The 72,089-nt window shown below is 37.5% G+C and overlaps 1 long non-coding RNA gene across 1 annotated transcript; it reads right to left on the bottom strand.

The window, feature by feature from the left end:
• Nucleotides 1-25,297: 25,297 nt before the first annotated feature.
• Nucleotides 25,298-59,130, bottom strand: LOC146442466 (uncharacterized). The gene is made up of 3 exons (XR_014849614.1): nucleotides 59,018-59,130; nucleotides 26,450-26,550; nucleotides 25,298-25,840 (listed from the first exon to the last, which is right to left on the bottom strand). It is a non-coding gene; the product is annotated as an uncharacterized LOC146442466 (long non-coding RNA).
• Nucleotides 59,131-72,089: the final 12,959 nt, after the last annotated feature.

Genomic DNA, 72,089 nt, shown 5'->3' with positions numbered 1-72,089 from the left:
GAGGGAGCTGCTTTGGATGCAAAGCAGACAGGGACTGCATCTTTGAATGTTTCCTTTGTATTAACACTGCCCTGGTTTGTCTGTAACAAGGTAGAGATCATTCTGCATCACACAGGGCTGTGATTTCCCCAGGCTGACACACAGAGCACCTTCAGCAAAGTCTGTGTGCCAGGGCTGCCTCCCAGCAGAGAGACCTGATGGTAGGAACTTAAATCCATGACATGCTGTCCCATTCTTTTCCCCTCTGGAAAGGTGATCATACACAAAACAAATTGGGAATGGCTCTGAAGCTGTTCTACATCTTGTACCATATGTGGGAATAGAGTGGGAATACACAAGACAGCCTGTGCATGGGATATTCCATGCTCATATAACATCACTGCTCCCAGGGACATCCAATGGATCTTTTTATCTCAGCAGGAAGATATGGCTGGAAAACCAGGATGGAGCCCTATGTTCAGTGACAGAGAGCTGAAAAAGTTGTTATTCACTCAGTAGTCACCCACAGGTTGAAGAATGAAGCAGAGGGACTAATTAGCCTCAAATTAAATTTATTTTCTTGAGTTTGGAGCGTGGAGCATTGACAAAGGCATTTTTAATTGCCCAGTTACAGCTGAAGGTGACTCAAGGTAACAACTATTTATACTTTTCCTTAAAAATCACATCCTACATGAAAATTGGGAATAACCCATCTTCCTACTTGTTTATTTGTTTCATACCAAAGTATCACAGTAAGGAGAAAAAAAGTTTAATCAAATCCTTCCTATTATATACATACATACAAGAAAGTCTTAGAAGTGGAGACACAAGGGTTGGGAAGGGATGAAATGCAGCCCTTTATAAACCCTGAGATTAACTATTTCTTACAGAATTCTCACTAATTCACTAAATCTGAGATTCAGAAAGCAGAGGTTCCATCTCCATCATGCACCCCATGATTGTGTGGTTTTGGGCTCATTGGTTTGGGGTGTTCTGCTGCAGAGGTGCCTTTGACAGAGCAGTTCCATGACCTCATTTGCTTTTTGGGATTATCCATAATCTCATCCTAATTTTGGAAGTGTTATTTTGTTTCTCCAGGTCTCTAGTTTTCCTCTCTTGAATATCTTTTTAGTTTTTTTTAGTACATGGTATTTGTGCCTCACTGATGCAAAGACTCTTTTGCTGTTGCAGTTCCTATTATCAAGCAATATATTTTATCAGATTGAGTTATACATTTAATAACCTATTATGAACATTCATACTACAATTGGACTCTAATACTTCAATCAAGGGAATGACTCTGTGTGAGTCATAGATTTTGTCCATATATTTTTAAAGAAGGCTAGCAAAATAGGAGCAAAACCAGTTAAATTTAAGTAAATTTGATGTAATTTTTTTCTACATTTTTCACATGAACACCTGAACCTGTCACCAAAGCAAGAGATACAATCAAATGTGTTCCAGGATCAAGCAGACTTGAGAATAGTAGTTTCAGCTGCTGGTCAAATTTATCTTTGATCCGCCTGCTGATGTATTCCTAATCAAACTGTTCAGAATCTTTTTAATCCTTTATCACTATTCATGAAGGTGAAATCATAGCACGTGCAAAATTAGAATGACTTACTTGATCAGCCTGTGATAAAAGTGTAGCTGACTACAGCAGAGCAGCAGCTCTTGCACCTGAGAGATGTTAGACTGAAGGAGGTATTTCTTTCCCCTGGCTTGTAAGGTCAAGCAGAGGCAGAATTTGGGTGTGACACACTTTTTGGTAACAGTGGGTGTATGTCCTCTTGTCTTGCCAAAATACAAGTCGGCAAAGAAAATGGATCACTTCTGAACAAATGGGTTGTTAGTATTCATGGTAGAAATTTACTTAATATTTAGGATCATGTGAAAAGTATTTTTTTCATTAGTCTTTACTGATAAAACAATGGAATTGCACATGTGTTTGAGAACAATTAACAAGTACAGGGAAATAAATCTGCAGGGGTTAACCTTCTTCCTTGTTTCTTTTTGAGGAATTATAACTGCCATATATATCTTGACAAATCTACATGCATAGTGTTTCAAATCAGGCAAAATACTGCATCTGGTCAGAAAAACATGTTCAGCTGCTGTTGGCCAGCACCCCCCAGGTCTTTTCCACTGGGAGCTTTTCAGCCACTCTGCTCCCAGGCTGCAATATTGCATGTTTTTTGTAACTTTAGTGCAGGACCTGGCATTTCCTTGAAAATATAACCAATCAAATAGTCTTTTAAATTCATATATTTCAATACTTGATGCCTGAGATTGCAGAGACATAAAGCACACCACACAATTTTAATCAGACTTTTATTTAGGGCTCCCATGGAGTGGGAACAGATTCTGCCCCTTTGACCTGATTTTCACCTTTTCCATATCAGTCAAAAACTGAAGAGAGTTTCATCTGTGGATTTCATCTGAGTTTTAAAAACTTCTTTATCTCCTGAAATATTTGTATCTCCCGTATCCAATTATCTTAGATGTGTAACCTTATCAAAAGCTTTTTGAAACTCAGAGTTAAACCCTGTGGTGGCACATCTCACCATAGCAGGAAGGACTTCAGAAAAGTGTTATCTGTTTCTGTGCTCTGCACATTCCGTCCTGACACATGTGGAAATATGATGGCTATCATCAATAGCTTTTTATCTCTCTCTATTATAAAAGAAACAAACAAAGCATTCTGGTGTGAAAAAAGATATCAATTTCTTACCCTGGTCTCTTCCTCACCATTAGCTTCTATATTAGTCCGAAGTGTTGGGTGGTTTTTTTCACCTTCTGTCCATTAAAATGTTTTGGGAGGATCACCTGTGGTTATTTAGTCAAATACAAGTCAAATCCTATGGTGTAACTCAGTGATGAGTGAGGAGCAAGTGAAAAAAACAAAATGCTTCACAGGATATAAAAAATAAAAGAAGAAACAATAAATATTGGAGAAAAAAATTACCTTATTAGATTTGAGTGTATTTTTAAAATATCCTATCTAACAATATAGTGGTCATATTTAAGTCTCAGTAATATTTTTCTTTTCAGTCTACAGTGTTAATTCAACAGATAACAGTTCTTTCCTTCTTTCAATCACTGACATCATAAATGTCTGCCCTCTCATCCACCTGGCTATCATTGCACCTTAATGCTTCTCTTTTCCACTGTTACTTTTCTATAAATTCAAAGTGACCTTGACTGTCCTTTTTAAATTTTATTGGAATGCTTAAAATTTTTAGTGTCCCTCAAGCCATTTCTGTCCTTCTTTTGGGTATTTGACTTGTTACCATCTTGAAGTAAAGGTGAATGAACTACTGGATCATTATAACTGAGACACTGTATTTACACAGTATTTATACTGCACTTCTGACCTTTAGAAGGGCCATGGAAGCATCAGCTTCTCCCCTGCTCTTTTTTTTTTTTTGAATCTAGGTGAGAGGTTTGGAGGGCACTTCGGTTTTATTATCTTTCTTTGAATGATATTGGTTCATAACAGAAAGAGATTTGAGCTGGTTAAACCATGCCTTCTAGTCATACTGCAATATTTTGGGCATGTTTGTATATATTTCTTATAAAATTATGATTTATGTACTTTTGGGACAAAGAATTTTTCCTTCAAATTTTTAAGGGACAACAGTGGCAGTGTCTTGTATTTTTCAACAGCAGAGTCTAATTTTATAGACTCCTAGACTTCAGGCCTCATGGCATAAGAAAGCAGTTCTTTATATGTGTGGAATGAAGATTTTTGGGAGGAATTTCTACCAAACATCTGGTTGCAAACGACCCTGAGCCATGCAGCAATCCTGTGTTCAGCTAGTTATTAACAGTGTTATTCTGCTATTTAAAACACATTTCAAAATGTGTTTTGTCATGTGATTTTAAAAGGACACGACATGAATAAGGATCAAATAGCAGCTGGTCTCCTCATAACTAGGAAAGCTAAGGACTGCCAAAGGTGGATCAAAACACTCTTGGTAGAGTCCAAATGGTTCCCAGGTTCCTCTCACACCGGAGACACGAGGTCGGTTAGCAGAAGTTACAGGGCTGCAATATTTAACATGTCCTTTTCTTTGTCTTTGTCCCAGAAAACTCCCTTGGAAATGGAAATTATTTGACGGTACTGGTAAGTCAGAAGCCTTGATCAATAAAGCATATTAAAACTGCTTTTCTTTTTTTCGAAGTGATTGTTTAGATCACTGATTTCATATCTGGGTGTCTCAGTTCCAAGAGGTTCCTGGTTGCAAATATACAGATATTATTGATGGTAGTAAGAGGAGACTGAGGGGAGACCTTGTTACACCAAGGGGAAGCAGAGAGGCAGAAACAATCTGTTCTCTCTGGTGACAAGTGCCAGGACCTGAAGGAATGGCTGGAGCTGTGTCAGGGAGGTTGAGGTTGCATAATGGGAAAAGGTTCTTCCCTCAGAGGGTGGTTGGGCACTGGAACAGCTCAAGGAGTGTTTGGGCAACTCTCAGGCTCAGGGTGGGATTATTGGGGTGTCCTGCACAGGGCCAGGAGCTGAATTCACTGATCCTTCTGGGTGCTTTCCAACTTAGGATATTTTATGATTCTGTGATTAATGGAAAAGGACCTTCCAGCTCCACTAATGCAGAATGAGCTCCACTTTTATTCAGAGAGAGATTTTGAGGATTAATTTACCCCTGGAAACCACCATTCTTAGAGATCATCTACTAAAATCCCAGAAGAAAATAAGAGAGTGAGAATTTTGCTAGCAACATTTTTGGAACCTTTATTTCATCTACCTACTCTCTCACCATGCTATGAGTTGCATATAAGTCTTAGCTCTAACTCCCTCATTACCCCTCCAATTTAAATGCTTTGAAAGATTCAGTTCATCAACCCAAAATGCAATCAGCTCAGCCAGCTAAGTGAACACAACAGAGAAATCTATACCGTTTGCCATGCAAGGAAGAAACACTGAGATTGATTCATTAGACTCTGTCTTTCCAATGCTAACCTGCTCAATCAGAAAGCACATCCTGTTGAAAATTTAAAGGACTTCCTGATAACTTAATAACAATATGGAAGCAGATCCTCTCTGTCAGCAGGTTTAACTGTGTAGTTTTCCATTAGCTTCAAATTCCCTAGTATAAATCACTCCTCTAAGCTCCTCAGATGTTAGAAGCAGAGGGTCTTGAGACATGAAATCACTTATAACTGGTCATGCCTTCCCTCAGGGGGAAAAAAAAAAGCCAAAAGCAAACAAACTAACTAAATTAATTCTACTGCAGTATATTTAGCATGAATAGGCAACAAAGGCACAGTCTGGGGGTGCCATCGATCATAATCCATCACAATCAAGATAATTTATTTCTGGATTTCCTACACTACAGATCAGAATAAAGAGAGAAAACTCAAATGTACAAAGGATTTTGTGTACCTGCTACCTTTAATAAAAGTCTCAGCATCAATTTACAAACCCCAGACTTCTGTCTGGGGATGGGCATTTACCTAACTGTATCCTTAAAGGTTTCCGCTCAGTTAATGAAGTGTGAATGGGTTTTAGAGAGGAGCACAGGGCTTTTCGTATTCAAGCTCTCCATGAATAAAACACTCTGGTCCAGACAAATGGACATTCTAATTTAAAGATGCAGTCACCCGTGTTGGATCATCAGGACTACATCCTTCCAGCTCAGAAAAAACAAATATTACCATAAGTTGTGATCTGTCCTTTTACTGCATGAACTGGTTGTTGAGAGTGTTAGTGATTCACCAAAGAGCCTCTTCCCTACTGCATCACTTCAGGGGCTGTCTGTGTCTAAGTGAAAGTAATAGTGCAGTTACTGTGAGTAACACACACTAGCAGCAGTGTGTGCCAGACCTTTTAAATGTCTCACTCAATGCTTCTGGACCGTGCAAACAACACAGACCCTCTAACCCTCTTAGTCAGACTTCAGATGCCTGAGTCATGGTCTGTATCTGTATTAACAATCTAATACTGACAGGAGTTGAAAATTGTATTTTCTTTAGACTTCCTATATTGCATATTGAATTTTCTTGATTGTGTATATATATTAATTTTTTTTTGGTTGTTGTTTGATTTTATTTTTTGGGATTTAATTATTGTAATGTAATTGGTGATCTTTACATGACAATTTCTTCTGAGTCTCCCTCCTAAAGGCATTGAGCATTCAGCACAGTCAGTAAAGATTTAGCTCAGGATCAAGGTGCTTCCATGTAGGATTCTGTATACAGGAGTCTATATATGAATGAGATGTTTAAATTCCCATTACAGATATAATTTGCTGATAAACCAGGATGGACTTGATTTTTTCCCCCTTTTTTTTTCCCTAAACACAGACATTTAGTTCCATTTGAGATGTCATGGTGTATTCAAGGCATCCATTTACATGATAAATATATATATATATAAAGTCTGAGATTTGCAACCAGGAGTGTCACCCTATCCTCGTAATCCAGGGCAGAGTGAATTTCCAGGTACTGTTCAGACACCTATAGGTAGATATCCCCATGTAAGGGTCTTTAACTGGAGCTGAACTCCATCCTAGCTCTACAGTAAAAGCAAAAAAGAAAAGCTACATCTTTAATTAAGGCATAACCAGATTCTGTGTTCCCTTGAAAAGAAGACAAGTTTTCTTCCCTAATGCCCTAGCTTTAATGTATGAGTGCTTTACAACCACACACAGATCTTCCCAAAGTCAGGAAGGATTTTTACATGGCTGTTATGGTGAAGCAGCTGAGATGAAGAGTTCTCTGAAAATAAAGATATATATGATTCACTTCATATGATTAGAAGGTGTTGTGGTTTCACCCCAGCCAGCAGCCAAGCCCCACACAGCCACTCACTCCCCCAAAAGCAGAACTGGGGAGAGAATCAGAAGGGTAAAATATGTAAAGACAGTTTAATAGGGAAGGCAAAAACTGTGCACACAAAAAAATTAAGACAAAGAATAAATTCTCTGCTTCCCATGGGCAGCAGGTGTTCAGCCATCTCCTGGAGAGCAGGGCTGCATCCCAAGAAATGGTGATTTGGTAAGAAAAATTCCATCATTACAAACATTACAAACCCTTCCTCCTTCTTCCTCCCATTTTATACACTGAGCATGATGTCACACGGTCTGAAATATCCCTTTGGTCAGTTTGGGTCACCTGTTCTGGCTGTGGCTCTTCCCAACCTCTCCCCAGGCCCCCAACTTCCTTCCCAGCATAGCCATACAAAAAGCAAAAAAGGCCTTGGCTCTGTGTAAGCCCTTCTCAGCAATAACATAAACATCTCTGTATTATCATCTCTGTGTTCAGCAAAAATAAAAAACACAGCCCCACACCAGCCACTGGGAAGAAAGTTAACTCTACCTCAGCTGAAACCAGCACATATGCCCACCAAATATTCTTTGTACATACATATAGAAATGAATAGAGAAATTTAAATATTTGACTTGGCTCAGGGTGGTGTATTGTTTGGTTTTGATCCAATACTTTCCAAAAAGATTGTCTGAAGTATATGTCTGTTTTTTAAACATTTGCTGCTTCCCCTATGTACTGTAATTCATATTTTATGTTAAAGGTGAGTTTTGTTTCAGAGCTGCAAAAGCAAAGCTATTGCTTTAGATATCGTAAAGCACCTGGTTAAGCACAAGCCACACATCATTAAGATTTGGTAGCATTCTGCATGTGCACATCATCTGAAAAACTAAATTAGAATTGAGCAAAAAAAACAAGCAAACAAACAACAAGAACAACAAAAACTGAGGTGTAGGTTTCAGCAATTTAAGTCTCATTCGTCTTCAAACAGACTTAATGTGCTGTATTACAATCTAGCCAAATTACATTCAGATCAGCATGAAAACAAATTCAGGTGCACAAAGGGCTTAATTATACTATAGAGAAGAGCATCACTAATAGCAGAAGGGGGCACTAGAAACTAGCTACTCTATGTTCTGAATCCATTTCTTCTTTTGCAATCACCTTAAGATTAATAACATATATTAAAAGAAACGCATGCACATAGACTAATTTATTAACTGGCTGCCTTTGAACCCTTTCCCAAGGTCTTGGTGGATGTACTGGGATGTGCAAACCACCTTCAGCCATTACCTTTTGTGACTGGTGTTCTTCAGCTGCTCTGAAGTTGCATAAGCATTAGCCACTTCAGCAGGCCCAGCAGGGATAATTGGACCCTACAGCAGTTTCCTTTTAGTAAAATATGAGAGCAGGCCTGCAGTGATGCAGAAACAAAGAATTACCTTCCAAATAAAGCATTATCTATTAACCCGTTAAAGGAAAAAAACAAAGTGCAAAACCATCTGAAGGGATGAAAGTTGAGTACCTACAGCAGTACCCATTCCTGATTGGAGCTTCCCTTCATAGAACCTGGGAAGATCTCTACAAGCAAGAATTTTCACTGTCTCTTCTCAGCATCAGCATCTCTTAATCTTTCCCATGACAAATAGATCTTTTTTGCCTGTTATATTAAACAAATTTTAATGAAGAACTCTAATTATTCCAAGAGCTTGATGATTTTCAGTCTCCTTTGATTGCAGGCATGACCTTAGGGAATGAAAACTTTTCCAAACAAGAGGCATTTAGAAAAAAGTGTCTATCCTGTTATCCTAGCTTGTTTACAGGTTAAAGTTGTGCAGACTTTTTATCCTGGTAATTATTTCAATTTCTTTGGCTTTGCTCAATGTTTGGCATTCTCTGGTCCATCATCATTCAAACACAAAACCCAGGAAACTCTAGTTAGAGCCACAGTAAGGCTCTCTAACTTGAAAATCTTCTCTGTGCAACACTGTTTCTCTTTTGTTTTTTCTTTGCTAATTTTAGGTGTCCAAAGACTCTATCCCTTCCTTTGAGAAGCCTTAGACCTGTCCATGGGCCAACAGGTTTTATAGCCAGAAATACATTTTTTATTTATTGTCTTTTGCCATCTGTTAGCTAAAGTAAGGAAGACCTCCTACCTGAGAAGGCAACATTAGCTAAGTTTGATTTTTGATATATTTTGTTTGGAGAAACTTTTTCTAGTGGAAGGTGTCTGAGCCCATGGCAGGGGGATTGGAAGTAAATAGTATTTATTGTCCCTTCCAACTCAAACCATTCTAGGATTCTATGATTTTTGACTCTTTTATTTAGCTCAAAATTTCCATTATTCAATTTGAAGCCATTACGCTTTTCTTTTGAAGAGACACTCAGAAATCTTTCCACTCCCAAGTGTCCTGAAATGGAATAAGAAAGGGAAGAAAATATGCTTTAAAAATTTATATTGAGGGGTTATGGCAGAAGACACTGCAATTAGAGGTTAAGAAAATGCTAAAGGCATGTTGTCCTTTTAATGGAGGTTCTAATTCAGATCTTTTTTTCTCCTCATGTAGAAGCAGGTATACAGGGACTTGGAAATGGATGCATGCAGGATCTGCTAAATGTGTTTCTAATTGTCTGAGTTTAATAATTGATAATATAGACAGAGCTTGCGAATTTTTCTTTCACATAAAAGATAATTGTGCCTGAGTTCTGCATAGTCTGAAATTAAATGTGTTAAGTGCTCCAGGGACTAGCATGTACGTGCTATGAAAGATCATTCCTCTTGATCAGAAGGAACTAGGATATGTAAAAAAAAAAAAATTATTTGGATTGTAGTGGCATTCAAAGAACTAAAGCAGGGCTGGTGAGCCATGGTGACAGGTGATGGCCATTCTCTTCCCCATAAGGAGCCAGTAGAAGTTGTTGCCTGACTTCATTCTTATATTTTTTTCCTCTCATGTGAAAGCTCAGAACAGGACCTCTAGCCTTCCAGGTTACTCCCTCTAAGGTGATCTACCTTTCTTTTGCACAGACCTCTCTTTTATCCCCTTTCTTTCAGCCTCCTGCACCTCAGGGAAGCAAAGAAGGGGCAGAAACAACTGCTTCAGATTTCTTCTATTTTCTACTCCAATTTGGAGGAAGAAGAAGGATTTTTCAAGGACTGAGAGTAGCAAAGGGCACAGGGCATATGAACAATGTCTTAGGAGGATATAAGATCCTTAAAGTTTGGAGAAAAAAAAAGCTATGAAGAGACAGGGAGGGAGGTGAGGTGAAAGCTGCACATTGGGGGAATCTTCCAGGAAACAGGTCAGAGTGCATCAGAAGGAAAAGAGATAAATATATGCTTAAATATTATGGATGAGCAAGATGAGACAGTGGGCAAGAGAAGGAAGGAAGGAAGGAAGGAAGGAAGGAAGGAAGGAAGGAAGGAAGGAGGAAAGAAAGAAGGACAGAAAGAAGGACAGAAAGAAAGAAAGAACAGAGAACTGTGAGTGTGCAGTGTTCTTAATCTGTTCATTAAAAGTTGAATAATTATGATTAAAAAATGTTTCATGATCTTTACATATTTATAGAAAAAGAGATGAAGCTCATGGGTCAAAAATATAAAAAGAGTCTAGAAAATGGATAAAAGAAGAGAAGAGCTGTGGGATATAGTAAAAACAATTTTTTTTCTTTCTTCTAGATTTCCAGGAAAATATATAAATGTGTAAAAAGAAACGGTTAACAGGAAGCAATAATTTTAGCCAAAAGTGTTTGCAGAGGTCAGGATTAGGTCTGACTAGAAACCCATCAAAATCTAGAGCCGTTTTGGATCAAAGGGCTTTGGATTTGTTCAATGGACTCTATCTGTTGAGTTGCCTGATGAGAATTGTTTTGGTTAAGCAAAAATAAACCATACCCCAAGTTTATGAAGTTGTGACTGATACAGAAAAAAAAGGTACTTTCACAGCATTCTGTATGCAGTGACGTGTCCACAGGTAATTTGGAATATTCCCTGTGACCACAGTGACTCCCTGCAGTGAGCTTTGGTGATGGGCTGAGAAGGGTAACCACTGACAAAAAAACATCCTGAATGTTTTCTATGCTGCTTGCTAAATACAAAGACAATTTTGCAGGTCCAGCTTTCCCGGTATTGTTTGTTTTTCCAGGAGAGTAAGCAGCAAGACATTGCCTTTTAAGAGTCAAAGTGCAGCTCTTTTCTCCCAGTATTCTTCCGTGTGGTTTTGCAAGACTGTGCTCTTGAATAATCAAATAGACCTGCAATGAATGCTCAGGAGATGGATTGAGTTCTTCTAGGCCTATTTTGCTTTTTAATGATGCTCTTATATACTGGCCTAGACAGTACAAATGATACTGTGCTGGCAAATCTCAAGTGTGCCCACATTGAATGCTTTTATGTGTTTGAAATCACAAGCTTTCATCTCTCATTCAAAGGCACAGCAGCCTTTAATGTGTGTGGTCAGGTGCTTGCAATTGCTTTCTTTCAATACAGAGAATCAGCACTCCAGAAAACGAAGCACAAATCCTATATATGAGAATAATTCTGGATGGAAATGGTTCCTCTGTTGTATTTCTGTACTAAAACTGGCTTCATGTAAAGATTTCTCTCACCACGCACACTCCCTTCCAATCAAAGCAAAGAAATTCAATGAAGCACAGAAAGCTGGATGCCAAATAAAAAAAATAAAAATAGTTGTCACTATTATGGTTATCATCCTTAATTTCTGTAAAAATCATAGGCAAAAGCTAGCCATGTAATTAAGAAATTAGTATGAAATACACAATAGTTAATTTAAATGCAGAATTGACTCAGGAAAAACGCTTTTTCAGTAATGAGAAAATCTGTGTGAAATTACAGCAACATAATAAAGGACACTGGTAACTGCACTAATTCTGATAGTGAAGATAAATGGCAGTGATGCAAAAGATGATCCTAAAATGTGGACTAAAAAAATCACTATCATATTATAGCAGAAATAGATGATATTTGAAATTATTAATTTATAGCAATTTAATAGTCATTAAAGTAAATCTAAAAATAAAACAGTGCTGGACATATATTTGTGTTATATTAAAGACATGCCCATAAAAACTTTGTGAAGGGTTACTAAGTGGTTAATCAATTGCAGAAGACTGTTCCAGAATTTCTTCTCTCTCTGATATTATACCCTCAATAGACCATTATGATCATTAGATCAAAAAGATCTTTAGATCATTGGTTTCTTTTTTGAGATAGTACTCTTTTTTCCATTCTTGAATTAGTCCCAAAGGTTGATAGTCTTACAAAGCTGAGCACAGAGAGCTGTCACTTTGATACAATGTCATAGACTCTATAAATAATTACTCTACATTTTCAAATAAGAAGTCACTTAAAACAAAGGATTTCATGCTTTCATTAAAAAAAAATTCTGAACATGCTCTATTATGAAAATTCTGTATTTTTTTCAAGAAATGTATGAACAAAGGATCCCAAGATATCTCTTGTAAACGTATATTTTCTAACAGAAGTCATTCTTGAACATGGATCCTAATAGCTACATTTCTTCTATGTAATTCATTAGCTGTATATAACTGAGAAAAATTCTGTTTCTTTATCTCCTCAAAGGATGAATATGGATAAGGTGAAGTGATTGTGGGGACAAAAATGGTCTTTCCTTTTATCAGAGGGTGAAATTTCGGTAGAAATATCAGAGTCTTCGTGCAATTTTCCAATGAAAAATCTATTGTGATATTCTGTGCACCAGTGGTAGGATTTTGGGGATTAGGTTGTAAGTGAGTTGCAATTATGAAATTTAAGTTTGTTCATTAGTTATAACAGTGGAATATGTGGTTCAGAGCTGTTCCTGTGTGCACAACCTGGGCACAGAGTCCTGCTGGCATGGTCCAAGAGGTTTCTGGATAAACACCTGCATAGGTGGGAAAAGGGATTGCCTGGAGACAGTATCAAAAGTAAAAACCAGGTGACTGACCCAGCCTTTACAATTGAATATTGGACTGATTGCTATAGGAGAAGTTTGGATGGGAATTTCAAACTACAAATTCCTCCTGAGTCAGATTCTGCAGCATCAGGACCAGTTTATACATCTAGGTGGGCTGAGTGAACTCCTGGGGGAACTAAGCTAAAGACCTTTTACATCATTCCCACTACAGGAGTGTGTGCATAGATAATATCATTGAACGTAAACAATAGAAATGTTTTCTTGGAGAGCTGGTTGTGTAGGACTGTCTTTTCTATGCAGTTAAGACATTCAAGATGTTTTTTTATGTATTTAAGGTGTATTGACAGCCAAGAGTTTCATCTGTACTGAGGTTCTCATGTCAGTCAGTTATCTGGTTTGTACAAACTGAGCAAAACAGTGGTTTGGGGCATTTTTCTTGATTTGGGTGAAGGTACAGAGTCAAGGACTGACTCTTGTAACAGGGGTTGCCATCACCATCAGACATCATATAGTTGTTTGGGCAAATTAAACTATCATGGCATTACCCTGTGCCAGAATCCCAAATAATTTGTCTCTCCCTCTCCTTCTAGTCTTTTCTTTCTTTCTTTCTTTCTTTCTTTCTTTCTTTCTTTCTTTCTTTCTTTCTTTCTTTCTTTCTTTCTTTCTTTCTTTCTTTCTTTCTTTCTTTTCTTTCTTTCTTTCTTTCTTTCTTTCTTTCTTTCTTTCTTTCTCTTTCTTTCTTTCTTTCTTTCTTTCTTTCTTTCTTTCTTTCTTTCTTTTCTTTCTTTCTTTCTTTCTTTCTTTCTTTCTTTCTTCTTTCTTTCTCTTTCTTTCTTTCTTTCTTTCTTTCTTTCTTTCTTTCTTTCTTTCTTTCTTTCTTTCTTTCTTTCTTTCTTTCTTTTTCTCCTCTCTTTCTCTCTCTTCCTCTCTTCAGTTTTTCTATCTGTGTAACAGTTCTGATCATTCATGTGTAAGTAAAAAAATATCAATTCAGGCTAGAACAGGTATTGAGACAAATGATTGTACACAGGCAAAGAAAAACCATACCTCGTGAGAGTGTGCTGAAAGAGCTTGGCTTATTTAGCATAATAAAACAAAGACTGTCAAGGAACATAATTGTGATCTATAAATATGCCAGGGGAGTAAACATTAGTGAGAGACAAGTCCTGCTAAAGCACAGTGTTTTTACATAGCTAGTGTAATGCAGCTATGACTAGACAGATACTGAAAGCTAAATATTGATTCCCATGGACGAAATGAGACATAAAGAATATTCTGGCAAGAGTAATATGGGTAAAAATATAGGGGGGTTATAGATTTATGTAAGGGAATATGTGGTTCATGCCTGGGACAGAAAAGCACTGGTCTTGGTGGCCCAGGAAGTCCCTTCTTTTCCAATATTCTGTGTTTCTTTTTCAAACTGTTAGAGAATTATGGTCTTTTAACTGTTGGATTGTCTTTTCCGTTACTAGATTGAGAAGTGTAGTGACAACCACCACCTCTGCTGTACTTTGTGATTTTCAGCCTAAACCACAGGCCCACAGGTCTTCTGCAATTTGAATAATTTTCTGTCTGAAAGCACCTTCCTGAATCAGCCATGGAGATGCCTACTGACAGCTGTGGTTCCTGCATTTGTGTACTGAGTAAAATAGAGTGGGTTCAGAATAATTTGAAAGCAGAAATGACCATCTTTCAGTCCAAATCCAACCCTTCAGCCACAATCTGAATGGCCTTGATCAACGTCATTATATATTATAAAGTTTCAATAAGAAAAGAAATCACTGATTTCTGGTGGAATGGTGCTATCCTCACTCTGTGTTGTGATCCTAATTAAATATTCATTCAATGATTTTAACAAACTCATCAAATTACTTATAGGATTGATTATGCTTCAGTTGCATCTGATAACTTTTCATTTGGACAGGATTCCCAGTGCTCCATTAAGCTGCCCTGCTCTGTGCTCCATGTCACCTGATGGTACTATGTGTATGAGTACAGTGTGGAGAAAGCAAGATAGGAGTCTGCAGGTTCTGTCTGGATGTTTTAATAATACTCCTGTTAGGCTAGACAAGTTCCTAATGCCACCTGTGAAGTGGGTTAAATCTGCAAGATGGATTTTCATTTAAAAAAGAAAAAAAGAAAAAAAAGAACAAAAACCAAGTGTTGCAGCACTTTATTTAAAGTAATTAAATTGCATTTCTGCTTTTTTGGCAAGGTCCTTAGGCAAGACAAAAAAAAAATATTATAAATGCAATAAACCAACAGCTGAAGGTAATCACAAGTCATGTGGTAAGAACACTCTCTTTTTCAAAGACGGGCTTTAATAATGACATTCACTCAGATTTCAGCAGGCGCTCATCAACAGCATAGGAGTCTTATTAAAAGCAATCACAGGCTTTTTGCTCATCTCTCTGAAAACTCTTCACTTCAATGAGCTTCAGTTCAGTCCAATTAGTCAGTGCAATTTAGTTTGTTCAATGCAAGTCACTTGGTTTTAATTGAGTCCAATTAGGCACAAATCAATAAAAGTCAATTCAAACTAATTGTCTTCTATGCAAATCAATGGGATTCAATTAAAATCAATGAGGGTCTTATTCACTTTAATGACTGACCTGTTCCCCCTCTTCAGTTACAAAAAGAGGCCACACATTGTTCAGTCTGGGGGTTCTTGACAAGTATATCTTTTTCAGCGAGCGGATATAAATCATTAGGGAAAGCATAGAGAAAAAGATATGTAACTGGGTTATCTTTTTCCCATTTCTGACTCTTCTACAGTGAATTTTCTGTAGTGAAATCTTCTCATTCAGATTATTCAAGGGGTTAAATGTATGTGCAAATTTAGACTTACCCACATGAAAACTGAGTCATGCAGTCACAGAACTTAAAAATTGATGAATGTATTTACTCTCATTCACAATGTTTACTTTAGCCTAGAAATTTCTCTTGATTTTAAAATGTGATTGTGCTAAAATGTGAAGCTTGTTTTTAGTCTTGTGTTTAACTGACAGCAGCCCTCTGAGGAGTTAATCCATGGAATAAAAAGTCTTCTAGTAAAGACATTATTACACAGTTTTACAAAGTGTATTGCAAAGAAAGCCTCACCATAAATAGAGGGGGGATGGTATACACTATGATAATCACATAATCATTGAGATATGTGCTGGTTTGGGCTGGGATAAAGTTAATATTCTTCATAGCAGCTCATGTAGTGCTTTATTTTGGATTTGTGACAAGGACAGTACTGAAAACACAGTAATGTTCTAGCTGTAAAAATATTGTTCAGAAAAAGCTCTGCACAACATCTTCCACTATTTGAGCAGGCTCACATTAAAAACTGGGATATTTTTTTGCACTCAGATGGAATTTGATGAGTTTTGATTTGTGCCCATTACCTCATGTCCTGTTAGTGGGCAGAATGTGGTTCCTCCTCCTTCATTCCCTCTCTTCGGGTATTTATACATAGGAATAAGATCCAGCTGAACTTTCTCTTTTCCAAGCTAAATAGTGGCAGCTCCTTCAGCCTTTTCTCATATGATAATACTGATAAATAGCAAGAATAACTTATGTACCTAAACATTTGGGTTTTTTTAAATAAAATTGCTGCATGCAAATATCTTCTTTAGAACCACATTTCTGACTTGTGTTTGGGAATCCGAAATTTTGCTTTCACAATTAGCATCCAACACTCATTAAAGACCTTAAGGAAACTGAAAGCAGAAAATGTATAACAAAGGAAGTCCATGCAGGTTTTCCTTACAGCTGACTGAGCATCCTTCATATTTAGGATATGTCTAAATCTGCAAGACTTCACAGAAGGCAAGACTTGATTGACTGAATAACCTGGTCTAGTGGAAGATGTCTTAGCCCCTGGCATGGAGCTTGGAACAAAATGATCTTTTAGGTCCTTTCTAACAAACCATTCTATATTTCTGTGATCCTATTCTTGGTCAAGAATGTGGCCTGAGGACTGATGCCCCCACGCAGTCCAGGATCACTTTGGAAGGGACATTTGCTGTGGAAGGTAATGATTAGTGGCTTAAATTGTTGTTTAAAATGTTGGTGTGTTGTGATGCACACCCTCCGGGTCTACGCCTTATAGATCCAGCTGTGCTAAGCTTTGCTCCATAAACAGTATCAGAGGCTGGGATAGGTGGTGATCCAAGAAAATCCTCAATACCTCAATCCCTCAGTAACCTGTGAAACTCTCTTTCTATACTGGTAAAGCTCTCCCAGCTGTATTTAACTCCCTCTTACTGAGGTGTACAGACTGCCTGAATCCAGCGGACATCAGGTCAAGTCTTTTGGATGGATGAGCCTCAGGGAGAGGAAAGATGCAAAGAATTTGATGTTGAACCCGTGAATGAGAACAGGGAGCTGCATATGTCACTAAAAAGATAGGAAAGGAATATAAAGATCGATTGAATAACGAGAAATGAAGGAGAGAAGCTGATAAACTGGCAGTGAAAATCTAGAACAACCACACAGGCAGCCATTCCCGAACTCCAATAGTCAAGTAGATGTTCCTTTCAGAAGATCCATATCAATACTTCTTGCAAATGAGGAGAAAACAGGAAAGGTAACAGGATAAATAACTGCTGAATTACAAAGAAAATCATTATTAAGAAATTGTACCCTATTTCTGTTAAAAGCCCATATTTATTTTGTTCACTATTTTGAAACATACCATGTTAGTTCCATATAGTAGAATAGATCTTCACTTGGAAACTTTGTGTAAAGATGAGATTATTTTGTCATTTCTTTTTTTTCTTTGTGCATTAGATGTCTTTATGCATTCCTCTAGAAACTAGTTTTAAAACAAAATTTTGTAGAGAGTTCATAAAATTGAGGTAGCCCTTAAACATGGAATAAAAAGGGGTAGACATACTATCTTGATTTCAAATTTAAAATTATGCTCTGCTTTTTTCTTTTTTTTTAAATATATTAGGTAATATTAGTTTTACACCTCCAAAACAGTTGCATTTTGGAGGGAGACATGATACTTTTTGATTTATATGATTGATTACAGTTTATGTCCTGGGCAGTTTTCAAGGCTTGGAAATAGAATCTGAATGTAGACTAAAACATATAGGTACAGCATGGTAGATTGGCTCATTTGCAGCAGCTTAACCCCAAATCCTTTATTCCTATGCACTTTGCTGTATGTATTACATGCAATCAACATTTAACAGACAGTAAAAACATCCCGGATGTCAGTTAGATGTTTGACATGAATTAATCAGTTTATTCATAAAGACTGAAGTTGTCCTGACATGGCATACAATTGAAACACGTTTCAAGTGCAGAGACCTGTCATAATAATTGATATTGTGATTTTAAAAAAAAAAGTATATATAATGAAAGCACAACCACAACTCTTTTAAATGTGGGAAGGTGTAGTTATCTGGCTGAGATAACAGCAGGGCAAGGACAAGTATTTAAAAATCTTCAGTTAAGCACTGCAGTGCTGTTTGAAAAGTGCAGTTGGAGATGTAGTGTTGGGTTTGTGGAGTGGCTTTCATGTGATATCAACTTGCAGTATGGGATCAAGCTACTTATATCAGCACATAAGAGATGAGATTATTAGAAGTTGGATTATATCCTAAATGGCTTTCAAGCTTGGAATAAATTAGAATGTTTTTGTTTTACTCAAAATGGAATCACAAGTGGAAGTGAGATGAAAATTTCTGCCCTAAAGCCTCATAAGAAAAATAAAACTGTTTCCCACATTTTTTCCCACCTGCGAGCCTCCAATTTCAAACTAAGTACCTTGTTTTCCATGATATAAATTATGTCTTTGTACTGGATTTTTCTTGCTCATGCTGAGTAGTTACTATTTCTATGTCTCTACTGATGTCAACAGCTTTATATGAGATTAAAATACCACCTGATTTCCTGCAGGGATCATGTTATAACCTAAGGATGCAAATTCAAAAATAGTGTTCAAATTATTATGATTTCAAAGCCTTTTAGGACAAAAAATATGTAAGTTCTCTTTTTTAAAATATTTTTGTTTCTACTTTGGAGATATATTTATTAAGAAAGAGGAAAAACTGATAGAAGCTTTCTTAACATCAAATGTCCTCAATGTTCCACCATTTCAAGTGCAGCCATGGTTTACAAGAGTCTATTGTCAGTTTTCAAAGTTTCTGTTGAAGTTGATGCTCAAATGCACAACCCAGTGGAGTTAAAAAGATGTGGAGGCAATATTTTTCCTAAATATTTCTTGCATTGATGGATAGACTGAAAAAAAATGGGAAAAAAAACCCCCCAAACACAAATTATACATGACTGTAAAATTCAAGAGTGCACATAAACTTGGAACAGCAAGGAATCAACATAACAAATCAAATTAATGCTTTATTTAAATACCATGAAAATTCATCAAATACATAATAAACAATTTCATACTGTGTAAAAGGGGTTTTAAAAAGTGCAAAGTGCCAATTACTAGATTGATATGAAAAAAATCTACTAGTTTTACTCGAAGTATGACTAGTCCAGGCTCTGAACAACCTGGTCTACTGGAAGGTGTCCCTGCCCATGGCAGGAATGTTGGAACAAAGTGATCTTTAAGGTCCCCTTCAACTCAAACCATTCCATAGTTCTATGACACTACAGTACATATTCCAGTGCCAAAATAAATCATAACATATGGGCATGAGTTGAATCAAAATGTTTGTAACTTCGTATCTTGTGTACAGAGAGGCCATCACAGATGAGACTTGGAGAAATCTCTCAACTTCCAGCAGTTTGCTGCTGAGGATCTTCCTGAGTAATGGTGCCTACTTTGCTGCTTCCTCTTCTGATGGATTTCTGCTCCATGATCTTCAGCAGCACCTTTTAGTCTGTAGTCACACAAGTTCTTTCAGATTCTGCAGAAATCAGTCAGAATACAGTTCTGATTACGTTGAGCTCCAATTGCTCCTCTTTTTCCAGACCAGTCCTATGAGATAAGTGTGAGGTGAGTTACTACCTTCTGCACATCACTATAAAAAGTTTTTAGTAATCATTCCATTAAATTTTCAATGTATTAATTATTTTTATGCTCTCCAATCTATTTTCTTCTGCTTCTTAATCCACTTTCTGCTGTTATTTTCATGTTTCTGATCAGTCTCTTATACTGTATAACACATTTTGTTTCCTTGTGTTCCCCCTTATACCCACTTTATTTGATATTTCTAATTAATTAGTGAATGAAGATGGTATTTTGAAAAAAACAAATTTCATTACTAGAGATGTTAAAGGGAAAATATATACAAAAGCTGCCCAAGACCTTCTGACCATTTGAATGATCCATAAAGAATGGATTTCACTATTTCACTTTCTTTATCTAGGAAAAAAAAGAGAGAAAAGAATGATATCATATTGAAAGAAACTAGCAGCAAAACTGTGTTTAAGGGATTCATAGACTCGTCACAGAATCATAGGATGGTTTGGATTGGAAGAGGCCTTAATGCTCATCCTGTTCTAACCCTCCTGCCATGGTCAGGCGCACCTTCCACCAGACCAGGCTGCTCACAGCTCCATCCAATCTAGCCTTGAAAACCTCTAGGGATGGGGCAGCCACAGCTTCTCTGGGCAGCCTGTGCCAGGGCCTCACCACCCTCACAGGAAAGAATTTGTTCCCAATATGTAATGTAAACCTACTGCCTTTTAGTTTGAAGCCATTCCTCCTTGTCTTATCATTCCAGGCTCTTGTAAAAAGTGTCTCTCCATTTTTCTTGTCAGCTTCTTCAGGTTCCCGAAGGCCAAAATTTGATCACCCCAAAGCCTTCTCTTTTCCAGGCTGAACAATCCCAATTCTCTCAGCCTTTCCTTGTCAGAGGGCTGCTCCATCCCTCTGATCATCTTGGTGGCCTCCTCTGGACTTGCTCCAACAGAACAATGCCATTCCTGCACTGGGGACCTCAGAGCTGGATGCAATACTCAATTTTGTTGCTGTAATTTCCTCATCCACGAATTTGCCTTAAAGGTAAGAGGATGTGTGCAGTAATCTTGGAGGGGTGGAAGGTAATGTTCAACCAGATGGAAGGGTGGGAGGAGGGTACTGTTCAATTCTCATTCTTCCAAAGCAGAATGTCCCATGATACCAGAAACATCCTCTAATACTGTTATTTCTTTCCAATATTTTCCTTGGGTTGTCTTGTAGTCTATGCATGTATTTTGGGTGTGAGTCTGAAGCCAATTTAGATAAGGGTGGGGCAAATCTGGAGTATGCAAGGGTAGGTCTATAACACTTGTTTAGAATGTTAGCAGATAAGAAGTGGAGGAAAAGTTGGCACTTAAAAAGAATTTGCTGTCTGTTTCCTGTTTCATAAAGAAAGGGAAACATTTAGAACCCACGTTCCTGAAGACAGGAATGGAAATAACCACGACATTCACTGAAAAATTGAAAGGTTGCAATATGTAGAATTGGAAGAGGATTCAAAAGGAAGGCTTGGACAAAAGACTGAAGTAGAATGGATAGACCACGTCCACATATACTGATGACTTATTTAGGATTTATTTTCCCCTTAGAAGTCAGATTTGTATTATTAATAGTAATACATTTTCAGCCTAAATTCTTAATCCCTTCAATAAATTTACTAGGTCTTTAGAGAAGATCAAATTTCTCTAATGACTAAACCAAGGGAATTGGGACAATTTGGCTGAGATGAGCACAAGTATTTTTCTGTACCTGGAGCATGAGATTAACTTTACACATAGTGTTGCAAAGGTAGCTCTCTGCCCACTTTCTGAACCCAAATCACTGCCAGGTCCTCATAAACTATAAATCTCACACATCCAGTTTGTTTCCCTCTCATCTCTTTTGCAGCTGGATCTGTACTCAGGGGGACAAGGTATGAAGTATGGATTACACAAAGCCAGAATCTTCTCAGTTAACTCATTTGGCTTCTTCCCCAATCTTTTTTGATGTTTCAGTGGAACAAATGGGATGTTCTGGCCTGCGCAGCAGTCAGCAGAAGACATTTGTTTGAATTCTGATTTTGGCAAACATTGCTATAAAAGTGGCTTGGGGATATAAATGATGTCTGGTAAAACCAGCTGCATTTTGTTAGGGTCACCTCCAATGGTGGTAATTGAGCCAGATCCATTTAATAACTGTTTAATTCTCTTTCCCTTTAGTGTCACATTGAATCAAAAGTTCTCATTTTTATTTTCTTTATGCTTTATTTCAAAGCTAAATGGACTGTACATATTACTCGTATTAATCCTTCATGGAACTAGTGCAAATTGACATTTTCCACATCCCAGGGTAAGACAAAGATTAATTAAAACCTCATGCTGGCCCATTATCCTCCTGTATTAATTTTGTTTCTAATTCCCATGAATTTTAAGCTAAAGTTAAAATTATTCCTTTTCCAAATATGAACAGATCCGAGCATCAGACTCTCAAAAAAGAGAAAAACCCTCAGGAGACACCCATGCATTGGTAATATGCATAACCAAGTGATGATAGGAAATTTCCCAAGACATCCAGTTCTCTAGCAAATCCCAGGCCAGTTTTGCAGAGTTCAGATAAATAAAGATGAATGCCCAAACTTCTAATTGCTCATCCAATTAAACATAGTGAACCAGTGAATCACAGTCATATCCATCTTAAAGGATTACCAGGAAGGAAAAATCAGTGGAGTTGAGGGGAAAGCTGAATGGGAAATCACTCTTAAGGCTCCCTGTTTTCCATATACTACAATTTCATCTTACATGGAAAGACATTATATTATTTGTGTGTGTGTTTTTATTTGTCTTCTCAGCCATGATAAACACACCCAATACAAGAAGTTAATTTGGAATGAAGGTTTTCACAATAAGGTCCCTCTCTCTTGAGAGGTAGGAAAAGATGATGAAGAAATTTGGCTGTTGCCACCTTGGACTTTTACCACTTTCAGAAGTGGCCATAACTTTGGGAAAATTTCTTTTGCTTTTACTAATTATTATTAAATAGAAAAATTGGGCAGGCTAAAAAGAATGAAAAAATTATGCAAGTAAATAAATGATCCATAATACTCTGGAGGTTGAATTGTAATTATATTCAATTCAGAATTGCTAGAAGTTTGAAAAACTGCAGACAAAATATCTTGCCCTTAGGTTTTTCTTCAAGCACCTGACTGTACTTCACTAATCTTTACTTCTACTTTATGTAGGATTTTGTGTGTTCTAAAATACTCAAGAAGCATTCAGAGGGGACATCCCCCACCTTTTAAATCCCACCTGAGACAAGATCCCTACCAGAGATGTGGAGATGTCTCCATTCCTGATTAGGGTAAGTCAAACAAGCCCCATGCTGGTGACACTGGGGGACTCAGTGTCACCACTTCTCCAGTAACTGTTGGCAGATGGAGAAAATAGAGATGAGGAAATTGTGATGAGGGTGGCAGAGAACTGTAAAGGGCACAGGTTCTTTCCTTCCACATTGCTGGGGAAGACAGTTGGTGCTCACAGGGAAGGAAAGCACAGGCTACACACAGAGGGTCAAAAGGCTTTACTCTTTTCCACCTTTTTCCTTTTTTTTTTAATCTTTTTTACCTCCTACTCCCCATCACTATTTTCACCTGGTCCATTGCTTTTCCATATCCACAGATTAATGTCATGTTTTCCCTTTGGATTCACATTGCATAGGAGGAACACAAAACATGATCTTTGTTCCAATGAGGAAAGGAAGAGTACAATCTGGTAAACCCCTTGTAACATGGCATAGAAGTAGAGTGCACCTTGCCCACACACTCATACCATGTCCAGTTGCAGGAGACAATGTCAGCCTTATTATTCCTCAGGAAAAAGTCATCACACAGTTACAAAAATCTAGAGGCAGTTATAACTTATTATAATTTTTTAGTTTTCTTTCCCAGAAGTTTTATTCATTCAGAGATTGTCTTTTCCCATAACTCTTCCTGTCCTGCTGCATTAGTCTTTTGGTTGTATGAATTGTCACCTAGCAGCCTTACCACATTATGTTGTTATTAAAAGCTAAAAAATGTTATAATTAGTTTAGAATAGACAATAGAAGATGTAATTCTGATTCTGCTCACATTACATCTGTTGTGAAACTATGTGCTGAACTGGATTGAATAATACAATTACACAAGATTTCCTGCCATGTAATTATACTCCCCTGAAAAAAGTCAATTTATACATCAATTTATAGTGTTTGAAACTGTGAATAACTGTTTCAAAATACATTTTTATATTAAAAACCTCTGTAATCAGAAAGTCAGGAGTAGGAAAAAGTTATATAAATAATTTCATACTATTATTTAATACTATTTTTAATATATTTTCTACACATTTTGAATTTATAAAATATTTTCTTGTCACTATGCTGGCTAGTTCATAGCTGGAGAACATACAATTTATTCTAACACACAGGGCCAGCAAACCCCCTTATTCTTTCTTTAATTTTACTCTATTCTTCACAGTGCATCATCACTGTCTTATTGGAGTTTTTTCTACAAGCTAGTGAAACAGTATAATTAGGTCTTTCCAATGCAGAAGTCCCTACCAGATCTTTCTTTTCCATTTTTCTTAAAAAAAAAAAAAAAAAAAGGCATTAGGCAAAGGTATTTTTTTGGTTAATTTGTTGCTAACACTGTTTGGTTTTATTATTAAGGATATGATCCAATAGTCCATTTGCCACCTGGAATGGAAAATTTCAGGACTTCTAAAGGTTCTACTGGAAGAGCCTGTTGAACTGTAACTCCCTGCCTTGCACTCTGGCATTCAATTCCACCTACATGCACAGTAGGACATGTGATGGGTGTGCATGTGGGATCACAGGTTCTTTTTCTGTGCATGGATGAAGAATTTTTTATGAAATTATTTTGAAATTCGATGCTGCTGGAAAACCTATTGTCTTTCTGTGCAGCATGGAAAGAACTTGTGTGCCACAGGGAAAAAGAGAGGGTACTGCATGAATAAAAATATGTACGGCATGGGGGACATGATAAATGACAAATGTAGCTTCAGGGAAACGAAAAAAAGAAAAAAAGAAAAAAAGAAAAAAAAAAACCAAAACAAAAAAAACCCCAAAAAACCCACCACAAAATCCCCAAACCAAAACCACAAAATACTCACAGGTTGTTCAAAATATTTTCCTTTTGTGTATAGAGATCCCTACTTTTCACTTTTTAAATTTGCAATTTCTTGGATAAATAAACTGCTTTTCTTGTTAATGCTTTTGCAGCTCATTTCTTTCCTTTGTAGTAATTATTCATCTGAATAAAATTTTTGAAAATTATGATAAAGAAGAGCAATGTCACTCGGGTGATGCTGCTTTGAATAAAAATGGCTTGGCAAAGAACAACACTGGTAAAATTAAAAGCACTGCTATTAATCAGCTGACCTGGCTGTTATTAACTCCAAGTCACTTGTGAACTGGATGATCTAAGCAATTATTAAAGCATGAATGTGAATTTAGCTAATGCCCTCGTCCTCCACATCATTATCTCAGGCATAATCATCCTTTGGTCCTTGAATGTCTTTTTCATCTGAGTGCTGAAAATCTCAGCATGTTGTTTTCTTTAATGACTGCAAGACAAGGCAAAATTCCCAGCTAACACTGATCCTGTGTTTTCCAGTATTCCTCTGCCATATTTGTTATGCCATTCATTAATATGTATATATATATATATACAAAATACATTTTGCCATTTTGCAATAGCAATTTTGCACTATAATATTTTAGGTCTGAAAATAGACTTGTAAGTGCCCCATGTAAGCAGTGGGAAAAGAAGACTTTGCAAACGCAGATTTGTTCCATCAGGGAAGATGTTGAAGGCAGGCTGGATAAACTGACCTCTCCCAGTGCCTGTCTCTTTTCAGTGACTGCAGAAGGTTCCACAAGTAGCTAAGGCTCGATATCTCTGCAGGATGTTGAACCCCTCCCAGCTTGCAGAGTGAGCTGAGTGAAGAGGCAAACGCTGTGTTCTCATCCCTGGCAGTGATCCATTGTGCAAGCTGAACAAGGTACTCTTTGCAGTCCTCTCTTCTGTGTCCTTGGTTTGTGAGGTTTTCATGGCAGTGAACTCCTCAACTGTGTCTTAGTTCCTTTTATCACTGTAAGAATTATATCCATTACAGAGTTCAGGCTGTTCTGCTCTCCAGTAGAATCCTTTCTTACCCAATTAATGTTTCCATGGATCCTACAAGATAAGATAAAAAAGGACCTGCCAGAACCATCTATACACAAGTAATGCCTTGTAATTAAATTTTATAATTACTCATATCTACATATGTAAGTCTAATGGCCATGTGTGCTGTTACTGTGACTGTACAACTTGTGCATAACTGAGAAGTTAAATCCCTTTCAAATTCTGAGGTAGGAATTAACCAAAGTGTAATGTATGTGTTCCCATGTTGCTGTATTAGAAAAGAAAAAAAAGGAAAGGAAAGGAAAGGAAAGGAAAGGAAAGGAAAGGAAAGGAAAGGAAAGGAAAGAGGAAAGGAAAGAGGAAAGGAAAAAGGAAAGGAAAAAGGAAAGGAAAAAGGAAAGGAAAAAGGAAAGGAAAAAGGAAAGGAAAAAGGAAAGGAAAAAGGAAAGGAAAAAGGAAAGGAACACTTCCAGGGATGGAGTATCCACAACTTCTCTGTTTTGGCATCATTTTTTTAGGAGCTTTCTTTTTAACATTAATGACTGCAATCCTTATGCCTGCAGACATTTGACATGTTCTGGGGTACACTGTGGTCTCTAGCACTTGCTCTGGTAGTGTAGTGGTCTCCTTCAAGTCAAACTTCACATATTTTCTACTTACCAGTTCAGGTACCACAGGAAATTTCAGCTGCATCTTGATGCCTTTTTTTGACAACTGAGCTTAGTCTGTGATGAACTGTGATTTTCCAGACCAGTTGTTAGCTTAAAAAATTCAATTTTTTGCTTTCTTGTAATTGTCACTGTCTTTGTTTTCTGTACTAAGACCCATCCAATAGCACCTTTAATAGTGTTATGACTTAAACCTAAGCAAGAGGCAATGACAAGCCACTGAGTGCAGTTTTTGAATCTGGCAATGATTTAGCTAAGGACAGCCATGTTTTGAGATAAAATATGGCACCTAACAAAGAGACTCTTTGTTGAAATATGATTATCTATCGTGTTTTATATACCACAAGATGTCTAGGTCTGAGCAAAGGGATCAATTTCCTTATGTCATCTGCATAGATATTTGTATGTGAACCATCTGTTGTGGGTTAACCCCAACAGGCAGCTCAGCCCCACACAGCCCCTCACTCACTCCTCCTCAGGATAGGGGAGAGAACTGGAAGTGTAAAAATGAAAAATCTTGTGGGTTAAATCAAGGACAGTCTCACAGTCAAATCAAAAGCTATACTGTTTTGGTCACAAATCCAAAACACAGCATTATATGAGCTACCATTGTCCTAGGTTACACTATAGATGTATTTAGTATTTTATTACCACCAGCTGTGGGACATTAGCTGTTACCTCCTGCTACATCTCACCCCTGATAACAGACAATGGGCCATCAAGGACCCACCACATGACTCATGGAATTATCTCCTCCTATTGTGAGATGCTCTGCCTTCAGGAGGGAGGAGCCAGGTGTTCCCACCTGGATATAACCTGGCCTTGGAACTGCCTGAGCTAGCCCTGTCTACTGGGTTCCCAGAGGACAAGAGCTACCACTGGACCTTCATCTGGAGACCAGACCTTCACAGGATCACTGCTTCAACTGAACTACTTCACTTGGACTGCTACCAGCACCCTAACACGGTATCAGGTTATATCTGATTTTTGTCAGTGCTTTTCCTTGTATTATTGCACTTATTTCCTTTAATTTTCCTATTAGATTTTAATCCTGACTTGCGATCTCCCACTGATTTGTTTTCAAACTAATACAACCATGAAGAAATTTAACTCTATTCCAGCCAAAATTAGTATACTGACCTTTGAAACCTGCTGAGAAGAATGACAGAATAGTTGCATGTTTAGGCTGAGATATAACAGCCCCTGAAAGGATTTACTTCCTTCCCTTACCTACATAACAAAATTGTAGAAATATTTGATAAAGTGAAACTTACACTACATTGCATATATAAACTATTTTCCCAAGTGAAGATGGAGCTAACAGTGGTGCTAGATCTCACCCCTGTTTTTTATGTAGATTTATGAGTGTAGGTGGCTAGAACTGCATGAGATGTTTCTGTCCCAAAACTACAGAAATCTTGTTACATATAGCTATTCATCTCCTTGTACTCAATTTTCAAACAGTGTGGAATATTAGGTAAAAATCTGCTGCCCAGACATCATGTTCTGTGTTGAATTAAATAGCTTTTAGACTGTCTTATAAAGAGAGAGTGTATAGCCTCTATATTGTTTTTTATGGCAAGCTAATTCCTTGATGCTGGTATAGTATGGTCCAATTTAATCTAAAACTTGACTCTAAGGAAATTGAAATCAACATTGTCAATGGGATAGATTTTTTAAAAAAGCCAGTTATTAAGAATTTATTTGATCACAACAAAAAATACCTTTTGTATTGTCAGTTTTCTTTGGGATTTATTGGCTTGCTCAAATATCACTTTAGAGAAAAACAAATAAGTTTCAGACTTACCAGTTGTTTGGAATTTATAGCTACTTACATCAGTCTGAAATTTAAAAGAAAAATGAAAACTGCTGAACCGAAAAAAAACCCCAGTAGCACAAATAGCTCCTAACAACCTAAATGATTTAGGCCACAACAAACTGCTTGACACAATGGAAAGCTAAGAGTGTGTTATCAAAACTTTTCCAAATAAACTTTCACATGTAGTTTGTCTTTTGAAGAAAAATGCAGATTTATAATAGTTTTCTCATCTACTACCCATTTTTTGTCTAGAAGTGCTGGTGCCTCTTTAGCATGTCTGGTGTGGGTATCTGAGATGGGGTTCTTGGAAGAAGACCACAAATGCCTTATCTAAGCAACTTACTCATGGCTCAGGTTATGACTCTCTGCCAAGGGCTTCTAAAATTACTTTCTCAGCATTTAGTTGGTGGCATTCCCCCAGTTTTAAATGCCTGGAGATAATATCACTGTTTTATTCAGTTGATTATACCCTCCCAGACCATTATGAACAACAGAAGTTGAGGAATTCACATTCAGATTTAGAACATTGAAGGCATCCATTCATACTCAGGTTTTCTTGTTAATGTTCATGAATTGCTGAATTGTGGCTTAAAGTGTTCAAAAATTCATTAAATTATATTAAATTAATCTCTCTGCCATTATCTCCAAATGACAATACTATATATCACAATTCATAGTGAATTGAAAGGTGAAAGTGTGGTAAATCACAGTAAAGCTGGACTTAGATTCAATTTAAAGGAAGGTGAGTGACTGAACAGGATGAATGCTTAATATCACCAGGCTGTGTGCAACAAGGAAGTATTTTCACTTGAATGAAATGTGTTTGTCACATAATTTATGTACAGTATTCACAATCTCTACACTATGTACAGTATTCAGAATTTGGATACATTAACTTAGCAGAAATCAGGTGTTGGTATATGGGGGGAGAATGGTGATGTTGGGAAGGTTGCCCAAGCTTCTTCCATGGATCAGCCCAGAGGCAGAAGAGGGAGGGATCTGCACCCTACAGAGAGATACTACTCTCCTGACTGGACTGAGTTATACACAAAATGATGGTAAATCAGAAGCAAATTTTCACTTTTCTCTCCAGCCATCCACCAGCAATTGGGTGGGAGAGTAAAATTCTCCCTGGTTTCGGTGCAGTCCCTGAACTCTGCTGTGATGTGCTTAGATCATGCTTGCTGTTCTTTCAGACAGTGAGGATATCTCACTTGGATCATGATGGATGGCCCTGGAATTCCCAAACACGGCACATTCAAGTAATGCCCTCAAAGATGTGAAGACATAGACCTACCAGCTAGTCAATATTAATTAATGAGGCAATGACAAAGATAAAGAAGATTTAGTGAAGTGGACTTTTATTGTGGCTTAACTATTAAATAATTGATAAATTTTTTTCTCAGTTTGGGGTTCAGATGATGCAGTGCTTCCTCAGGTTGCCAATCATACACTTAAAATAATCATTCTGGAGGAAATGGTTGTAAAGGTAATTTGATAGGATTAGTTGTGAGTAAGATGCCTATCTTTTTCCTCATTCTGATTATCACTTTTAGGTATTTATACAATCAGGGGAATTGAAATGCATGTAGGGTGAGCTCTTATTTGATGAGGATGAAATGTGTGTCAGTGATTTCCTCTCCTTTGGGAATGTGACAGCATTTTGCTGTTTTCAGATAGCAATACTGTTCTGTGTTCCTGCACTTTGAAGCCATCAGCTCTATTTTTGTACATCACAGATGTTGGATCCTCATAGGGTAGAGATTTTAAAAGGTCTGTGTGTGATCAATCCTTGACACTTCTGCTCACACAGCTACCAGAGATCTCAATTAGTGCTATTTGCCATAGTGTTTTCTTGTGACAGGGACCTTTCCTAGCAATATATTCTACTGGTAATCATTATCCAGGCTTAAAAACATAGTTTTCTTCTGGGCCTGGGATTTAAAGAGCCACTTGAGCTCTAATTTTGTCTTGTATGATACTACTGCAATCAGGTCCAGGTGAGGCAATTATATTTTAATTGATAAGTATTATTAGTAATAATAATAGATTTATGCAATTTGATTTTTAATGAGGCAGAAATCAGGCAGTTATTCTGTGCAATGTAACTTCTGGTCCCTGGATAGCTGCCTTTCATTTCAAAATCATGGAGAAGAAAATTCTAAAATCTTCTCTAATAAGCTTCCTTCTGTTCATTACTAATTTATTTTTTCATTTTCAAGAATAATACATTTCAGATTTAATGTCTTCTGTTCCTAACGTGATAAAGCTCTAACATTACGGTCATATTCTTAAAATAAATATTAACTATTTGATTCTAGTTGCTATTATATTTCTGAACCATTCATTTTAATAGAGGTTATTAGTGACAACAATAACTAGCTGGGGGAAAACCTGAAATGAATAACTGATTGGATGTCCATGGAAATGGTCAAAATCTGAAACAATTTTTTTTCAAAAAATTCATAATATTTGACATTTCATTTCAATCAGAAATAGGCGAAAATTAAACAACAATAAAAAGGAAATTTGATGTGATTAAAAAAAAAAGTCATGGGAAATAGTTCTGAAAAGACATTGGGAATTCATGTCTTCAGCTGTAAGGGAATAGGGTTTTCCCCTGCACCCAGGAGGATCAGTGCTACTTAAACCATACTATTTGAAGCTTAATCTAACTTTTCTTTTAATTAATGGTTGACTTTGGATGCAGACATACTTTAATGATGAGAAGTTAGGGATAATCCAAATTTAAAATTTAAAAAAAAACCAATAATATTCCAATTTAATTATCTCAAATTGTTTCAAAACACGGAAACTATTTTGCTCTCCTCCCTTTTGTAAAAAGAAAAAAGAGCTTATGTTTTCTACATGTCTCTGAGTGGAGTGTATTTAACTGTAACAGCATTTTTTGGATGAAGAAAATAAATCTGAAGACTTTATTTCTGAAAGTTTACTTATTGGCTTTAATTGTCTGTGTGCTTTTGAGTGGGATGATTTTGTCTTTTCTAATAGCCATTGAAAATTAAAAAAAAAAAAGGCAAAAGAAAAAAGGTCAAGCAGAGAAATTCCTAGAGAGTATAACTTCCTATAGTCTCTTCTTGGGTTCCAAAACAGGGAAAGCCATTGTCATTCCCTTCCTCAGGATTCCTGTGAGCTGTTGGACATTGGCAGAACGGTCACTGTCATTGTGCCAGAGGCTCATGTCCCTCTCCCTTTATTGATGGATGCTCCTGGTCATTCAGGTCTGTGAAAACATCTGCCTCTGAAACCCAGGTTGTCTTTTCTCCCTCTTCAAATTAGACATTTTGGGAGATATTTTTACAAAACACCCCTTTAAAAATGCCCCTGACAATGGTTGGTCAGCTCTGAAGCTCTGACTCTACACACAACATTTTTTCTTTCACCAGAAAATTCTCAGAAATTGCAGCTCCTTTATTTTATTATTTTTTTTAATTTTATTGATTTTTCTGGCTCGAGCAAAATCTTAAAATATACAGGCCTCAAATTACTCCTATTGCTATAAAAAAAAGTCATCAACTGCCTGTTGTGTGATTTTCTCTATATAAAGGTATTTGCTGTTTATGCAATAACATATTTTTATGTTTGTTTATTTAATGTTTGTTTATACTAACAAAATAGGGAGGTTTGTGTGATTTCTTGACCTAGGACAGCTCAATGGAGAGGTAACATCTGGTTGCTCAATGAAGTCTTGCATTTCACCCAATTTTCCACCTGGCTTGACTAGAGGACATAAAATTGATAAATACCAGCTATTGTTTCTGTGCCTGAGAAATTAATTTCCAAACTTCATTGTATGACTGAGCACCAATCAAGGGCACAGGCAAGCAGCAAAAATATTATTTGTTTAGTGCATCATATTGGCAGCAACAATACTCACCTCTAACTGCTCTGCCCCAGATTTCACTTGAGAAATATGCAAATACAAGGTTGTTAAAGTAACTGATTGTGAAAATATGAGATCAGTAGAGATGTTAACCTTGCTGCCCTGGCTAAATTCCAGTTCAGGTAATTAAATTCCACCTACTTAAATTCCCTCACAGGTTTTATTTCTTCACTTTCACTTTAACTATAGATATTTGGTTTCTAAACAATGTGTCTTTGTGCATGTTTCAGTGCTTCACTGTGAGCTGTCTCTAAATAAAAACATTCATGGAGTTTTGTCCACATAGATACCTTCCTTAATTTGTGATAATTATGACAAAGAATTCTTGATATACTCATATGTGGCAACTAAAATTTCCTTTTGATCTTAAAAGAAGAAAAAAACCTGTGATGTGACTTTTCTAGGAAGACACATAATTCCTTCTCATCACACGTAGAAAACAGGAAATTTTTGATAGTTTTTCTGTGTGAGGAAACAAATATGAGAATGCCATAATACCTGTCCAAACCAGCGGGGCTCAGTTTTAGGATTCAGAATGTAGGAATCAGGTGCTGGTTTGGTACAGATATAGAAAAAATAGGGGGTTTGGTGTTGTTACTAAGCCCATTTTGTGAACTGGATGGGAGGAGTGTCATGTGCTGAAGCCAAGGGAGCTTGGCTGTACTATCTCTTCCATAAATGCATTGATAAGAGGAAGATTTACCTTGTAATTATGCCTGGCTGCAGATACAAATCTATTTTAATATTCTTCCTCCCAACTCTATTCTTAAAAAAATTCTCATCACAGCTAATGCAACATAGATCTCCTAATTTTTATGAACGTGTTCTGAAGCTGGTAAAATAAAGCCAAGGTCGTGTGTTCAATTCCCATATGGGCCAATCACTTAACAGTTGGACTTGATGGATCCTGTCCAACTCAGAATATCTGTGGTGAGTAATTTAAAAATATTAAATCAGAGAAGAAAAAATAATTTGTTCTTAGATTGATCATTTGGTCTTTCATCTGTTTGAAAATCCATTCCTTCTGCTCCTGGTAGAGGCATAGGAATGATATGGGTGCCACCATCTCAAATGGTTGTTACTCAGCCTCTGAATAGTGTGGAGCCATGAGATCCCAGACTCTCTAAAGATTTAAGTTTCATTTTATACCTTAAGGACCAAATTCACCACACCTTACTGTAAGCATTGACCTGAATGCTGATGTGGGGATTTTAGACAATTTTATCAATTAAAAAAGGCTGGAACTGGAGAGACAAAATAAATTTGTTGTGAAAAGTATGACTCTGGAAGTAACTGTACTTCTGCACTGGTAAAGAGATGCTAACTAATTCTATACTTCACACAAGTCAATGTCTAGTGATTTTTAGGAGCTATCTGAGTCCTCACCTGCAAACAAAAGCTGTGGGTACTTAAGTATTTCCATTTAAAAAATGGCTCACGTAAATTGGAGGATTTTTTCTGTACAATAGCAATACAGTGCCTTTGGATTGAAGCTCTATTTGTGAAATGCTTTTGCTTTCAAAAATGTCAACAGAACCCAGGAACTGAACATGAAATGATAATTTCAGACTCTACAAGAAGATTTAGGAAATTTCAGTTGTTTAAAACTCCATGGCAGTCCCTTCTGGGAAGCTGCTTAGCCCTGGACCATGTTCTTTGACCTAAAAGCCAAACTGGCATTTGCATTTCTACCTGCAGCAAAGCTCAGACCAATTCCTGCCAAATTCTTTTGTGTTACTATAGCCACAAAAAAGATCTTTAAGTCTGTTAGTCTCCCTGGTTTGTAAACTAAACTTCATGCTGGGTTCTTTGCAGATTTAGGGTCTATTAATTGTAATATTACCATTCTTATTTTGTCTATGCAAATATTACTGTCAGGTGCCACTGCTTACGAATACATCCAAACATAAGGGTAACTGTATGAACTTTCATTTTATTTCCATCATGTTCATGTGGCATTTCATTCACCTTTATTTTTGTCACAGAGACATGAAAAATACAGTAAAATGAGGCTTGAAGTTTTCAGCTTGAGCAAAGTTGTAATAAAACCTATTTTCTGTGCCTTCACTTTTATTTACCAAGGCCATCAACTTTGTTATTGCCAGTAGATATTTTACAGTTGACACACTTAATCTCTGGCCCTCCTAATTCCAACAAAATCAACTTTTCACATTATAACATAGAATTGCAATAAATGTGAGAACTAATTGGCTTGAAAGAGTGCATTAGGAGTGTACCATCAGGTCATTAATCGGTGTCTGAGTTCCTACAAATTCAAAAAATACTCTGCTGACTTGTAAACCACATATGAATAATAAAAAGATTGGGGACTGGGCGGCTGAGATAAAACTATCATCTACTTCTCATCCTGACATTTAAGGAATATGTCAAAAATTAAAAATTCCCTTGTGCCAATGATATATTTATTCCATCGGGACGATCTTCAAATCTCACTCTGTTGACTCTTTTTTTTTTGGTTATGCCAGTTATTTGCAGGCTAAATCTTCCCATTTATTATTCTGATCACTTTGGAGCAATATAAACCTGTTTGTTGCATATAAAGAGTACTCTGCGTTTAACTACTGGATTGTTTTTTTTCCCCTGTATTTTCAGTTCACATTTATTGGATTTTTTTATAATCATTGTTTACATACTAGCAGGAGCATGTGATTTTTTTATTTATGAAATTTTGATTTTTTTAAAACGTTTTTCTTCTGTATTTGATTTATTTGTCAAACATAAAAGATGCAACAGCCCTTGCTAATAAGGAGACAGGTAAATTTTTATTATGCTGCATTCTGTGTTAAATAAGCAATTAATTTCTAGTTTTTTTCCCTCCTTAAATTTTCTGCTGTCGGAAATCCATAACGTCTTGCCTTTTTATGAGAACTTATTTTGTATGTTTAAAGAAATACAAATGGGAATTTTCAAGATGTTTTAATGTATTTTTTTCCTTAGTTTCCCCACCAGAATTTTTCCACATTTTTCTTTCACCAAAAAAATCCTGGTAATGGGAGTTTTTAAAATAAATTTTGATTGTTATTTCTATAAAACTCTACTGATTAGAAAATGAAAACTGGAATTAAACATGTGTTTTGTTAGCTTCCACCTTGTTCCAATTTCTTCAAGGACTTTGGACTTTGAAAGACAGTTCTACTGGCTTCCAAAATTAGGGTCGTAGTATGCTTGGAGGCAGTTTTAATCCTGTAAGTTCATAGAGTTGTAGAATGGCTTGGGTTGGAAAGGACCTTCAAAACCCTCTTGTTCCAAGCCCCTGCCATGGGCAGGGACACCTTCCACCATCCCAGGTTGCTCCAAGGCCCATCCAACCTGGCCTTGAACACTTCCAGGGTTGGAGCATCCACAGCTTCTCTGAGCAACCTGTGCCAGGGCATCAGCACCCTCACAGGAAAGAATTTTTTTCCTAATACATAATCTAAACCCACTAAGTTATAATGCAAATGGTGTAAGCAAGCAGAGCAAATAAAAAAGAGTTGAAATGAGATTTATAAGGCTGTAAACCAGCTGTAAACCAACAGTGTGTCTACTTCTGTGTGACAGCACAAGGATGCTCACAAGTTCCTACATCCAGAAAGCAAATAGGAATTCCAAATATGTATCATATATTCTTACTCTCTAGTTTTTATAGAAATAAAACTTGTTTACTTGAACATAGGAGAGATGGCATTTTTTAAAGTCTAGCAGATGCTCAGATGGGAAAATATGATGGTAAGATGCTGGAAAATGCATTTTTAAAGATATCAGAATAATTTAGGAGACTAAGAAGCTCAAACTGGATATCACAACTCATTGCCAGGGCATTAGATCCTCAAGGAGGTGGTTGATCATATGTCTTCATTTTATCCTCAAAAAATGCTGATTAAATGTTTTTGATCAGTCACAAATAATAGATACTAATTCTTATATCAGTAAGCACTGGCCTCAAAAAGGCCCATCCAATTCTTTCAGCACTGTGGCAAAACAACATATTTTCCTGTTAGAACCTATAACCATGCTCAGAAAATTGCTATTATTTTATCCTACTGTGATTGCACCAACAGTAGACTAATAATTGGCATGACAAATAATAAGGCACAGTCTGAGAGCACAGTTTAAGGCTTCGGATGTGTCAGGGTGGTAAGAAAAATCAAAGCACCAGTTGTTACGTAAAAACATATTAGTTATACTTACTGACTTTCTTCTCACCTTTGCTAGTTTGCACCTTCTGGTACTGCAGCTGGAATGATCTTTTGGAAAGATTTGAGGGAAAAGAAAGCAGTAGTTTTATAGAAAGTGTATTTTCTTTGACTGTGTTGGAAACAAGTTCTTTAAGTCAAGAGTAAGATTTATGAAGTAAAAAGTTGTAAAATATCTGTAAAGTCTTCATGGATGTTTTGGGGGGCTCAGGGGGACTGAACTAGCATATTGTCTCAAAATTATCAGGATATATTAAAAGAAAAAGGAATAGTAATTTAATGTAGATACCAAAGTGGTACTTATTTCCAAATTCCATTAATTTTAGAGGATGGTGAAGATACAAATTTGGCACTAATCAACAACTTCTGCATGTAAATTTCCAAAAGGGTGAGACTTAGAGGTAAAACAGAATTGCAGAGGAAGTAAAATCAGACAAGATTTTAGGGTAAGTTAAAAGGGGGTGAACAGATGTTAAACCATAACTCCAGGCAATGACCAAGCCCCACACAGCTGCTCACTCACTCCCCCGGGTGGGATGGGGGAGAGAATCAGAAGGGCAAAAGTGAAAAGACTTGTGGGATGAGTTAGGGATAGTTTAACTGGTAAAGCAGAATCCAAGCACACAAGAAAAGCAAGAAAAGGAATTAATTCACCCCTTCCCATGGCTGGGCAGGTGTTCAGCCAACTCCATGGGAGCAGAGCCACATCACACTTAAGGGTGACAGGGGAAGGCAAATGCCATCACTCCAAATGTCTTCTCTTTCTCCTTCCCCCACCTTTATATGCTGAGCATGACTTGATGTGGTCTGGAATATTCCTTAGGTCAGTTGGGGTCAGCTGTCCTGGCTGTGTCCACTCCTGTCGCTGTTGAGCTGCTAGCAGAGAAAAGAACCCAGTTCTCAATGGCAAGAAGGAAAGACCTTTATTGTTTTGATTTCATCATATATAGAGAGTTTTCAAAGGTCACCCAGATTAGTCAGTCAGAAACCTCCCCCTAGGCCTGATTGGCCAGGCCTGCACCGTCCAAATCCTAGGACACTGTTTTCAGTAACATCCAAACTTTATCTTTATTTATAAAACACAAAAGGAATTCTCATGGGAAAGACCTGTGCTAGCCACACACTCCCACTTCCTTGTTTCCCCCCCCAGTCTCCTCACACCACACCTTGGCTCTGTGTGAGCTGTGATCAGCAGTAGTGAAAATATCACTGTGTTATCAACACTCTTTTGGTCTCAAATCCAAAACACAGCTCCATACTAACATACAGAGAAGAAAATTAACTCTAGCTCAGTCAAAACCAGCACAACAGGAAAATGTGTTAAAACCTTTAACAATAGCATGAATTGTTGTATCATGCTATCACCAATCCACAAGGACTGGTGTTTGGCTCATTGATATTGATACCTTTATGACAAGACAGTGTTACTCCATCAGTTTTTGCTGGAGAGTTCAAGTAACTCACTTCACTTTCAAAAGGAAAAATCTAATAAAGACATTAGATTATTTATTATCATTTTTATTATTATTTAATTTTAATCCCAGGATTTTTTTACTATAAGTTTTATAAACTGGAAAATCTAGGTCTGGAGAGGCAAAGCAATAATTCAGACCCTTCAAAGTTTTGAATCTGCTTTGTCCTGGAATCAAGTGGGTGATTAATGTTGACACTTGTGTCTCCACATATAACCATCATATCTTGGAAATGAGCAGAGGAGTTACACTTATGTTGGAAAGTAAATGATAGAAGAGTTCATGTCTGCTCACTAGTTCTGTAAAGAATATATGGAATTAACAATTACAGAAAGATAAAACAAAAGACTTAGGGTTTTAAGACATGGTGTATAGTAGAATGTGGATTACTTTTTTCCTAACCCTGAATCTATTTTTCAGTTATAAAACTCTGTAGAGTGAGGCAGGTCATCCATCATTGAAATGCTCATCAGACGTGAAACAATTAGAGTGACTGTTGCCCTGAAATAATGAGGAACTGATTGTATGCTTCTGTAGCTGAATAATGAAATATAAAAGAAAGAAAAGAGGGTAAAGAGAACAGAAAAAATTTCCTAGCCCAACTCAGAGCTAGATTTTGGGTTAAGAGCAGCTGGGGTAGGAAAGCAAAAGAATGACTTCATGTCACTCTAATGCTGCTTTCTTGACCTTCATGTAGTGGGAAACCTGTTATTCTAAAGTATTGCTTAATATTGCACTGTATTTTGGTTCTGAAATGCAAACTTGCAGTGACAACTGTGTACAATTCAAACTGGAGTATACAAAGATTCATGTAGTTTGGTCTATAGAACAGCCAGAGTTCTGGAAATAAGAGTAATTCTCATTCCCTTTAAATATCTCTTTCTGATAGTGTTGTACTCTGACTCTCATAAAAATAACCTAATTACTTGATGTGGAGGTGCCTGAAGTCTGAGAACTACCCCTGGCAATTTTTAACTCTTCCCCCTTGTTTCCTTAAGTTCCCTGCACTCTCTGTCTTCTTCTGCTTGCTTTTGTCCTCAATAAATTCTAGCTTTTTCTTTATTTTTTTGACAGAGGTATTCTAGTATCATGTGGACCAAAGTCTTATGAATAAGCATATTTTTTGTTTGAATACAACTTGCTTCCTTCTAGAATTAAAATAGTTCAGAAACTTTCAATATTAATAAGAAAAGATTCTCTTAAAAATGTGAATGTCTGGTCAGCCAGCACCACTGATTATGCCAGGTGTATTAATGTAAACAGCATGAAAATTAGGTGAAATATTTATTAGAGGAGGTGGATATTAACACAGCTTGTTTTAAGATTAAATAAGCATGACTGTTATGTGTTATGACTCAAAACTACTGTCTAGTGAGAAAGACTTGTGTAAGCAGACTGGAAGCTCAAATTCATGGGATAAATGGTGCGAGTTGCACTGATTTAAAATTCTTCTGACATAAGTACAAGCACAATGTATATTTCTGTATTCTCTGCACAATGCTCACAGTGCATTTATTTATTATTTCTAAATAAAACTGTTAACAGCAACATGGTTTTGCTCCTGTTAAAAAGTGAATCAACTTAGAAGTGAATGTCCTTGATGTCTTTGCTTTTGTACCTTGCCTGGTCATTGACTGATGGCACCTTGATGGAAACATGTTCTGACCATGCACCTGTGATTTCACTACAGGAAGAAACCTTCTCTTATGTGAGAATAAATATATGAAACTAAACCTGCAGCATCATGAGCTGGTGATTCAATATTTGACCTCTTATTAGGTTTTATTATGTGATTATGTCCAACCTACCACAGCACATCTGCATATCAGTCTCTCCAGTCCTCCATGAATCTTTGGGAATGTATCATTTTATGAGTCAGTACTAAAAAAGGAGAATTTTTAAACTTCATTTAAGGATAAAATAGAGAAAACTTGAAGAGAAGAGAGGTTTCCTTGTTTTGAATTCTGGGTGATGAAGATACTTGCAGGGAAGGCCACTGATCCCAGACATATGGAGCTTTTAATAAGAAACATAAATGCCTGTTCTAAGGTTGTAGATTCAACTTTCATGGTCTTGACCCTGATAATAGAAAAATGCTTAGATCTTTTTGTTTGTTTCCTTTACTTTGAACTGCTGCAGGCACATTTTTTTCATGGACTCTGGGAGCTTCACCCTCAGCCACACCTCCTGCCAGCGGCTAAGAGCCCTGTGGCTGTTGGAACGATTTACTGCTTTAGCTCTCTGGTGGGTGGTTGCTACACTTGCATTAGTGTGTTATCTACACAAAATAAAAGTCAGTGATTAAAGCACTTTAGGATTAAGCCATTGATGTTGTTGACACTTTACATTTACTGTGCACTCTGATACTACACTAAGTCTTTCATGGATCTTGCTCTTAGTGCCTTTTTCCTAGGAAGACTGGTAGGGGTTTTGGCCACAAGTTTGAACTAAAGGTGATGAGCACCACTCCTGATGATCACTCCGGGAAGAGAGATCAAGTGTATGACTTGTTTATTGACCAGTTACATCATTTATCTGTACATTTTTTCCTCTTTTGCACAAAGGTTTTTAAAACTCTCATATCTCAAAAAGGCAATGATGTGACAGATCATTCATTCATATAAAGGAGAGACAATATAAATGCTGGTTTGCTTATTCTTATCCTAATGTTCCATGGAAAAGAGAGAATGTTCTGTTTGCTAGACTTCCTGGTCTCTCTCCCAGAGATTAAATAAATTACTTCCAACTCTAGTGTCCTGAAACCTGTCAAAAAGAAAATGAAGTGTGGCTTATTAAAGCATTGGCTTTTTTTTTCACAAGTTTGTTTGGGAAAAAAGGTGCACACTGCCTATCCCTGCCTGGAGTTTGGACATAGCATCCCACATCACCTGACTAAATAAGGTCCAGTCTGTATCCCTGGGTCTCAGTCTGCCCAGGAAATATGCCTGACAGCCAAGAATTTCCATCACTGTGAAGGGATCAGAAGCACCACCAAAGAGAGTGGTTGCTTTGTCCTTTCTTCTTGTCATATGTTCTTATTTTTGCTTTTTTATTTTTCCCTGCAAGTCTGCCATAAAAATATTTAGTTCTGAAATAAATAAGTTTAAGTAGCAAGCTTAATTTATTTACATTTCCAAAATACAAACAACTTTTTAAATATTTGTCTAAAAGAAATTCTGGTTTCTTCTTTCAGAGGGCTTCTGCTAGACCAGTTTCATTTCTAAAACCATTGAGGAGGAGACTGCAGTAACTTTTGCAAGAAATCCCAGGATCCACACCACCAACTCTTACTGAGCCAAAAAAAAAACCAAACCAAAAAAACCATAGCCCTTTTAATTTTGCATTTGCAAGATTTGATTCTTGTATAAGCACCAGTACCATTGCTGCTGTTAACATTCAAAGATAATTTTTGCCATCTGAAAATGTTTCTTTGGACTTCTCACAATGTCACCCAAACTCTTCTAAGATCCCAATGCTTATAAATATTGAGACAAAATGACAAGGCATGTCTGGCTTGTTCCATTAGGACAATGTTAAGTGCCTTTAAAAAAAAGTAATTTTGAGGTAATTTCTGGTTCAAGGCATCTCTAAGCTGATAATTGCTGGAACTGGGGATGATATATCTAGTGAAAACTTAGTGTGTTTGTGACTTTCCTGGGGTGTCTGATACTGGTAACTGATGAAAGAAAAACATCTAACTTACACTGAACAATAGTTTAACTGTTGATAATTTTTAAAGGTTTTTTTTTTTTTTTTTTACTATTTGGAATGGTGATATAAAAATGATATAGGTTTTATGAATTCAAGTGATAATTACTTCTTCCCCTCCTGCCATATGTTTCACAGCTTCCTTCTTTCAGTATCTGTGTTTCAATTAGAATTTTTAAAAGATTTCTCTTAATTTCTTATAGGAATTATTCAAAGCTGCATCAGGAGAGGTTCAGACTTGTTATTAGGGAACAATTCTTTGCTGAGAGATTGGGTTAAACACTTGGACAGTCTTCCTAAAGAGGTGATCGATGCCTTTGGCATGTCAGTGCTTAAGAGACATTTGGACAAAGTTCTTTAAATGATTCATCTTTTGGTCAGCCCTGAATTGGTCAGTCAGTTGGACTAAAAGATTGTTTCAGGTTCCTTCCCAAAGAACTATTCTGTTCTATTCTAATTCTATTCTATTCTATTCTATTCTGTTCTGTTCTGTTCTGTTCTATTCTATTCTATTCTGTTCTGTTCTGTTCTATTCTATATCTTATTATAGTGTTTGTTTTTTTCCCTTCAGATTGAGTGTTGAGATATATTTGAACAAATACTAAAGGAAAACATGTCAGTATGGTATTTCTGAACAGTATTAATTGCCATTTCAAATATTTTTTCAACCATTTTGAAAGAGAGTATTCTGTTTCTGAAACAACACATTCTCAGGTAAAATAGGTTCTGTCTTTTGTTCAGTCTGAGTTTATGTGTTGATGACTAGAATGTTAATGCAATAATTTACAGTTGCATTATCTTTATGGCTGTGTATTATAATAACTTAATGGAGCAGAAATGCATTGCAGATGGACAGATAAAGACTGCCCATGAAAATTAGAGAGAGGGGAAGTGAAATGTCTTTGAGTAGAGAGTGTACTGCACTGGAAGGTAGATTGGTCCTGAATATTAATACAAGTGGTGGATGTTTTTAACCATATTGCTTTCCATGTTCCATGTTTCACACATGACTTTGCAAAGATATATCAGGTAAAGAGTATGACAGCTGTGAGTATTAATACAATGAGTAGTTTTCACCTATGAATAGCTCATGAAGACAGTTACTGGTTCCCATTTTTCTTATGTTCAGAAAAACACAATATTCCCTTTTGGGTTTTTTTGGTGGGGTTTTTGTGGAGATTTTTTTTTGTTGTTGTTGATTTGTTTTTGCTTTTGTTGTTATTGTTGGGTTTTTTTCTTTTGATGTTTTTGTTGATGTTGTTTGTTTGTTTGCTTGTTTTCCCCTAAAGTACGTTGCTGGATCTTTATCTTCTGCTAAGCCATTTACAAGACAGGCAGGTGCAACATCAATTTAACATCATGCCTTCAGGATGATGCTGCAAAAACTGGACAGGGACTGCTCTCTGTTCTTGGAAGTGCTGTGTTAGGTAGAAAAGGAAGGGAACATGAAAAAAACAAAGGTCATAAGTGGCTTGACTAGACTAAATTGTGGTAGAAGAGAAAATGGGAAAAAAATATCCAAATAGCTCTGTTAGAGTAGCAGCTACAAATCTCAGCTACATGATGAGGTAGTGGACTTTTTAGGTTCTCTACACAGAGACATAAAACAATCTTTACAGGGTGGTAGATGAATAAAGACCCAGAAGTTAAGCAATTTCCACAAAACCAAGCATTTAGTAGAAAATATTTGTGGTAGGAAAGAGAGGATGCATTTGATTTGTGGTATTATAAAAGTCCAACTGGATAGATAATTTAGGTTTCTGAATTTCTCTCTCACATTCCAGTACTCTATATCTCCATGTATTAATTAATTGGTATTTTTATAACAGTCTACATTTATTTCCATCAAGTCATGATTTCCAGAGAAGTCAAGACCTTCTCAAAACTCTAACCATATTTCCTTATATTTATGCTGACAGCAAAATCAAATAGTTGTGTAATATATTCACCCTGAAATTTCTTTTTATAAATACCCCATAGGACCTGTTTCACAGTCACCTTGAGAAATTTATGGAATTCCAACTGACACGGGTTTTTTTGTATTAAATTATAGTTCTTAATAACCAGCTATTGACTCTATCATCCCCTGGATTGTTCAGTCACTGAAGAAGGATAAATGGTCATAGAAGATTCATGAGAGGATGTGATTGACTCATGGGCAGTGAGGATGGGTCATTTAAAAGACAAAGAATTGTGTGTTATGGTATTCTTATATATGTCCAGTTTGAATAACTTACAATACCTCCTCTTAAAGCTCAACAGCAAGTTTCACATTGAGGTTAGGAGAGTATTCACACAAATGCTCTGAGTTTACTAATGGGAGAAAAAAAGTTTTGTTAATTTCTCTCTAAGCAAAGTGTAGTGAGAACTCCAGGGCTTGTCTGTGGTTTAAGATAATCTTAAAAAGCACTGGTTTGCCAAATTTTGTGTTAGAGAAAACACTTGTCCTATTTGGATGAGCAAATATTTTAATAATTTGTGGAATAGAAAATGAATAAATGTCAAGTGAATTCCAATGTTGAAGTGGCAACTTACAGAAAAATTAATAATTACAGTGAAGAGTTGTCTTTCCATTGGCAGATCTCAGCAATTATTGCTATGGCTAAAGAAAACTCACATATTAATTGTGGGGCTGAGGAGCATGGTGCACTACAAGAAGTATGTTATGAGGTTATGAGGGACTTTGAATGAAATACTCTCTGAATTGCCCTATAACAAGTGAATGTGGCAAAGTTGTGTTCTTTCTAACAGTGGGATACTTGAAGATTTAACCAACTTGGCACAGAGGAAAAATCAGATCTCAGACTTTGTTCCTGGAATTTATTGCACAGGGCAGAGTGCAAATATTGTCAAGGTGCATAACAAATGGCTAATCATCTTCCTGGGATATCAAAGGAGAGGAGAGCCAAGGAATTAAAAGGTGTCATGTGAGATTTTGAAATTAAGCAAAAAATGAAAAACAATCACCTCTGGAGGTCTAGGTTAGGTTTTCTGCACAAAGCCTTTGCCCTGCTCTTGGAAAATTATTGCAAAAAGAACAAAAAACCTCCAAGAAACCTGTTTTATTTTTTGGTGCAATTTTTCTAATCCAGAAAACTATGTCATAAAAGGGAAAATTTTCATCTTCTTGCCAAAAGAAGGTGAGATTCTTATAAATGTAAGAAAACCACCACATGTATAATAAAGTTTATTTAGGTTTGGAATTTGTCTTGTAGAATTTTCCATATTCTGTATATTTGGATGATATAATTGGTTGCAGAAACAACATTCATTTAAACATATAGTGAGCAAACTATTTATAAATAACAATATATCTTTCTTGTCACTGAAACGACATAATATTCTCTCTTACTCAGAATAGGTTCAAGTAACACAAGAAACTGAACCAAATTTAGCAAAGAGAACTATAAAATTTAACAGGGGTGAATGTTCCGTCCTCCCACTTTCCTTTCCCCTTTATCCTTCCGCTTTCTAACAAAAGGTATTGGTGAGTGTGGTTGGGCGGCACTCGCCGACCCCTTTGCTCCCCCTTGCTGCCTGTCACCCTCGGCTGGGTTTTGGTTTCTTCGCTCAGCTGATGAGGACGGATGGTAGGGGTCTCCCTATAGCCTGAGATGATGCATCGATACGGTGCTCCCAGAACCCTTTATCTGGGAGTCTGCCTTGGCGCTCCGCTTAGGTTGTCTGAGAGAAGACGTCGACGTGGTTTCTTGAACTCCTTATCGGAAATTTGCTTTGGTGTATCCCTCAGACCTTTCCACTGTTTGGGGAGAACCCTCCCCGAGCTTCTACCCTATAACCCTTCAAACCTGATCTGTTGCTCCTAGCTGAAGATTGGTGTAAACCGGATGATAGTCTCAGCCGATGGCAATGAACACTTTCTCCTTACCCCTCTTTCCTAACCCGCTTAAATCTCACCCCATTGCCCTTGACTGACACTTCATGTTTCAGCCAATGGTCACAAAATTCCTTTCCAAGCTCTTGACTGGGACTTTTGGCTAAGTCGGTTTCAGTCAACAGCTGCCCCATCGCCCTTGTCTGGGATTTTGATGTCTGGCCTCGGTCAACGGTAAGGCTAGGCCCTTGACTGTTGCCTTGATGTCCGGTTTCGGCCAACAGCAACCTTTCCTTCCCCTTTCTTCCCTGACCTTACCCCCACAAATTCGTAGGTCCCCAAAATGGCGGTGGGGGGATCTCTTTTAACATCTTAAAATGGAGTGCTCAAGTCCCCTGAAACAGCTCGTTCTCCCCACAATCCTCCGCATTTCCCGCCTTCCATCTTCCCTTCCCGCCTTTTGCTCTCTCCTTCCCGCCGATTATACTTTCCTCCCCCATGCTGTTTCGGGTACCCGTGAACATCTAAGCAATGCCAACTGCCATTTGCTCTAACAGTGTCTCAAGTAGTGTCTCCTCAGATAAGAAGCAAACCATTTCCATTCATGCACTGCTATTGGAGACGCTACTGAAAAACATCAAGAAGAGCCACCGGCAGGCAGAGACATGAGAGCTGAAATACGAAAAACTTCTGCCGGCAACTTCGTACCACTAGGCTGAAAAATAAAGACTTTTGAACTACCCCTTCCCCCATAAAAAGATCTCCAAAGGCTTCCCCATCCAATAAAGTTATTTATGCTTGTGTTTCTTTGTTTGTTTTAAACCGAACTTTCACTCTGAAATCGCGTAAATTGCCTCAAGCACATTTTGTGCAGTTCATTAGTAATTCGGCATTTACATTTAATATCAATAGACCTCAGAGTGAAATGTTCAAATGTACCTTTTCTGCCCTTTAATTAATAAAGAAAGGGGAGATGTGGAGGTTTGTTTCACTCATGGTGACAAGAAGATCAGCCCATGAGCCCCTGTGGCAATGTATGCGCCAGAAGAGAAGATCATTGGCCCAAACTCCTCCCCTGCCCCTTTCCCATATATAGGTTGTTTCTAGACTGTTCCTCTTTGTTCCCCTCTTAAGTTGTACAGCATTGGTTAGTTTGAATTATGTATCCTCCCCTCCTTTGTAATCATTGGTTGATACCCCTGTCCCTCTTCCCTACGGCTTTCCCAGTTGGCCTGCGTGCCAAACCATCCCTCTTTCCCTCCCCTTAAAACTCCATGCCACTGGGTGCTCAGGGCCCTTTAGAGACCAACTGCTGCTGACAGCTTGCAGCCTCTGGAGCTCCAGACCCCGCGCCCGTCCCCACTTCTCCGCCCCGCCTCTCCTTCCCCGGACCTTCCCTGATGCGCCTTACAATAAACCTCTGGAGAACAGCAGACTGCTTGCTGTGTGTCCTTTCGCTGCTTGCCTCCTCGCCTCCCCGCCTGCGTCTCTTCTACAACAAGCTACCACAGAGGTTTTCTATCATCATAATTTTAAAAATACTCTGAGGTGTTTCTCTCGCATGTGAAGGCAGTTTTCAGAGGTTTTTTTTTCAGAGGAATTGTGGTGAACAATAGGATTGCGCATCACTTTTTTTCCTTTTATTATTATTTTTTTTTATTATTACTATTATTTACCACTATTATTGTATTTTATTTTCAATTATTAAACTGTTCTTATCTCAACATACAAGTTTTGCTTCTACTCTCCTCCCCATACCACTTGGGTGGGCAGGAAGAGAAGGGTGGTTGAGTGAGTGGCTGTGTGGTGTTTCATCTCCAGGTGGGCTTTAAACCACAACAAATGGATAAAAGTAAAATTCATCTATGTATTATAAGAAACAGCCATAATTAACAGATGGAAATAGTGGTTTGCTGTGGTCCCAGCTCACTGCTGGGTGCTGCTGGTAGCTGATAAACAAACCAACACTTTCTCACCTCTGGTGAGATGAAGGATACAAAGGGATTGTTGAAACCTGAAGCAAGTGAGAGGTTCTTCTCAGTTGCAGTTTTCTGATTATCCCAGAAATTTGCTGTTCATTTCCTTCGTGCTTATTAAAAAGATCAACTATTCATTGCAATATTTTTTAAGTGAATTATATTCATAGTCCTAAAGGAGATTTAATTTTTTTTTTTTTAATGATTGCTTGTTTGGGCTTTTTGCAGTGTTCATTTTGAGTTTCAGTGCTAAATCCTATCACATTTTGAGTTTCAGAAGGCCATCAAAGACAGAGTACAAAAGCATACTCTGAAGAATGAGAATTAGGTTTATGCAGGGACTGGTTCTTCCAGGGCAGAATCTATCACTATCCTTTGTATGATACTTAGCCCAGACTTGTCTTGAGGCTCAGCTACACAAACTACTTGAAATCCATGGCAATAAACAATCCATTTCTGCTGTTAAACAAAACTATTGGAAATATCACTCTGTGATGACTAACTAGAACAAGGAATTCGGGGATAGGATCCATTTCATCTGTTTGTTGATTATAAAATAGATCTCTCTACAGCTGAGCTGGCTGTTTAGCCTTCCACAATAGTCAATGCAGCCTAATCAATACAGTCAATAGAGTGTAATGTGATTAATTTGGACAAATGTGTTTATTTAGGGTGAGATAAACTTCTCAAACCTCAGTTCTGGTGAGTTTATTGACTAGTACCCCACAGACTGGAAAAAGAAACTCAGAGTAATTTGGTCAGATGTCTCAACATAGAAGAAATCCATGAGTAATTGAATCAACCCTGGATTTTGTGATGTTTATAATCCCAGAGCTCATAATGTTTCTCAGGCAGATCTTCTGAATTGCAAAATAAAGATTTCAGATTTCTCTTTTGGAATTGCGCTAGTTCTGGCATGATAAATAGTAGGCAATGTCCCCCCCAGGGAAAAAAAAAGGACAAATTCCATCTCAACAAAACTGTTATTAGAAAAAAACTGTTATTAGAAAAAAAGGAAGAGACTGCATGACAAAGCTTGAGGGTATCAGCATCTTACCTTTTCCAGAAATATACTGTACCCACACAGATTTCCTCAGAAGTACTTAACCTTGACTTATGCATAAATTGAACATTCCTTGCAATACAGAATGTGCAACTTGTCACCACAGGCTACTCCTGCCTAATTCCAGCAGGCATTGCTATTTCATATCAAGGAAAATAGAAGTGGCTGTGAGCAGTCTGTGCTGAACAGAAGACAGAAATAAGGTTTTTCTGGGGTTATATTCCCAAGATAAAATCTACCCCTGGCCTATGTAATTTCTTGGGACAAAAGATGTCATAATATAAGCCACAAAAAGATTCTTCTGCTTATTTTATATTATTTTTTAAATCTCCCTTTATGCCCTCTGTGTGTTACTAGAAATGCTCACTCTCACTGCATTTTCTTTATTTCTTTCATATTGTTATATGTCACTTATCTCTTCTTCCAGCTGAAGACTCTCCATCTCCTTAACCTCTCCTGGCATCGAAATCATTCTACAGCTTTAATCATGTGTTATCTTTGCATTGGTTTTTTTTATTATTTCGTTATATTCTTTGCAATAAAATAGTCACTTCTATCCTATAAGAGCTTTTTAAATACACAATTCACTAACCAGCAATAAACTAAAGGATAGGTATTTCTTTAGAAACTGATCCCAGAATTCCTAATGGGGAGTCCAGCTTGGGGTAAAATACACTGAGTTGGAGGTTCACAGATTTCCAGGTTGGCTGGGTCTGAGCAGGATCTGATCTCTTCCTTCTCAGGGTCCCAGAAACATGCCTGAGAAGAGACTACTTTCCCAATTCCTCTCTAGGGAGTCTCTGTTGTCATAGATGTTGAAAACAGTGGAAAAACTGCCCAAGTCTCTATCAGAAATTACTTTCAAACCAGCTTTCTTATGAAGATTTACTTCTCTGGGCACCCAGAAGAGTAAAGAGAAGAGTTGCAGGGTTTCCTTGATTTACTCTTAAAACAAGAACCAGAGCTACACTAGAGTTTATCAAACAAATGGATAAAATCGATACATTAGTTTCCCTTTTCGGGTCATCCCAGGGTGTGTGGAAAACACATCCTTTGAAGTCCCTCTGACTCAGTTTCCAATAAATGAGTATTTTCTTTGGTTTAAGGCATTTAAAAGTATTTTCATACACTTTTTGCTCTCCCCCAGCTCCTCAGCTCTTTTTAGTACTTCTACATTTCTGCTTTTTCTTGGAAAGTTGTTGACAGCAGTGTCTATCTGTTGCAAAACTTGCTGTCCCACCCATGTAGAATGTGGCACAGATGGACCTAGCTCCAGAGTTTGTTGTCTATTTCTGTGACAAAATGAAGGGTTCAACTCCTGCTCATAACATTAATCATAACTGTTACCTCTCTTATGTAAGCTGAAATATGTATTCTGAATTTTATGAGATGAAAAAATGCAAAGTAGACATAAAAGCCTGGCTTCTAAAATGCCAGTCTTCTGTTGTGAGTTTCAAGCAATTTAGACTGACTTTACTGAAAGAACATTCATTCAAACAGAAGGAATTTTAGATGTCACCTTTTGTGTGAAACAAAAGTGCAAACCCCAGTAATTATTTTTTAACTAGAAAAATTACTCTTTTTCTTCTCAATATCATCTTCATAATTTAGTTCAGTGTGAAAATTCCTCCTGAAGGTGTTTAACTCTGTTATTTTTGAGCTTGTTTCTTAGGTATGTCACCTCTACCTCCTTAGCAAATATCCACGAGATGATATACCATAGTCCTTTGAAAGAAATTCCATTCAGCCTGTCCCACCCATGCCTATTGGCTGCTCATTTGTCTGGTTTTCTGCTTTCTTTTGTGATGTCTTCAGAGGACCTGGAACGAATCCTTTAAAACTTCTCTGAGAAGGCTCTCAGGCACATGGTGGGATTTTGGGGTGTCCTGTGCAGGGCCTGGAGTTGGTTTTGATGATCCCTGTGGGTCCCTTCCAACTCAGAATATTCCACAACTCTATGATTCTGTGAAGTATCACACAAGACTGACCTTGGTGGGAACAGACACGATATGTTCCTATCAGAGAACATAATCCCACCATTAAAGTTTTTAGAAGCCATTCCTCCAGACTTAGTTTGACACTCTGTCCATTCATCTGCCTCTCCTTTAGTATTCCTTTATTATAATTGTCACAGTTAACAATGAGCAATTGGTAGACAAAACCCTTCCTCTGACATTGAAATTCCGAAGCAAGGAGATAGCAGCACTGAGCAGTAATTGTATGCTTTCCCTCTTTTCCCTGCATTTTATTTATGTTTTTACCTTGAAGTATCTTAATTGTCCATCTGCCAATTTCACAACAGCTGACATCTTCTGCTTAAGTGAGACACACTCTCGATCTTTGCTGGGAAGAGTGGTTAGAAAGTGAACCAAAAATAAAAAGGATCAGAGGATGGATTGCCATGCCAGCATACGTTTTCAGCTCTCATTTATGGCCCTTCTTGATCCAGCTTCACTTTGGGGGAGGGAAATGGGTGTAGCGCTGCTTTAAAAGCCGTAACCTTTGGAATTAAAATGAATTCTCAGCACAAACTGAGCAATAAAAAAGCAATCATATCACCAGGCTGCTGGCCCTTATTATTTTAGCATCAGTGTGATGGGCTTTAAAAGCTTTAGACATGCTGGGAAAGTTAAATACACGTGTTCCATTTAAAACTGACCAGCATTTAAATACGCAGACACCTGCCATGACAAGCAGTCAAGGGATTGCTCTTTCATTTTATAAATGGAATAAAACTGCTCAGTAGAATGGCATGACATCTGTGTGGATATTTGTTTAGTTGCTACTGGTGTACTTAATGTGAGGGATTTAGAGTATTAGGCTCAGACAGCATTCTGCAAGCTCCACTTCCCCACAGCGACTTCTCTATTCAGTGCGAGATTTAAGTAGTTGAACAAAGTGATCCTTTTGTTTAGCATGAAATAAAGAAGTGTGTAGGGGTGAGGTGGCTTGTCTTCTGATTTTCCCTCCCTGCACAAAAACAGTTGGGGTTGCTCGCAGCAGGAGCCATACAATGCATGCACTCTTGAGATGCTGGCACTAAGGGTGGTGGGGGGAAAGAAGGAGATGGCTTTGTTCTCTGGGCAAATGGAACAAAAATTCTGTTTATCTGAGGGTTTGAACAGAAACACTTGTCTCTAATTAATTTTGGGGTGGTTTAATCCTGTTTAATATTTGTATCCAAGTTAATTTTGAATTGAAAACATGCATTTCATTGAAACAAGTAAGCACTTTGAAAATACCAGAACTAAACATTCAGAATTTCCAGATACTTCCTTTCTTGAATTCACAAACAATCACAATGTCCTGTCTACCCTGTCCCCCAGGGTCTGAATTTCAGTATATTTTCAGCTTTCCCAAGTGTGCCTGGGGATGGAGAGATGTTGAACTTATTGCATGCTGAAAGTGTTTTGCTCATAGCTAGTTTTTTCCCCCATGATGGAATGAAAACACAAATAGAATAATACAGATGACTGCCAGATGCAAGAAAGATTACAGAAATCACCTTCTGTCCTTTTCCATGGGTTTTTTTTCCCCTGTCCAATCTTTTGCCTTCACTAATGCAAAACAATTGCTCTGCATAGTTTTTAGGATTGGTACTTGGTTTTTTTGTGTAACATTCCTCATCTCAGTATCTTGATGTTAGTTGTTTCCCATTCATCTTTTATTTACAGTTATTTATGCTGGCAATGAAAAACTATGACAGTGAAGGAATAAAGTCATCTACACAGACTGAAATCTGCTTTTAATTATCCCACATGAATAATTTGTCAGTGTCTCTTTTCTCACCCTCTGTAAAAGATGTTGCATTTATTTTCAAAGTAATAAAACCATTAAAGCCAGTTTGGGTGATATTTTTTGGGTGATATTTTTCCCCACTACTTTTCTTCTTCTTCCACTCTTTTAAAAGAATCACTGGTAAAAACACCATCTTCAGATTGCTGTCACAATCCCAAAGGGGAAAAATCCAGTCCTCTTTTAGTTGTGTGTTACTTTTAAGGTAATTTAAAGAAGTGCAAACCACAGAGAGTTAATCAGTCTTGCGTTTTAAACACACTTTTGTATCCTTGGAGTATTGCATAGTAGAAATGTGAAGATAAGTGGTTGTGCTTGATTTTGATAGTTCTAGACCACATTTTCCATATCATAAAAGCAAAACAGTGCTTCTTTATACTCCCTGTGTCCTTTCTAAGAGTGTAACTCCCTGCATTGACTTTTATCTTTTAGATAGGGATATGTAGAATTTATATTAAAAATAAATTCCAGAACTGTCTGACAAAGACAAGAATCAAAACTGTGAGAAAGATTAAAGGGAAGAAGTCTCTATTATGTGCATACTTGACCATTAGTTCACTACCTGATCATCCCTCAAGATGAATGTTTTAATGCTGCTTGAAGGAATAATTAAGAGACAGGGAATTAAGAACAGCACAAAGGTTTGATTTCATCACAAAGTGTGTTAGGGAGAGCTGTATCTATGCTGGAATACCTGACACCACACTGTCCCTACAAACTCTGTTAGGACTTTGTGACAATTTCCCACTCTTCCCTGTGTCACCTGGGAGCTCATCATAGATATGTGAGAGGAGAAGACATCAGACCTTCTGAGCTGCTGGTGCTGCCTTGGAGGCCTTTGGAACATTTTAATGTGTTTCCTCAGTATGAAAACTTGGATGGAAGCAAAAATAATTCTTTAGCCCAGAACTGTGTCAGTGAATTCAAGTTATAATAATCATTGGATCCATGGAAGCTACGGAAGAGTTAAAAGCATCCAGCAAGGGGGCAGGTAAGCCCTGAAGTGATGTAGGCACCAGGTGACTTTCTGAGGGCAAAGAGCATGGAAGGGCAAAAGTGTCAACAGCGTAGAGCAGGAAATTATCTTTACTCTGTATCCTCCTTTCCTATATTCTCCCCAGGCACTCTCACTTCTCACACATTTTTTTTTTCAAGTTTCATCCTTGTTTTGGTAACACACAAACCATGAGAAAATATAGCAGTGCTCTGGGTTTTTATCTGGCCATTTTACTTTACGTCAGTGAAGTGATGTCAGTTAAGTCATATAGCAAGTGTTTTTGATAATTCTTTCTTGTCTCATCTGGGAATAGGATATCCTAGGAATACAGTAACAAGTTTTTCTTCTTAAGTTTTCTGGCTAGGATTTAGTGATGACAGAACTCTAAAGGAAAGATTCAAAGTCTTTTACAGGGCTTCTTCAGGTGTGAACTTGCAATTACTGTGGAAGTAATATTTGTCTTTTGCAGGAAGTAGTGGAAAATTATATCAATATAAGTTATTGGAAAACACATCTAACATTTTCTGAGACATGTTAACATATAAACAAGTGCACTGATACTGGCTTGAAGGATATATCCATTAATATTTCAGTTTAAAAAATGCAGTAAGCATTAGTTACTTATCAGATTCTTTCTTGGGTCTGGCTGAGATGGAGTTAATTTCCCCATGGCAGCTTTCACAGTGCTGTACTGGGTGTTGGTGGCTGCAGAGGTGTTGGTGACACCATGGTGTTTTGGCTCCTGCTGAGCAGAGCCAGCACAGCATCAACGCTGTTCCTCCGACACCAATCTCCTCCTAAAAACCTACAGGCTTAGGTTGAGCAATCTGTTGAAAGGGGACAGAGCCAGGACAGCTGACCCAAACTGACCGAGGGATATCCCATCCCATCCCATCCCATCCCATCCCATCCCATCCCATCCCATCCCATCCCATCCCATCCCATCCCAATGTTGTTGTGCTCAATAATAAAAGTCAAGAGGAAGAAGAAGGGCAGCATCCATTACTAGTGCTCCCATTCCAATGTTACCCCTGTGGGTACTAAGGCCCTGCTTCCCAGAGGGCAGCTGGACATTGCCTACTGAGGGGAAGTAGAGAGAATTCTTTCTATTTTCCTTTGGTTTTATGCATGGCCTTTTCTTTATTAAATCCACAAGTTTTTCATCTTTATCCCCCATCCCACTGAGGAGAGGAAGTAAGAGGGTGCCTTGATGGGCACCTTACAGCCAGCCATGTTCAACCCACCACATAAATAAATGTAACAGGATAAAACAGGAACATTAAATCATCATTCTATATCAGCCCTGTTTTACCCATTTGAGAAGCTGAAATGAGACGAGTGTAAAGAAACTCCTAATGTGGTAATATTTCCTCTACAAGAGCCTTTTGAATTCTAGATCTCCATCATGTCCAACCTTGTCAGTCCATGATATCCCACGGCACTCCATCATCAGGTGTTCAGGCAGCCTGAAATGGGTGACACTTACTCTGCTGTAGCACCAGCCAAACCTTTACGTAGTCTCTTGTAATCTTATCTGCTACGTATGGCAATATGGTAAATCAGATTATGACCCAGAATTAAATGTCTCTTGTTTGATCCCACAGATGGAGCTTACAAGAGCTGGTAAAGGAACCAAGATGTTCAATTTGGCTCTTATAAATCCATGTTCACATAGTGTCAATTCTATATCTAGGACCTATTAAAGATCCTCTTTAGTCTAGAGGACCATGCAAATGTGTGTCACCCTCTATTTATAGCAGTAAAAACCATGGCAAAGGCTGAAGACAGACCATGACTATCTATATCATTAAGTATTCAAGTGTTTGTGTATAAGTGTGGTAAAAAATGTACTCCAGATGAGAAGATGTTCTGTATTAAAAAAAAGTAAACCCAGGGTTCAAAAGCTTCTGGATCAAATTTTCTCTTGAAATTCTTCATCTGAATGTACTCCTGAATATTTTTGTGCCAGTTTCAGATTTGTTTTTTTCCTTCTGATCGACTATCAATGAAAACTCCTTTTAATTCTCCTGTTGTTTTTCTATTCTACTTACCTTTAGAAAATTTATTTGAATAAGAATTTACATCCTTTGGCTCTGCCTTCTCTGAATGTGTTACGAGTACTTTGGCTTCCCCTCCTATTTCCCTACCCAATCTTTGTTCATAAACTAAAGGAAGATTTTTCTCAGCATCTTTCCAGTGCAAATCTTTTTCTGACAGCTTATTTGTTTATCCACTGTACACTCTGTAGTCATAGAGAGACAGGATAAACTGTAATGTAATGTAGTGAGCACTTGGTAATTGCTTCCTCGTGGAGGGCTCAGGGATTTTTTGACATAACCCACAACAATGCAAGGTAAAGGTGCTCTGGTGCATCTGTGTGAATGTATACTCTGTGCTTAAACTTCATAGAATGAGTACACAACTGTTATCTGAGAACAGAAAATGTAACACTCTGAAAATAAAGGCAGAGGCACAGTCCCCAGGACTGATCCAAAGCCACAGAGGTTAATGAAAAGACTTCTGTGTGTGTTGGATCAGCCTGTAACCTCGTGAATAGCTGTGAGGTATATTTAATGCTGCCAGCACAGCTGCAAGAAGAATGCTTGCAAAAGGAAAATGATGAAGGGAGACTATTTTAATCCTGGCATTTGGGTCTTTTGACTGCCATTTGGAACAGGGTGGGAGGAGCTTTGCAAAATGAGATAATTGGATTCCTCCTACCCCATTGAAGGCCACCTCAAGGATTTAAAAGTAAAATTTTGCTCCTTATTTTTTTTTATTTTTATTTTTATTTCTATTTTCCTTTCCATCCACATGAATGCAAATGGCATCCATAACAGAACTTGGGACGTCCAGCTCTAGAAACAGAGGAGAACTGAAGAGCAAAGCAGCATGCCTTGGTTTAACAAAAAACCCCAAAGTGATGCACTTGTGAACACAGCTTTTATATTCCATCTTAAAGAAGATGTCACTTTAGTAAAGATCAGTATCAAGTTGTATCCAGTTCACCTGTAGATCCAAATTTTTCAGCTCAGATTGCCTCACGCTTTATAAAAAATAAACTCAAATGTATTTAGTCCATAGCAAAATTACAGCAGGAACTCTGCCAAAAAGGCACAACGTGAGTGTTTGCCCACCAGCTGACAGCCTCTTCCAAGAGCCATCATTTAAAACAATATAAAATAGCTAGCCATAAAAACATTACAATACATTCCATACTTATACATCTCTTTTCCAGTTACACACATCACAAAAAGGAACAGCGTAATTCAAGTAGCTTTCCAAAGTCTAAAATTTGATTTAATTCAGTATTTAAATTTAGATTGAATTGGACAATTTACTAATTGCTTCTCCAAATTTTAGAAGGAAATTACTTTCTGTCAAAGACGCTGTAGCCAAGGACTTCTCTAATGTATACATATATTTTAATTGGTTTACTGCTGGTTTAACTTAGAAGTGTTTTTACAAGTGAAGGTCTGCTTTGGAATCTAATTTAGAAGCATGTTTTTCTTCTTTCAAATGATTTTATAAAGGGTACCAGCATTACTATAATTATATTTTTACTTGGTAGTTTCTTTAAAGATCTCATGAAAATCTGAATTCTTCAAGGAGGGAATTAACTCATGTTACACATTTGTATTTTATCTCTCTGAGAACCTCTTGGTGCTACAGTGATTAAGCATGAAGACAAAGGTTTGAAATGTCACTGAAGTAGCATCCCAGCCTCCTTGTCATCACCTTGCCATGGACAGGGTGTCTCAACAACAAAGGTTCATTGTACAGGACAAAAAGTTATCTCCACTCTTTTCTTGAGGTTTTCTCCATGGATTAAAAATCACACTGCTGACTGGGTTGTTAGAAATATATCTGAAAGCTGATACAAAAATCAGGCAATCTTTAAAAATTTACCTAATGTGAAATTAAGTATTAATTAAGAAGGTGAGATCAGAGGCTTGTCCTTTCAAACTAGCACCATCAATAATGTATTTTAGTACATATTTTATAGCAAAAGCAAAACCCAGCAAGCTGTTGTCTTTCATCTGCTGGAAAAAATTGCTCAAGATGGGGCTTCATTGTGTCCAGACATTATTATTAATTCTATTAATACTTTTGCAGACTGTACTAATTAATTGAATATACACATAAAGCATCAGCAAATAGTGGTTATAGGCAAACAGTGGGTGTTTTCTGCTTTTTTTCTGCTTCATATGTAAACAACAGTTGAATAACTGAAATCAAAAACTCTGCTCCATTATTCCATTCTTGCTTCTACTCTATTATCATAAAATTATGGAATGCCCTGTGTTGGAAGAGACCTTCAGGATGACTTAGTTCAAACTCCCCGCCATGTATGGGGACATCTTTCAAAGACCAAATTGCTCAGAGCTCTGTCCAACCTGGCCTTGAATGCTTCCTGGGATAAGGCATCTGAAACTTCTCTGGACAACCTGTTCCAGTGTCTCACCACCCTCACAGAAAATAATTTCTTCCTAATATACCATCTAACCCTATTCTCTGACAATTTGAAGCCATTATCCACTGTCCTGTCACTACATGCTCCTGTAAAAAGTCGCTCTCCATCTTTCTTGCAGGCTCCTTCAGGTACTGGAAGGCCAAAATTAGGTCACCTGAGGACCTCAGGGTGGACCCCTGAGGGACACCACTTGTCTCTGATATCCACTGGGATTCTGAGCCATTGACCATCACCCTCTGGATGTGACCATCCAGCTACTTTCTTAACCATCTGACAGTCTACTCATCAAATCCATCTCTCTCCAATTTAGAGAGAAGGAGGTTGTGAGGGACCATGTCAAAGGCTTTGCAGAAGTCAAGATAAAGGAGATTCATAACCCTTCACTTGTCCACTGACATGGTCACTCCATGATAGAAAGCCCCTCGGTTGGTCAGGCAGGACTTTCCCTTGATGAAGCCTTGCTGGTGTCCCAAATCACCTCCCTGTTCTTCTCCATGTGCCTCAGCATGGCTTCCAGGAGGATCTGTTCCATGGTCTTCCCAGGTGCAGAGGAGAGGCTGACAGGGTGGTGGTCACCAGGGTCCTCCTTTCTATAGTTTTCAAAGATGAGTAAAATATTTCCCCTTTTCCAGTCAGCTGGGACTTCACCTGAATGCCACGACTTTTCAAATATCATGGAGCGAGGCTTGGCAATTACATCAGAAAATTCCCTCAGCACTCTGGGATGCCTCTCATTAAGCCCCATAAACTTCAGGATGTTTTTGTTTCCAAGCTTGTCATGAACCAACCTTCATATAAAGGTGTTACAACTAGTTTTTGTGTAATGTATGAAAATGCAATATGCAGAAGGGTGACACACTAACTGAATGCAGAAACCTCAACTGCATGAAAAGCTAATTCTTAGATCTCTTCAAAACATTGTTCAAAAAAGTCAACATATAGACAAAAACCAAAAAAAAAAAAACCCAACCCTCAAAGGTCTGTTTTCCTGCCCTGCATCTCTGCAAGTCAAAGTGTAAACCTCTCTCCTCAGGATGGTCTGACACATAAGCGAGAAGCCATCAGGGCTGCTACCTGCCTAGTGAAAAATATTCCAAGCCTTATAATACTTACGAAGTGCTAATGGTCCATCTGAGGGCATTTAGTTGAGCTTGAATAGCTATGTCTCTGCCACGGAGAACTAGTCTAGTAATTTGGATTTGCGAGATTGGTTGTGCTGAAAATGACTGTTCAGTAATGTGCTCCTTTGCATAGTTTTCAGACAAAATAAAGATTAAACCTAAACATTTGAGATACTTGTGGAACAAAATCAGTCACTTACTCTAAAGAAGATGGAAGAGCTCAGGCGGTGCCTCTGAGCAACTTCTTTTCCATAGGATCTTCCTCATTTCTTGCTTTGCATTTTCAATTAGGCCTTAATTCCCAAGCCCTGATTCACAGGGGCTCATTACAAGAAGAGACTGGAAGAGCAGAGGTTGTTTGGTCTTGCCAAACAAAGGCAGAGAAGAGACATGATTGCAGTCTATAAATATATCATAGGCGTAAACACGGGAGAAGGAGAAGCACTATTTAAGCTAAAGGACAATGTTGTCATGAGAACAAATAGGAATTAGCTGGCTGTGAATAAATTTAGGCTGGAAATTAGAAGGTTTCTAGGATCAGTGAAGTTTTGAAACAGGATGGTTAAGAAAAGAGTGACGGAAAAGGAAAATAACCTATTGTAAAGAAAATACCATTTCAGGTTATGGAGAAATTTAGAATTGCAGTGGTGTGATAGCACACTCTTCATCTACTAGATTCTTTCCAATCTTATCCTCTTATATTTATTAAAATTTATTTTTAGGTTTTTTTAGATTTTATTGGTTAATGTTAATGTTTAAACTGTATTAGAAAACTCTGCCTGAGTGACATATATGAGTGGAAGCTGTTCTAATATATTCAGTGATATCTTCTGCAAAACAGGCCTTGTAAAGCACCCAGGAACAACAGAGTATTAATCTGGATTATCTAGAGAGCAAGACTGACTATATCTCACAAGTGCTCAGAACGGCATTCAGCTCATATCAGTACATTTTTTGCAAACTTCAGTGCAAAATAATCATACGTGTTAGGAGAGAAAAGGGACTTAACTTTCAAGAGCAGAAGAAAATGGAGGCAATACTAAAAAGCAAGAAATGGAAAATTGCAGTGCGACAGGCATTCACATTCACACAATCTGTGGGAAAAGAAATTCACTCTGTTGAATTGCACAGAACAAACCTCATAGCTGCAGCCATTGCAGTGATGCAACTGAGATGATATAATGTGCCTTATTATTATTTTTTTTTTAATTTTGAATGTATGCTACCTCAGACACCTTTATGTTCAAACAGAGAGTTTGGAGTTCAAAAAGAAGCACTTTTGTCTGCATATGCACCCAAGTTTGTGTACCTACTTGAAAAGGTTGTGGCAGAGTCTAGAGGCAGAAAAGTGATGTGTGGGCTGTCCAAGGATTCCTCTTGGCTCATCTGGAGGTCTGGCAGGCACTCAGAGGTAACAACACTCTATCAGCATCTTGCAAACGCTTATTAAACATCTGCAACAACAAATGGAAAGGTTTCCAAGCACCACAGAGCTAGTGAAGTTAGATATTTAATTCACTGTTTTTCTGTGCCATCACTGATTGATAAAAGAGAGTCACACCTGTGGATGTGGTTAACATGGTCACAGTGGCTGCCCTGTTTGTATCTCCGTGATGGGGTGTGGTTACTAAACATTCCAGGGTGGGGCTCCTATTCCTATTCTGCTCTTCCCCAGCTTCATGCAGTTTGAGGTCCTGGTACAAGTTTGGATTTCCTGTGCAACAGCAAAATAAAAATGTAGTTACTATGCTGGGGAGAATAGGGCCCCAGAGAATGCTATTTTCCCAAGCTCATCTATTCACTCCATGTCAGGAGTAACTCAGTGTGAGTACAGCTGTGGTGTTTGGTGTGGAGGTTTTACCTTCGAGTTGCCAGCCAGAGGGCCGGCCGTGGGGGCAGAGACAGCCTGTGCTGTCTCACTCATGGTGACAGTGAGATCAGCCCATGAGCCCCTGCGGCAATGTATGCGCCAGCTAAGAGGATCATTGGCCCAGACGCCTCCCCTGCCCCCTTCCCATATATGGCTCAGTTTCCAGATTATTCCTCTTTGTTCTCCCCCTTGAGTTGTACCCCATTGGTTGGTTTGGATTATGTATCCTCCCCTCCCTTGTAATGATTGGTTGTTACCCCTGTCCCTCTTCCCTATGGCTTTCCCGGTTGGCCTGCGTGCCAAACCACTCCCTCTCTCCTTCCCCTAAAGACCCTATTCCACTGTGTGCTCAACATCCATTTTGTCCTGCTCACCGGGACATCTTGCTGCCTGACACCAACTGCCGCTGACAGCTTGCAGCCTCCGGAGCTCCAGACCCCGCGCCCGTCCCTGCTTCTCCGCCCTGCCTCTCCTTCCCCGGACCTTCCCTGCTGCGCCTAATAATAAACCACTGGAGAACCGCAGACTGCTTGCTGTGTGTCCTTCTGCCGCTGCGCCTCCCAGCCTAACCGTCTGTGTTTCCTACTACAACAGTTTGGGAGCAGAAAGTGTATTAATACAGATCAAAAACCTCTCATCACTTAAAAAAATGTACATACTGTCACTAAGGTCTGTTTGCTCAGGAAAAAAAACAACATAAATTGAACTTTGTTTATATGTGATTGGAGATGTTTGGCAAAATATTTAAAACAAATCTTCTTTATAATCAGACTGTAGGAAGATTACTTTAGCAAAGTATTTGAGCTATTTAGGAAAGGAATAAAAATATATACTTTATCTCAATGCGAATTATTTATTCAACAAGGCAGCAGATGAAGATGGTCTGAAATCTGACATCACTTACATAACTGGCACATTTAAGGATAGTATTTCTGGTTTTATTTGAAATTATACTGTGTAAATTATGCATTCATAAAATACTACCCTTCAAAAGAAAAATGATGTGATGGATGTCAATACTGAAAGTAACACCGTAAGCAAAAAAACTCTTCTTAATATGTTGTGTCCATTTTAGAAAAATATAAAGTCTACATTGATGCTCATAGTAACAAGGACAGAAAAAGTAAAAAGACATGTAAAAGGAACACATATTAAAGCCATGATAAGAATTTAAAAACACTACCTGTGGAATATGCTTCCATATGTGAGGAAGGTTCAGGGGTTCAAATTCTATAAACTCCTCACTGGAATTCTTCTTGGATTTATGAGCTCTCAGTCTTACCCACTCCCTCAATGCATATATTCACATCACACCTGTTCTACACTGGGGGTGATTAACTACTGGATAAAATACAAAGGAAAATGGTAGATGCTCCTGCAGTAAAAATCATGATTGAATGTTTTCCTGGAATGTATCACAGGCTTTTTGGATTGAATATGATATAAATAAGTGGCATTTAATTGTCCGGCATAAACATGAGACCACAAGATCTATAGCTTTTAAAAATACCATAGCTTTAAAAATCTGCCAATCTCCAGAGAAAAAGAGTCATGTAAGAGAGGGAAAAGATATAAGAGAAAAATAAATTATTCACTACTTAGTATGCAGCTGCAGTCAAAAATTTACATTTCTATAGCTGATGTAGATGTAGTAACTATATATAGTTTTTAAAAAGGGGATTCATTGATGTAAGTAATTTCTTCAAGGAATAAAGATTTTAACTAGTAATTTATCTATTGAAACTAAGTGTTGCTAATTGTACAGATAAGCACTCGCCACTGCTTACCCTCTTTCCTCTCTGTATTTCCAAGATATATATCCCTCTGCAGGTGAATGAATTGTGCAGTAAATATATCTTGTAGTGCAATTGCAGTAAGGAATGATTTCAAAAGTGATTGTTACTTGCAAATTAGTGGGGAAAAGGAATCCAAAATTGTGTTGTTGATTTGTAGCTGTTTCCAAAATTTGAAATGACAGCTCTTTAATATCAGATAAAAACGGTGAAATAAGAGGTTCATAAAAAAAGTGAAGAAAAAAATCCCTCCTTCAATAGAGACTAGCAGACAAATTCCTATAAAGAAAGAGCTAAAACTTTTATTCACAGTCTTAGATCCAAAGCTTCTCTGTGAGGTGAGACCCATAACACTAATGTGGGTTTTTCCTCCTGGCACTTGATCTGACATCTCTCTCATTGGATAAACTATTTTTACTGTATGAAAAAGTAAACCAAGAGTCACAGATAGATGCACCAAGTCATAAGTTACCGTTTCGACTTCCAAAAAGCTATTCAATCTTGTCATGCTCTTTAGCAAACAGCATTTCTCATCTTATCAAGAAGATAGTGTGAGAGCTGGCTGAAAAACAACATTTCTGCCTCATGAAAGTGACAGTTGTTTTCAGCTTCAAATCAAGACAATAGAAGGTTTGAACATGGGTCACTCATCACCTAGGAAATTGCTTGTAACATCAGACTATTTAGAAAATAGCTTCACTTCCAGATTTATTTCAGACCATTGGAAGGTCTTAAGAAATGCTTCTAAGAAGACTTGGCTAAATTTCAGTGATGTTTGTTGTTTGTTTGTTTGTTTGTTTATATAAGAGGTAATTTTACAGATTTTTTTTTTTTCTGGAAGTTTTCTGACTGGCTTTAATTCTAGTTCTAAGAAGTAACAGTCTTCCTGAGGTTCACTTTCAGATGAATTCATGGAAGCTGCTGAAACATCCTCACTGAAGGGTAGTGCTGTAGGCAGTTTTGGCTCCTTTTTCATTCCAAATGGAAAGTGGACAAAGCAGTTATCTTTCAAGATCTGCTGTATCTTCTTTGAGAATATGGTTTAGTGGTGAGCATGGTGGTGCTGCTGGGTTGATGCTTGATCTTGCTGATCTTAGAGGTCTTTTCCAGCCTTAATAATTCAATGATTCTATGAATCCTGCAGATAAAGTTCTATCTTGCTTACACCTACATTTTATCTTCACCTGTTAACGTTGCCACAGATTTTTCCAGCTGAAGTCTGTGAGTTAATATTGGTTCAGATTGCAAGCAACAATAACGAGCACACTTCCACCCCAAAAGAATCTTTCTAATGGTGATCTGGTGTTTGGAGTGAAACTCCATGAAGTGTAGGCAATTTTTGCTCTCCAAATATTTTTTTTAAATAATATATACTTGGGGTTTTATTTTATATTTTTCAGGATATTGTTTCAAACTTATTCAGAGTTCTATGGACTGTGTGTTTGGTAAACCAGGCAAGCACAAACATGCTTATTTGAACTCAGCCTAACCTTTCACCTCCCACAACTGTGGTGGCCTCATTCCTACTCCTTGTAAAATGGCTCCAAAAAAAATAGAAATGACATAGCTGGCAGTTTGAGGAGTTAGAGTCGATAATAAAAGTCGAAAGATCACATTCAAGGGCAGTAGCTGAGCTTTCTCATGAAACCTGTGTAATGTCTATTTACTCTGTTTTCTGCTTCTGTCAGAGGCATTAATCTCACATTTCCTGAGTGCTACATTTGATCAAAATCCATTTCATTTAAAAAGTTAAAGAGTCTGAAATCATAAAGGACTGTGCTGAATAGGGCAACAAATCCGCTATTTCCCCTTTTCACTCCCTCACAATTGAGGGTTTTTTATTAAATCTTACCCCCAAGATGTATAGTTTATTCACTTATGTTCCTCTTACATATATATTTAATCTACTCAAAATACTTGCATTATAATGCGGAATAATATTTGAAACTTTGCCGAAAGGTTTTACACTTTGTCTCCCAGAGAATTTCTTAACGATTTTGCTCCTAAACCAAATACAATACGACCAAACCTTTGCAATCCACAGGACTCCTTTCAGATGGTGGAAGAGTGAAGTAAAGTTGGAATAGTAGTATTTGCCCTTACACAGTGGTCATTTCTTAGTGAACCCAGTCTAGTTACAGATACATGCCTAATCTTTATGACTGAATAATTGATAAAGTGAACTTGTATATTTTCTAAAAGCCATGAATAATTTCATAATGTTTTCACCACAGTGGCGTTCAGGAAACCAAAACTAAAAAAAGAGAAGCTGTTCAAAATTGCTGAAAGATTATATCTTTTCTGTTCCTAATTTTCCTGTCATTTTGATTCAATTCATGTGCTTGGTGGGGACAGAATATACTTTATTTTCACCATAAATGTATTCCTGCAGTCACTTCATGGGTTTCCTTCTATTGTTTTATGGGCATCAGTCATTCACAGATCACTGTTTGAAATAATGTTCAGGAGAAAATCAGTATGATTAACACAGCAGTTAGGTTGCCTGTTCCAGCTCTGAAAGTGTCATTTCAAGGTGAAACTGGAATCCTATTGGCATTTTGTGTGAACTTTATGTAAAGCCCACAGTTTGTTTCAAATTAATATTGTCCATATGTCTGATAATATATTTGTTTATGAATTTCTGTTCCTGTGATGTTCTTAGCTCAGAAATGGCAATAACAGCAATGTTCCCAAACCTATCAAAATAGGTAGGAATTCTGCCAAACTTCTGTACAGAGTATTGAGAATTTCAATGTATTTAAATTTTAAACTCTTCCCGTTCATCTTTTTGTGGGGTACAGCACCCAAATCCTCTCTGAGGACAATGTAATATAGTGTTATATATAAAAAATATAACTATTTCTGGAAAACACCTGGATAGGATCAGGGTCTTATACACCACAAGACTGGAGCTACAGCCACCCTGGACCAGGTGTCAGCTCAATTCTCTAAATTTATTAAAAATACTATGACGTAATCTTCTGATTGGTGATCCTTTACACAACCTTAAATGATACAAATCATCCTGTTTTCACAATAACTTTTTGTCCATTTCTGTTTTCTGTTTTATTTTGTGTGTGTCTGCAACAAAGCAGATCAGGGCTGCTTCTACATTTTAAAACTCATGTCATCCCAGACCTTCCCCTCCCCCTTGCCACTTTTCTCTTCCAGTGTGCTTTGAGAGAACTTCAGCTCATTCCATCTTGATCAGGTTTTCAACCTGATTTATAAATAAGCATTTGATTATATTGAGATGTGGTACAATTGGTCTTTGTTGGTATTCTTTGTGGCATACTTAAATATTATTTAGATGAAGACACTTTCCAAGGAAATTACTCTCTGTAGGAGCCTGAAAGCAGCAAATTTATATTAAAAAAAAATAAATCGGAAGCTGTGTGGTGTTTCACACATGTGAATAGCTGGAAGCAGTTGGTTATGGAATTTTAATGGCTAGATTATAACCCCTATTTCTATAAAGAGGCACAGTTATTACAGTTTGAAGTATGTTGTAATTTTAAAAAAGTAATTGTACATGGATTCTCCTAAACCAATAATACATCTCAGACTGATTTCCTGCATTTAATATACACTATGACACAAGAAGTGGTAATGTGTCTTCAGCATGAGTCTTAAGAGCTAGGGAAAAAAAAAATTGCAGGTAAATTATGTTTATTCAGAAGAGCATTTTTCCTTCTATAAATCTGAAATGTAGATTTAATTCTTTGCTTCTTGCAATGATTATGAGTCCAAAGAAAAAGAAAAAAAAAAGACGATGAGCAGCTACCCAGAATGAAAGTAGAAGTTACAGAAATGGAGGTGCTATTCTCAGTCAGCCCCTCACTAGGTCTGGGACCTGGATAAATTGCTTTTCTCTGTGGTTTTGTCCCTTTTTTGACATAACCACACCACTCTAAGGTCCCCCTTTTGACTGTCAGGTCTCATCATAATGGGACTCTGAAACTTCCAACTTTAGTGCGCTATATCATCTATGCCTATACACTGCTATACCTTTATACTTATATATCTAGATATGTATCTATATCTATAACTATCTGTATCTATCTATTAATTTCAGTCCTCATGCTATGTGTAGTCAACAGAACTGAAATACCTGTGCTTTCTGTAACTGCTGGGACTCAGAATTGCAGAACTTGCAATGGGTCAGTAAGTGGTCATGGGTTACCATGTCCTGGGCAGCAAAAATGAGAATGAGTCCTGTATTCATGAGTTTGTACATGTCTGGGATCAGCCTGAACAGGCTTTCTTACTCTCAGAAAAGGGACTGATCAATGCTGTCAGGTGAAGTAATTGGGATAGAACTCCTCTCACCAGCAACTCCAGATCCTCCTTGTCTCAGCAACCATCAAGGAAAACAGCAGAAATATTAAGTGAAAAGTAGTTCATCTGACTGATTATCTTCTCCTTTCCCAAGAAGACACTTGATTTTTGCTGAAGGAGGCTCTTAGGAGTTCTCTGTTTCATATTCAGAGACATAAACCTTGAATGACCAACATGATCTTCCCCTCTCTCCTTCTGATAATAAAGCTCACTGCTAGTAAATGTGATAAAAACTCCATTACCACTGACTCATCCAGTGTCCAAAGCAGCAATTTGATTCAGAAAATCCTACTTTGCTTTATTTGTTTGATTTTCATTTTTAATCTCTCTTATCTCCAGACAGAAAATGACAAGTTTGCACCATCTGTGAACAGATAGGTGTGAAAGCAGCAGTACTTACTCGAGTGGACTGAAGGAGTGGGAGAAGAAATCTCAGGGACTCAGAAAGGGTCAGAAATCTCAGCTTCTTGTGCCAAGGTTTGACATCATTCACGTAGGGATATATTTGATCCAGCCAACCAGATAAAGTAATTGTCCAAGTATGAGAGATCCATGGAACCTCAGCTCTTTCTTTCCTAGGCAAACAATTGACCTTTAATTTCTAAAAATGGATATAACTCCACTTGAAAGTGTAAGACTGCTTAATAGTCGCTGAATTCAGAGGAAGTCAAATATCTTATTTCATTTGACAGAGGATTAATGCATCACAAAGCATTTTTTACTTGTTCCCTCCTGTTTTAAAATTGTTTCAGAACCTCCAGTACTCAAATAGCCAGAAATTCCCATTATTTTTATGTTAGGCCAATGCTATGGTCTACTTCCTATGACAGCCTTTATAATTTTGCAGTTTTTATTTCTTGTCAGTGATTCCTGTCCAATCTCAATGTCTGTGTTGTTGGGATGAGAATCTCTTCTGGCCTTGTTCTTTTAACTGTTATTGAGGTTTTAAATTTCTTTGGTTTTCCATGAGGCTTGTATTTATTTATTCCATTTCAAGATCATATTTTCTGAAATGTATCCACTACTTTTGCCAAGGTTTTACCAGAGTTGCTTGATAAATATGATTTTTTTATCTCCACTGGCACTATTTTTTCTGACCCAACTTTGGATCCCATCAGACTTTTTCATGGTTATGATACTCTGCTGACTCACAGTCATTCTGTGATTTACAGGTACATCCAGATCCTCATCACCTTATCTGTATGCTAAATTCCCAGCCACTACCAGAAGTTCTTATTAGCTCCTAATAGCACAATCTTATTGTTTGTACTATTTTCTTTTGCTTAATTTCAGACACTGTCAGTTACAAGGTCATTTTTCCTTTCTGAACCTTCCTCTAAATTGACAGATGAGTGCTTCTTAACATTGTGTTGCTGTGGTAGCACCTTCTAAATGAAAATTTAAAAGTGGCCAGAAGAAGTAGCTTTGATTTTTTAAAATGTTTTCACATTGTATCATGTATATTTCCTTGGTTTTCCCCTTCTTTAGGAGGAAAATGTATTGGAACATCATTTCTTTGTCCTCCCTTGCAGATATGGATGTTAATTTTATGCAATATATTTGAAATACAAGGAAACAAACTTGCTATTGTTTACCAAATATCTGAAGTCTAAAATCTAATAGAGGAGAAAATATGAAAGAAATTAACAAGTCACCAGACGTTAGAATACATTTAAGAATTAAAGCATAACAGTCAAGTTACTGAGGTACCAAAAGTGTATCTTTTCACTTCCAACTTTCTATCTACACCTTCCAAATATTGTGCATTTGGGAATGTTATCAGTAACCACGGGCCTGCTGCAATCAAGCCCTTTGATAATTTCCAGGGCTGCTTCTGCCTCCTCTTCTGCCCCGTCACGAGCTTTACACTAATTATCAGCTAAAAAACTTGCCTGGTCTTGGTTAATTCAGCACATAAAATACTCCAACAGGACCTTTCTAATTCCTAAGGGTTTATAATTCCAAAGCTCCAGTTCAAATCCCAGTCAATTCACAGGCTTTTTTTGCTATTCCTCCTAGGCTCTTAGACCACAGAACACGGGTTTTGGGGAGAACCTGGCTCAAATGACAGCCCAGGTATTCCTTTTCATGAATGCAAAATGGAAATATTCTTCCTGGTTTCTCAGGTTGCCATAGCAATCAATGGCAAAAAGGAGAGTGGTTTTGGGCAGAGCAGTGCAAGGAAAAAATGTATTAAATTGAGGGAAGTGAATTTAGTTGGCATGAGGCAATACTAACAGGCTGGGCTTAAAGCCTTTTTTTTTTTTTTCGTTCTGTAGAGATGGAGTTTACAGCAAGGAAGATAAGAACTTTTGCTAAAAAAACAGAGTGGAATTAAAAAGTAGACGTTTTTGTTTGTATACATGGGTGACTGGTCATACTCCCAGATGGATTTAAGGAAACATTACAATATCTCACATTGCCTTCTCTAATATCTTAGATTGGATGATACAAAAGGTGCAGTGAAATTCTGCTTCCTGAGTACTGAGCCCTAGTTTAAGCAATTCTTGCCTCTGAGCAGGTGAGTGCAGGTGGGTGTGAGGAGTGTTTGTTCCAGTGCTGGGGCTGAATCCAGCATTAATGCCATGAATTCCAGTTTAGAAAAATGAAACAGTGTGACTGCTCCCATCCATACTCAGGCAGATGAGCAGGGTTCATCTTGAATTGAATCATGAATTCAAGGTGTCCGTATTGCTCAAAATCTCCTATCAAATTTAATAAATGCTACAAGTTCAAAAAGCTCTGAAAACTGGACCCTCTTTGTTTCCAAATTTGTACTGCCTCCAGAAAACTGCAGATTCACCCTTTACTCTACCTCAGTTTCCCTATCCATAAAAGGGGGGAAAAATCCTGGACTCTGCATAAAAAGGGTTTTTGAAAATGGTTAAGGAACGGACCATACAAAGCAAATGTATTTTTTTTTTTAATTTGATGATAGATTTAATAAAAATGTTTTTTATCTTTTCCTTTTAAATATATTTGGTGAGAAAATGCTGTGCAGCAATCTCAATCCTGAGCAGTCAAACTCAAAAAACTTTACCATAGCAGTTAGGGAATAACAGAGGAAAATGTGGGATGGAGAAATATCCAAACTGAGATAATCTTTTGAACTGAGTGCTGCAGCAAGAGTGCAGCCCATTAATTATGATGATTATTTATATTTCACATTTCTATAGCACTATTCATTTGCAGCAAGCTTCTATAACTATATATAGATACTTCAGAGAGGCTCCATAGTGAGAACCTTTTCTGCAACAACTCCTCCTGGAGTATGATATTCCATTGATACAGGATATTCACTTCAGAAGTTGGACAAAACACTTTTATCTGAAGACTCCAGTCAATCCCACCTTACAGAGAAATAGAATTTAGTTATTCCAAATGCACGTGAAAGGCAGTCCTTCAGGAGTTTAAAAACAAATTAAAATCTTGTTTGCTTAGTGTGGTTACTGAGTTTCTGGCAACTTGAGAGAGACTTTTCTGCCAGAATGTTTAAGCTAAAGGCTTTGCATGGGACAAAGCTTAAAAGTGGAATATGTTTCACTGAAATTTATAAAAGTTAATGTTTTTTAATAAAAGAATATCTTAAGATTGGCTGGATCAAAGGAGGCTAGAAATTTATCTGAGAGGGAATCACTGTCTGTTATTAAGCAGAAATCTTTTTACTCTTCTCTCACTATGAAGACACTTTTCAAATAAGATTAATTACCTTTATCAACAAAGAGTAAAAACTCCCCTATGATGGAAGTCAATGTTAAATTTAATGTCCAATGAATCTGGATTTACCTATCATACAGATTTTAGTGGTTGTTTTTTTTTTTTTCCCCTTTCTGCAGAGCACCAAAGGGAATTTTTGCTCCTCTGATTTGGCTGTGCTATGTTTCCAGTTGCAGTAATTGAGGGGTTGTTGGTGTAAAATTCAAGACTCATTTGTGCAGTGGTGTAGAGGATCTTTACCAATGTTAACCCAGATTTCTAAGGCTTTAACTTATGTGATGGCAGGACCACTGAATCCTATGGAGAGACAAAATAATAATAATAATAATAACAATAACAACAATAATAATAATAGTAGCAATAACAACAATAATAGCGACAACTACTACTGTATATTAATACAACAACAGCAATTCCAAAATATGTTCACTCTCACTCTAATCAATATACAGGCTAAATGGACAAAAACAAACTTGTAACAGGCATCAGAAAAACAGCTTCTGCATTTGCAGCTGAGATTAGGACCTGGGGCAAATCCAGCCAGGGTAGAAATGTTTTAACCACTAAACTCTTGTTGGTTTTGAAAAAAAAAAAAAAAGAAAAAACACATTGAGGCCCTCTCTGCAGGACAGCACAGTTCCAACAGAGACAACAAAAACTGGCAGATCCCCACGTCTCCAGTTTCTGCCCTCCCTCTGAAGTTAATGCAAAATACAAAGGTTTCAAAACTTAAAAAGTCAGTACCTTCAGGTTTTGGGACCAGTATAAAGGGAGTGACTGCCCCTCTGCCCTTTCAAAGAGATAGATCCACCCTGGCTCTCTGGCTGGTCTCAGAGCAGGGATATAATGAGCCCTGTCTGATTTGGGCCACATCTGCCAGCTGCACAGATGTTCCCCTCATTAGCAGAGGTGATGGGCGAGAGGGGAGCGAGCCACTGATGCCCAATGGCACCAGTGTGAATTAAAAGATAAACAGGAAAGAGCAGAACACTGGGCAACTCTTTCTTTCCATTTCTCCGACAATAAATGGTTCTGTGTGTATCTATGACAACGCTACGAGGATGGAGATGATTCCAGTGCTCACAGGATGTGTTTTAGCACAAACCTGCAAGCAGAACAAGAGCAACGGAAGCAGGAAAATTAATTAGCTGCAGCTAAGCAAAGGAGGCTAGAAACACTCAGAGACAGAAGTAAAAACGCAGGCAAAATAATTTGCAAAAATTCAGTGAAGAAGATAAGTGAACAGCATCAAGTGTAAACTTAGGGAATAATAAAGAACCCAGGATTCTCTTTAAAAATAATTGCCTGAAAAGAAATAGCTGCTTGTATTTACATTAAACTAGTGATAAAAAAAAAAAAAAAAAAGAAACATAATTAGGGGGGTTTTTTTCCTAAAATTTTACTTGCTTTATTTATTTTTAATTAAAATGTAAATTTTTTACAAACTGAAAACCTACTTAAAATTCAATAGAAAAAGAAAAGGAAAAGAGAGAGAAAATTATAAGCATCTGCACTTGCCAAATGCATCAATAGTAATGTCAGGACACTTGTGAT

This window comes from Lichenostomus cassidix, chromosome 2, assembly GCF_008360975.1.
Source record: "Lichenostomus cassidix isolate B80296 chromosome 2, HeHo_3.0, whole genome shotgun sequence".
Classification (NCBI taxonomy): domain Eukaryota; kingdom Metazoa; phylum Chordata; class Aves; order Passeriformes; family Meliphagidae; genus Lichenostomus; species Lichenostomus cassidix.
This window is presented reverse-complemented; position numbering and strand designations above follow the sequence as displayed.